Source organism: Mus musculus, chromosome 10 (genome assembly GCF_000001635.26).
Source record: "Mus musculus strain C57BL/6J chromosome 10, GRCm38.p6 C57BL/6J".
NCBI lineage: Eukaryota > Metazoa > Chordata > Mammalia > Rodentia > Muridae > Mus > Mus musculus.
The window spans coordinates 45263147-45335235 of NC_000076.6; the positions used below are offsets into that span (position 1 = coordinate 45263147).

At 43.2% G+C, this 72089-nt stretch overlaps 1 protein-coding gene, 1 long non-coding RNA gene and 1 other non-coding gene across 4 annotated transcripts; 1 reads left to right on the forward strand and 2 right to left on the reverse strand.

The window, feature by feature from the left end:
• Positions 1-5456: 5456 nt before the first annotated feature.
• Gm26016 lies at positions 5457-5585 on the reverse strand. The gene has a single exon (XR_003949105.1). It is a non-coding gene; the product is annotated as a small nucleolar RNA SNORA17 (small nucleolar RNA).
• An 18579-nt stretch (positions 5586-24164) lies between these two features.
• Gm15934 (predicted gene 15934) lies at positions 24165-26270 on the reverse strand. Its single transcript, NR_155869.1, has 2 exons — positions 26077-26270; positions 24165-24487 (listed from the first exon to the last, which is right to left on the reverse strand). It is a non-coding gene; the product is annotated as a predicted gene 15934 (long non-coding RNA).
• Positions 26159-55304, forward strand: Popdc3 (popeye domain containing 3). Of its 2 annotated transcripts, XM_006512931.4 has the most exons (5): positions 26170-26429; positions 51415-51762; positions 51922-52133; positions 53285-53393; positions 54553-55303. In XM_006512931.4, exons 2-5 carry the CDS (start codon positions 51649-51651, stop codon positions 54832-54834), a joined length of 717 nt encoding a protein of 238 aa, XP_006512994.1. In that variant the 5' UTR covers positions 26170-26429; positions 51415-51648; the 3' UTR covers positions 54835-55303. The 2 variants fall into 2 exon arrangements, with proteins under 2 accessions (NP_077248.1, XP_006512994.1); NM_024286.1 differs by having other exon boundaries at positions 26159-26429; positions 51415-52133; positions 54553-55304.
• The last annotated feature ends 16785 nt before the right edge of the window (positions 55305-72089 follow it).

The window sequence follows — 72089 nt, forward strand, 5'->3', positions numbered from 1 at the left end:
GGGGCAAAAAAGCTCAGCAATCTCTTTGTTTGTGTCTTTCTTTCTTTCTTTCTTTCTTTCTTTCTTTCTTTCTTTCTTTCTTTCTTTCTTTCTTTCTTTGTTTCTCTCTTTTTTCCTTTCTCTTTCCTTCATTCCTTTTTTTTTAATCTATCAGGGACAGAACTGCTTACAATGCTCATTAACATAACCCAAAATGCAAAGGACTATGAGTGCATATCAATGATACTATTATGTAACTATACATATAATTATGTATATATAATCAATAATACTATTATGTAACTAAAGTAATATAACTAGAAACCTTCTTTGTTCCATGTCCTGAGTTCTGAGGTTACAAGCATGCATTACCACACTGAGATCTCAGAAAAGAATCACAGTTTTTAAAACAAGTTTCTCTGGTCATCCTGTCTTAAATGCATAAGAGTTTTGTCCATTGATTTTTATTTGCTTTGCAAATAAGTCTTTTCTTTCCTACCATAGCAAATACCGCTAGGTTTATCTGTGGATTAGCTGATAAATGAAATCAGGTTGTCTGTGTCCCAAGGACACGGCAGAGCCACATGATCTCATGAGAAGGCAAGCTTGAAGGAATGAGTTCAGGAGGTCATGGGGTGCACTGCTCTCCTTTGGTATGAAGAAAAGATATGAAATACTGAGACACCCAAGGCGAACAGAAATGACAGTGTCTCCCAAGTCCATGTAGTGTGTGATATGATAAGTCTGGAGGAATGCCATGAGGAAAGCCACTGTTTTACTTTGGATTTCCAAGGGAAATGGAAAATAGAAGTAGGCTGTGCATCACGTGAAAGAGGAAGGAGCAGATGTGAACAGGCAACCTCATGGGCAGCCCATCAAGGAGAACTAGATGATGAATACACTACAAACGGGCTGGGACAGCATGATTTATCTCCATCTCAGAATGGAAACCCATGAAGCAGAAAATGAGGTTAAAATGAAAAATGTAGGAATCTTGACAAACAGCAGAATAATGGATAATCTATGTCCAAAGTAAGGACATAAATTAAGAGAAAGAGCCAAAATTCTTCTTATAAAGAATGCAAGAATCTTCTAAAAAAAAATTATCCTCCTAAGCAAGCAAGTGGAGTTTGAACACCTTCTCAGAAAATGAAGTCTTTCTTAACACCATAGACCTACAAGGAAATGATCAATCCCCACACTGCTCAGTAAGATGACACTTTATTAGAGACAGAGGCAAGGCAAGGAACGGAAGCCACTAAGACTTTCTTTATGGGAGACAAGGGAATTTTCAGGTTTCCAAGAAAATAGCTGCACTTGGCCAGTGAATCATAGCAGAAATTAAATAAAAATAAATAAGACCAAATTTGCAATCCATCAGCATTCTGATATCAATATTAAAGATCAAAATAAACGATTGCTTACCCAGAGCCAACGTGGTATTGTATGCATCTGCTAACATCAGTGACTATTTGATGTCCCAAGACACAAGAGCAGTTAGCAAAAGCTACTTTGCAAAAAACAATGCAAACTTTGATCTTTCCCGAGGCCAGGAAGATGTGTCACAATTCTCACGATTCTGGACCATGGCAGCTTCTGATCATCCTGGTGAACCTGGATCATCTGCATCTCTAAGTGATGATGTCCTATAGCTCAGCTTCCCAACTAATGATTGGTCATTGGGGCGCCTATTCTGTTCTTAGCTCCTCTGCTGTATCCAGCGTGGGATGCCGGAGACTGAGAACCTGGTATGGGGGCTGCCCCTTGTCCACCCCACCACCCCCCCACTGTGTGAGGTCAGTGGCTTCACACAGCCAGATGCCCACCCGGGCTGAGTGGAAAGCATCCCGCAGTCCTCCCGTGTCCGCCTGCCCAGAGCACAGGAACTCTGGCCGGACATGGACTCTCTTCCTACCCCCTCTTCCCCTACACCCATAGCCCCACAGCAGCCCTCTTAACTAATTCATTTGGCACGTGCACATCAGTCCCATGAACTTAGTTTGCAGCCTTTATTCCCTTAGTATGCCACTAAAGCTGGCTTATGACAAGAATCTGTTAGTTTGCAACACTGGGGGATTGAAGCCAGGGTCTTGGGCATGGTAGGCACACACTATACCTCTGAGTAACAACCCCAGCCATTAATAAGCTCTTAGATAAAGAAAATGTAACACAATTAGGTCCCTGTTTTAGTCAGGGTTCTCTAGACTCAACTTATGGAGTGTCTCTATATATTAAGATAATTTATTGGAAGGATTTACAGTTGGCAATTCGACTAACACAACAATGGGCAGCTGTTAATCGGAAGTTCAAGAATCTAGAAGTTGCTCAGTTCCACGAAATTAGGTGTTTCAGCTGGTCTTCTGTATAATCTGGAATCCTGCAGAAGTAGGTTCCAACAGATGTGCTGGCAGTAAGTGCAAGAAGCAAAGAAGAAGCCTTCCTTCTTCCATTGTCCTTACGTAGGCCTCCAACAGAAGGGAGGGCTCAGATTTAAGGTGTGTACCACCACGCCTGGATCTAAGCTGTTCTTTACCAGGCTGGCCTTGAACTCAGAGATCTGCTTGCTTCTGTCTCCTGGGATTAAAGATGTATACCATGCCTGGCCTAAGCTTTACACAGCCACTGTGTCTCTAGATCCAAAGCATGTGTCTTCCAGTCTCAAGATCTGGATCACAAATGTGCCCTCCATTTCTGAATTGGAGTTCATTCCAGAAATAGTCAAGTTGACAACTGGGAATATCCATCACAGTCCCCAAAGACTTCTGTGCCTATAACTAATACAATAAATTAGTTAAGTCTGTTTTTGAGACCCAGACTCACACAAATGTATACATTATTGCATTGAATGTCTCTTGTTCAACAACACATGTAGGAGAGCCATTCAAACAGGCCCACCTGGTTGTAATTTGTTAATTTTCACTATTGCATAGAGTTCCACTGGTGATAGATATCTGTTGTTTTCGATTTTAAAAACCTTTTATTGTTTTTTGTGAACTTCACATCATGCACTCCAATCCCACTCATCTCCCCTTCCCCTCGTGTCCTTCCTCCACCCATGCAACCTGTCTCCCCACAGAGGAAAAGAAAATCTCATTGTGGAAGCTAGAATGTGTCACACTGTGTTCCATAGTATACTCTTTTATTCACACTTCTTTGCTTGTAAATGCTCATTGCAATGAGTTGTTGGTCTGGTAAGAGGTAAGACCCATTTACCGTCAAAGACAACCCAGACCAGCGGGAGGAAACTCAACCTCAAGACTCCCTCCTGTCTCCCACTGATGGGGCCCCTACCCACGCCCCAGGGACACCACAAGAACTGGACAGTGACAAACCTGACCCCCTCTAAACTACAATGGTCCAGTCCTTTCAGGTCACCAACACAACCTGGCCTGAGTTAACTGAGTCATAAAGACATAGCCCTGTTAGCTGTTTTCATGAGATTAGGTATACTACCAGTCCCTCCATAACAAAGCCTAGAAGCTTCAGGAAGTCCCACGATTGGGCCTTCTAGTTACCAGAGAAAGGTTGGGGGATGAGAGGCCAAACCTACTCCATCTTGGAACCAACCTCCATCTTAAAAAAAGAGAAAAGCCTGAGAACCTGACCTGAAGCTAAACCCATGGCTTGTACCAGGAAGGACCCCATGGCTTGTCCTTGGCCAGAGTTACTCTCTAGCTACTCCCTAGCAACAGTTAATCAAAGATTAGTCTGATTGTTTCAGATGTACCTTCAGACCATTCGTGATTGTATGCTGTCTTGCTTCAGAGCACCCACCTGTTGGCTTACAATCGATGTCAGCACTCAGCTAGATGCTTCCAGGTTGGACACTCCCTCACTTGCTCCCATTTTCCTATAAAACCTTGTCCCAATGATAGTTTAGGGCTAAGCTGGGCATGGTGGCACACGCCTTTAATCCCAGCACTCAGGAGGCAGAGGCAGGCGGATTTCTGAGTTCGAGGCTAGCCTGGTCGACAAAGTGAGTTCCAGGATAGCCAGGGCTATACAGAGAAACCTTGTCTCGAAAAAACAAAAAGAAACAAAAAACAAAAAAAAAAACAAAAAAGAGAGTTCAGGGCTGCTTCACCATACTGTCCTATGTATGGGTCAGTGGTGAGTAAACCCAAACATGAGTTTATAATAAAGAGACCCTAATGTGATTACATTGGAGTTGGCTCCTTGGTGGTCTTTTGGGGTTCACCAACACTTCCTGGCACAACAGTCTCTGGCTTCTGCTACACTATCAATATTAGAACCTGGGACTCCTCTCAGATATCCTGTTGTTGACAAGAGGCAGGGCCAGTTCTCCTATGCTTGTGCCCTTGGAGCTGGCTTACCTACAAACCCTACAATCCAGGGCCAGCTCTACTATGCTGCCCAGGCAAGGTACAAGGCCCACTCCTATGAGTTTTGGAGTAGGTGAGGGGCAGGGGCAGGTATCCTGCCTGCCTGCCTACCTGCCTGCCTTAGGTGGCAAGGGGTAAGGGAAACATCTCTTCCTTGCCCATGTCACCACATAGCAGACAAGTGGCAAGGCCAGCTTTCCCTTCAAGGCTGGCTTACCTCAAACCCCCACAACCAGGGCCAGCTCTACTGTGCTTCCTGGACAATGTGTAGGTCTCTCTCCTGAGTACTGCAGCTGACTAGGGGTGAAGTCAGCTTTCCTGACACAGGGCCAGCTCTTCCATTATGACCAGGTGAGGGGCAGGGCAGTTCTGTGCAACACTCAGACATCAACCCAGAGCAGGGACATCTGCCTGGCCTGTGGAGCTAACAGACCTCTGCTGCTGCAGGGCCATGGCCCCAGTCATGGCCTCCAGTGGTAGCACAGAGGAGGACCTTACCATGGTCCCAGGTGGCATCACTTGCTACTCACATTAGGCTGTTCCTCTCTACCCTCATGACTCCAGTTCTGCCTCTCTTTGTTGTGTCCACATCCTCCTGTTTCTCTTTTCTTCCATTTTCCACCACTTATTTGTTTCTCTTACTGGCACCCAGGGACTCTGAGTGTCTGGTGTCGTCTCAGAAGTGCTATGGCCAACCTGTTGTCGTATGCCACTGGGCAGGGGGCATCTCAGTCATGGTTTGCGCCCCCCAGGCCTGTCCAGGGTTGGACTGGTAGTCATTGTAGGCTAGCTGACTACCTGGTCTCCATGGCACCAGACTGGTGGTCATCTTGGGCTCTCTCCTCTCCCAACCCTAATCATATGGCCTCATGTGGAGGTCATCTGTGTCAAACTCACTCCTACCAGGGCCCTTGGTCCCAGGCAGGTTTCTTGTAGTCTCTGGCTTGCTCCCACTGGGCCCCACAGGCCCCAGGTTGAGTTCAACTCTTCTCCAGCTTGCTCCCAGCCCTGGGAAGCCATCCAGGCCCATGCAGAGGCAGACTGGTGGCTGTCTCAGGCTAGCTCTCTGTCCAGGCCCTCTGCCAAGGGACTGGTAGTTGTCTCAGGCTTGCTTTTTTTTTTTTTTTTTTAGGAAGTGTTAGGCTACTAATCATTCAGATGTTCACACATCAGATCGCCAAGTGTAGACATAGCCTCTCTCCTCCCTGCCACCTACTGACATGCATGTCACACAACCACACCTGCAATGCCCCTAGGGTTAGGGTTGTTTTCAATTTTTGACAGGAAAAAAAATGTTGCTATATTTACTCTTTTGGTGGTCATGTGGGAGTTATTTTTGCACTTATTCAGGTTTATTAGAAGCGTTTTTGAGAACTCTGGAACTCAAAAGAATCTTTTTTTGGGGGGGGGGAGTGTATATCCCTGATGTGGTCTATACTTTGACAATATATTCTTTACATGTTTTAAGCACACGTTAGTATTGTATCTACTGTATAAATCTAGGAATAGAGCTATCAATATATATTGATTAACAATTCAATGTTTTAATCATTCATTCAATTTCTTTGAGACTTATTAAGTACTTCAGTTCTTTGTGAATCAATTTTATTATCAGATACACATTGTCAAGAGATCATAATTTATGGTTTAAAGCTGACCACTATGACAGAGCTGGGTGTGGATGGAAAGAGGAATTTGGCTTATGATTTGTTTCATTGCTATGAATATTTGCAATTCTTCCAAACATAATGTTAAGCTACTAGAGTTGAAAACCATGACCTGCATATCTGTTAGTAATATATTTTTACCTGCCCAATGTTTTCTTAAGAAAATTAAAAAATGAATACATTACCACCAACATAAATGAGTGCAAGTTAAATCCTACTTGTGTTTGAAGGGAAATGAATGTGCTCTAGTTTTATCTTTGAAAACACTTCCAATGCTCTTTTGAATAAAGCGACTGTGAAGAAAAACACTCATGCCAATTGCTCAAACATATAACATTTTAAGAGTATAAAAAGCGCCAGACTCACCTTCTATAAAAGATCGTATCTTTAAATTCCTTTTTAAAATCTTAGCCTGTTCCCAGAATAAATGGCAGCACTAACAATAATCGCATTGCCCCAGTTCCCATGCAACACACCATGAGAGTGCATGGCACTCCACCAGATATGGACTCTTGGATTTACCGTGTGCTCAGGATGCTAGCCAAATGCTGGCACATGTGCTGAGCTCAGGAAATAAAATAGTTACACATTGCATTACGGCAGTTACTAGTTCCCTCACTGACTTATGGCGAGCGTTAAAGAGATAAAAGTCAAAGCCTTGTAAATTGAATATTTACCTGGTTGGTCCTCTTCCCCAGGCAATAAGTCTCTCCTGAATGTAAGGAAGAGGCTGAGTCAGAAGCGCATAAGAAAAGCCACGTCTCACTGCTGGCTCACAGCATAGCTTTCTCTGCAGGGACACGTTGTTCTGGCTTAAGTTCAGGCACTTTGATTACCTCAAGGGAAGGATGGTGGGACTTCATGGTGGGGCAAGTTATAAGGACACAAAGGAATTGGGATTTTTCTGGATTACTCTCTAAGGTCTTCCTTTTTTTTTTTTTTTTTTTTTTTGATGTCATAACTGTGAATTTTATTAGCAATCAGCTTACTGCATTTTTTCAATTTTTATTAGATATTTTCTTTATTTACATTTCAAATGTTATCCCCTTTCTTGGTTTCCCCTCCAAAAATTCCAATCCCCTCCCCCTCCCCCTGCTCACCAACCCACCCACTCCCACTTCCTGGCCTTGGCATTCCCCTACACTGGGGCATAGAGCCTTCACAGGAGCAAGGACCTCTCTTCCCATTGATGACTGACTAGGCCATTCTCTGCTACATATGCAGCTGGAGCCATGAGTCCCACCATGTGTACTCTTAGGTTGGTGGTTTAGTCCCTGGGAGCTCTGGGGGGGTATTGGTTAGCTCATATTGTTGTTCCTCCTATGGGGCTGCAAACCCCTTCGGCTCCTTGGGTCCTTTCTCTAGCTCCTTCATTGGGGATCCTATGCTCAGTGAAATGGTAAGCTGTGAGCATCCACTTCTGTATTTGTCAGGCAGAGCCTCTTAGGAGACAGCTATAACAGGCAAGCACTTGTTGGCATCACGAAAGTGTCTGGATTTGGTGAATGTATATGAGATGAATCTGTAGGTGGCACAGTTTCTGGATGATCATTCCTTCAGTTTCTGCTCCACACTTTGACTCTGTAACTCCTTTCATGGTATTTTGCTCCTCTTTCTAAGAAGGATCAAAGTATCCACACTTTGGTCTTCCTTCTTCTGAGTTTCATGTGGTTTGTGAATTATATCTTGGGTATTCGCAGCTTCTGGGCTTATCACTTATCAATGAGTGCATACCATGTGTGTTCTTTTGTGATTGGGTTACCTCACTCAGGATGATATTTTCTAGATCCATCCACTTGCCTGAGAATGTCATAAATTCATTGTTTTTTAATAGCTGAGTAGTACTCCATTGTGTAATTTTTTTTTCTGTATCCATTCCTCTGTTGAGAGACATCTGGGTTCTTTCCAGCTTCTGGCTATTATAAATAAGGCTGCGATGAACATAGTGGAACATGTGTTCTTATTACATGTTGGAGCATCTTCTGGATACATGCCCAGGAGTGGTATAGTTGGGTCCTTAAGTAGTACTATGTCCAATTTTCTGAGGAACCGCCAGATTGATTTCCAGAGTGGTTGTACCAGCTTGCAATCCCACCAGCAATGGAGGAGTGTTCCTCTTTCTCCATAACCTTGCTAGCATCTGCTGTCTCCTGAGTTTTTGATCTTAGCCATTCGGACTGGTATGAGGTGGAATCTCAAGGTTGCTTTGATTTGCATTTCCCTGATGACTAAGGATGTTGAACATTTCTTTAGGTGCTTATCAGCTATTTGGTATTCCTCAGTTTGGGAATTCTCTGTACTCCATTTTTCAACAGGGTTATTTGGTTCTCTGGAGTCTAACTTCTTGAGTTCTTTGTATATATTGGATATTAGCCCTCTATTGGATGGATGATTGGTAAAGACCTTTTCCCAATCTGTTGGTTGCCATTTTGTCCTATTGTCATTTGCCTTACAGAATCTTTGCAATTTTATGAGGTCCTATTTGTCAATTTTTGATTTTAGAGCATAAGCTATTGGTGTTCTGTTCAGGAAAATTTCCCCTGTGACCATGTGCTTGAGGCTCTTCCCCTCTGTGGTCTTCCTTAAATAGATCACACCCTAATTAGAGATACTATGAATCCCAATCTCCTGATTCTCTCTGCTTTTGACAATGAGAGGACTTTGTGAGATCACTTACCATTTGTGTGATTTCCCCCTCCTGCCCAGTCTTGTGGTTTGCAAGTGGAATGTCCTCCACTGGCCCATGTGTTTGAATACATAGTCTCCAGTTGGTGGCGCTGTGTGGGAAGGTTCTGATGCAGCCTTTAGGAGGGGGAGCCTTGTTGGAGGGCTAACTTATGGTGAGGGTTAAAGAGACTCCTTCTTCTGATTCCTGACCATTGATGCAATGTGATTAACTGGCTCATGCTCAGGCTGCCCACCCCCCCTCTTTTCCTGCCATGATGAATCATGTCTGTTTGGAACTGTAAGCTAGGGGAAACCCTTTCTTCTCTACATTGCTTGGATCAGGTATCTTGCAGTAGCAGCATGTTACAAAAACAGATACGTGAGAGAAAACATGAATATGTGGTATAATTAATAATAATACTAAATAATAAATGGCCTCCCTCCCTGTTACTTCCAAAATAAATATATTACATATATTAATTATATAATACTATAAATAGTAAACATAAGTATATAATTTGTAGAATTATGGAAATGTTAAATTAATCTTGGGATTGGTATTAAATGTCAATTCATCATTTAAGTTACCTGTTCTGTGCAAGTCAAGAGAGTTTTCAAAATGAACCTTAATGAAACTCAGTAAGTACCAATACATGGTGGCTTTCTAAGTGCTACCATTAGGATGGGTGACACATACACGTTGGTCTAAGGTAGGCTCAGTGAATTTTTATCATCGCTCCTTTGTCTGACAGGTTCTTGCCCTCCTATATGGTAGAAGATGAATGAATTTTGGAATTTCATACCCAGAACCAGCTGAGAACAATTTTCTACTTGACTCTCTTTAAGGTACCATATCTCGTTCTCTCCCTGTCACCACAACGACTCCACTTCTCATCTCTTACTGTGTGACTCTGACCAAATTTTCCCATCCTGCCAGAACACAAGGATAGATATCAGCCAACCCTAGTGCAGAGGAAGCAATAATCAATCCACCCCTATAGCTTAGAATGGTGTTCTAGCTGCTGGAGAGAGGCTCCCTCCCTGTTACTGTCAAAATCAGTTTACTGTTTGAGTCAAGAATCCCTAGTCCTCCGGAGAGTCCTGCACCAGACCCACATCATACCACTTCCCTCACCATCAAGATGTTTTATAGGAAATGTGTGTGCTGTGTTGCTGTGCATATGTGTTTAGGTAATTTAGAGAAGCATATTGTCCTGGAAAGATGGGCCAGTAAGTACCCGGGAGAGATGTCTCATAATTCTGTTTCCTGTTGTGTTGAGCATCTACTCCTGTCATGTGCTTGTTAGTGGCCAACTGAATTCAGAAACCAAGCATGCAAAGAAGAGGCTAGTGGAGCCCTTTCCAGACCTGGGAACAGCTAGGGGGTGATTGTTTCATCAAAGGAAACCTGGATCCTTTGCTCATTCTCCTGATGAATTAGTTGTATTAGCATGTCAGAAACAAAACAACAATCTGGGAATGATTTCTATAAAACTTGATATGTCATCCGAACATGATTAACACAGCCAAGGATTCCTGCCCTTGCTGCTGTGAAATAACTCAGAGCCACAGGCTGAGTTAATCAGAGCTAATCTTTTGTTCCGTTTTGCTGTGCACTGTCAGCCAATTTCCTTTCCTTTCTGGATATCAGTGTTTGAGAGTCATAAATAAGCCTCTTGCTTTCCTCATAGGAAAATAGAAATTTTTTTGTTTTAAGTGAGACTCAGAATATGAGATCTTCCAGGACAGAAGTTCATCTGGGGATGCAGAGTGCTCAGGAGAACTATTCACACTTTGAAATGAAATACAGATTAGATAGATACTGGCCTTACAGATGCCAAGTGACAAGCCAGGAATGACAAACACAACCTTGTCTTCAAACCTTGCGAGTAATGGAGAAGTGCGCATGGATATCAATATGCACAGGGACATCAGAATGAGCCTGGTTCAGCACTGTTCCTGTTGCTTTAGGTTATGCTGTGGGCTAGAACTACTTGCTAGAGCCTGTTTATACCTCAATGTCCCTGTAACACTAAATAACTGCTTGACAAATGATGGCATTGCTACCGGCTACTTTAACTCTCCAATGGAGATAATGATGAAGACCATGCACCCAACTGGAAGAAGTGGTGGGAATGTATCTCATTTCAATTAGTGTTTATTTCAAGAGTTAGTACACTATTCGGATCTCTTCATAATTCACACTGCCTTATTCATGCATACTTAGACGAGAAGTTTTAAAATACTGCTTATGGACCAGTGAATAGTGCAGGGGATAAAAGTGCTTGCCACCAAGCCCGACAATTGGAGTTTGACCCCACGGCCCACATGGTGGAAGAAAAGAACTAACTCTTGCAACCAGTCTTCTGGTCTAGACATATATGCTATAGCACACACACACACTCACACAGGCACACACACATATACATACGAGTGAACACACATACATGCAAGTACACACACATACATGCATACAGACATACACATATGCACATGCATACAGATATATGCATACATACATACATACATCACAGAGGCAGTAAGTATTTTTATAAAATACTTTAAAAAAATAAAGCCACATATTGCATTTGGGACAGCTGGTCTACCAGAAGATTTCTGAATGTATGAGGATACAGTGAGTCAGAAGGTGGCAAACAACCCAGTGTTTGGATACAGGATATGTTTCTATTTTAGACTTCCGAGGCCTTCAGACCCTGGTTTCTTTACCAGCCATGGTTTGAGATGTAAGGAGCAGGCAAAGGACCTCACAGAGGCTCTGATATTTGCCAGTATTAAAAGGTGACTTTAGAAGGCACAGTGGAGGCAGGAGAGGGAGGAAAGAGTCATAGTGTGTGTGCATATGACTAAAGCCCACTACGCATATGTGGAAATATTACGATGAAAATCACTCTTTTGTACAACTAAAATATGTTAACAGAATGACAAATCATTTAGATATCAAAGTCTGTGCTTCCAACCAACTATATTATACAGCTTCCTAGGTTAGAGCTGCTCTAGAAACTCCCAACCAGCAATACCAAAGAGAAGTGACTCAGCACAGCAGCTACAGCTACAGATGTAGCCTGGGTGGAAATCCTGCTGACAGGTGTGCTATAAAACCTTGGGAGTCAATGCCCCCACACCTGAGCATTTCTGTGGGAATCAGACAGGGAAGCAATCACTGCTTACAACTTCATAGGAAGACAAAATGTCCTCATAACAGGGACCTGCTGACAGTGCCACCCAGGCTTAGAAGCAGTGGCCACCGTTCTTGCTTTGATGGGTGGGAAATAATCCGAGGTTTTGTTTGTTTGCAGGTTTTGTTTTATCATTAGGTCTCTTGTTTGTGATGCCTCTATTTTGTAAATTTGGTCCTAATAAGTCTGAGTGTGTGCCTTTTATCTTTTATTTTCTAAAGTTTTCTACTTCACAAGGATTTGTAGAGATTAGAAAAGGTATTTCTAAATCAAGAGTATAACATTTAAATTATTTATCTTTGGGGGTAATATTCCTAAAATCACTGTTTTTTCCCATTGATTTATTTATTCACTTTACATCCCAATTGCAGCTCCCCCTCTCCTCCCAGTCCCCCCTTCACATGACCCCTTTCTCATCCTTCCCTCCACTACATCTCTGAAAAGGGTGAAGTCCCCCCTAGGTACCAACCTACCTTGGCACCTCAAGTTACTACAGGACTAGGTTCATCCTCTCCCAGGGAGGCCAGACAAGACAGCCCAGTTAGGGACAGGATCCACAGGCAGGCAACAGAGTCAGGGTAAACCTCAGCTCTAGTTGTTGGGAGACCCACATGTAGACCACGCTGCAGGTCTGCTGTATGTGTGAGCTGTGGTTGGGGAGTTAGGTCCAGCCTTTGTATCCTCTTTGATTGGTGATTTAATCTATAGGAGACCTCATGAGTGCAGGTTAGTTGACTCTGCTGGTCTTCATGTGAGTCCCTATCCCCTTCAGGGTCCCTCGATCCTTCCCCCAACTCTTTCACAAGACTTCCTGAGATTCATCTAATGTTTGACTGTGGGTCTCTGCATTTGTTTCAGTCAGCTGCTGAGTGGAGCCTCTTAGAGGACAGTTAAGCTAGGTTTCTGTCTGCAAGCATAACAAAGTATCATTATAGTGTCAGGGATTGGTTCTTGCCCATGGGGTAGATCTCACGTTGGGTCAGTTGTTGGTTGGCCATTCCCTTAGTCTCTATGACATCTTTGTCCCCAAACTTCTGGTAGGCAGGACAAATTTTGGGTCAAAAGTTTTGTGGGTGGGTTGGTGCCCTTCTTGCTCCACTGTTAGTCCTGCCTGGCTACAGGGCATGGCCACTTCAGACTCCATGGCCCCTACTGCTTGGACCCTAAACTTTTGTGTGTGTGTGTGTGTGTGTGTGTGTGTGTGTGTGTGTGTGTGTTTAAATGAGTTCTAGAAAAGGTTTCATAAACTGTGGAGATTTTTTAATTTAAGCTACACTCCCTAGAGAAATTGGTTCTGATCATGAAGCTAACTCAGCATCTAAGAGAAAGATTAGAGAGTTAAATCACCCCAGAAAATTCTCTACAGTCCAGAAGAGTTGTTTTATATGAAATCTGCTAAAACCATTTCCCCTCCAGTTTGGACTTCCCATCTCTTCTAGTAAACACCCAATAAAGTCACTGGCTTGCATTGCAGAAACTTTGTATAAAAAATAAATACAGCACAGAAAAACAGAAGACAAAAACCCAGCCTTTCACTTACTCCCCATAACGACCTTGTAACAGCTATGGCTCCTTGTTCCTTTCTCACCCACGAAGGCTGGGAGCAGGGGAAAGACCACTGTTTGCCAGGGTTCACTGGCAGGCAACCTCTGCAGCAGAGCACTGACGTTGGTTTCCTTAAATGCCAAAGCCCTCATTCTCCCTCCACATACTTCCTCCAGCTCCACCCAGATTCAGTATGACATAGCATGGAGGAACCCAGACTGCCTTCCTCTCAAGATCCCTTAGTGTCTGGCAGAGGAAAATGAATTTAGAGTGCCTCAGGGTCATACAAATTTGAAGACACTGGAGACTGCCCAGTGAAGACAGGGGGTTTGGCTTAGGAGTGGGAATATTGAGAGAGGGAGAAGAAGGGCATTCTTGTTTCTGCTGGGTTTTAAAACCATGAATTAGTGATGCTGAGAAGCCTGGAAAAAATCAGTCATCCTTAAGATGGGGCTGGGCGGTGCCCGGAGATCCTTTCTATCTTACAATTCCAAGAATCCACCCTGCCATCACCAGTGTAGCAAAGAGGGACCTGAATTCTCAGAATGCCTCAGTAAAGGGAAACAGATATGACTGCCTGGCTCTAAGATGAGGAAAGGAAACCCGGAGAGATGATCCACAGGAAGTGACTGTCAGTGGGCAAGAAGCTCTAGAGGGCCCGCCTACATTTCAGTTTCCCATGACATCACTGAGAGAGGGCACTGCCTACTGGGTGTAAAACATCCTCTATGCCTGGGCCAGAGGAGATACATGGTGGGTACTTAGTGACTCCTGATTGGTGGTAGGTGGTGTGATGAGAGGGAGAGGCTGTCCAGTATGCTGGCCTGGGACTACCTACCTGCGGCAGTCTAAGCGCATCTCTTCTCTATAGAAAAGCTCTGGGAATACCTGGTCCACACTAAAGGCAAGGTTCTCCTCCTAGAACTTTTGTTATTCTTAAAGAGTTCTTTGGTTTTTAATTACTTTTTAAAAAAAAATCATACGTACAATTTATAAAAGGGAAAACGTGAAGATAAACATGTCTCCTAACAAAATTCATAAATACACACACATACATTTTATAAAAGTATATATACTTTTTAAAAATATTTTTAAAGATTTTGTGTGATTTGGGGTGGGGGAGTAGGTGCCACATGAGTGTGGGTGCCTGCAGAGGCCAGAAGAGGCTTATTTCCCCTGGTTTGCTCAGCTTGCTTTCTTTTTCTTTTAAATTTATTTATTAAATGTGAGGACACTGTAGATGTCCTCAGTCAGACACTCCAGAAGAGGGAGTCGGATATCATTGTGGATGGTTGTGAGGCACCGAGTGGTGGCTGGGATTTGAACTGAGGGCCTTCGGAAAAACAGTCAGTTCTCTTAACCACTGAGCCATCTCCCCAGCCCTCTCAGCTTGCTTTCTTATAGAACCCAAGACTGCTAGCCTAGAGATGGCGCCACCCACAATGGGCCCTCCTCCCTTGATCACTAATTGAGAAAATGCATTACAGCTGGATCTCAAGGAGGCATTTCCTCAAGGGAGGCTCTTTTCTCTGTGTCACTCCAACTTGTGTTAAGTTGACACACAAAACCATCCAGTACAAACATAATATGGGATAAAGACTGAATGAACATCTCCTGGGCCTCATTCCAAAGTCTGGGTTCATCTTTCAGCAAATATCTTGAGATGGATGTTGAAAAGCAATAAAACTCCAAACCAAGCAGAGGCACATGAAGATGCCCCTAAGGTCCTGACAACTTTAATCCCCTGCACGTGTTAAATGCCCCTGTGATCCCTAGCCCACTCCCAGCCTTATGCCTATTGATAAAGGAGAAAGCCAAGGGCTTGCAGAGGGAGAGCACTGAGTCTTCATTGTGTGCCACTTCACGTGAAATCTGGGAGTTCTCAGGCCTCTTGAAGGAAAGGATCAGATGGAACAGTCTCAAAAAGCAGTGGGGGAAGCTGGAGAGATGCTCTGCCATTTAAGGGCACTAGCTGCATTTCCAGAGTACCCTGGTTCAATTCCTAGCATCCACAGGCAGCTCACAACCATCTGTAACTCCAATTCCAGGGAATCTGATGCCTTCTTGGAGCTCTGCCTGAACCAGTAACAAATGCAGTGCACAGATATACATACAGGCATGTTGGGCATTGGGCTATACACAGTCGGCCTGGTCTCCAGTTGAGCTAAGGTCTGAACCCCAGTACCTGGTAATGATAATTCACCTACATGGGATGGAAGGAGTTCTCTCATGTCTCCTGGAACTCTGGCTCCCGTCAAAGTTACCACCCCCCCAGAACCCCCACAAGAGAAGCATGGCTTTTAGTCACATAGGCAATGTCCCAAGCTTCTGACCTTCAGGCTAAACTCCTCCCCAGTTACCTAGCAACAGAAAAGATAGCAGCATACTTTAAGAGGGGCTGTTTGGCCCCACCTCACTCTCTTACTTCTTACTCCTCTTCCTCTCCTCTCCTCTCCTCTCCTCTCCTCTCCTCTCCTCTCCTCTCCTCTCCTCTCCTCTCTCTTCCTCTCTCTCCCTCATATACTAGCCTTTCTTCTCTCTCTCTCTCTTTCCCCTTTCCTCTTGGCCATGGCCGGTCTTTCTCTCTTTCTACCTTCTCTCTTTCCCCCTGCCTTTCTATAATAAAGCTCTAAAACCATAGACTCCTCTCTGCTCATCAAGGTCTGCAGCACTTGGAGGATGGGATAGGCTTTCTCCTAATGAGCCCTTTCTAATCTCCCATCAGAAGGCCTTCCTGTGCTCCAGTCAAGGCCTGCTGTGCTTAATCTCACCTGTGTGGGAACCTCTCTCCCTCAGCCCTCTCTCCTATAACCCCAGGGCGACAGGGTGTCACCCCAGGGCCCTCTAGTTTCTGAGGCTGCCCCTTGTCTATCCCCTAGGGGTCAATGGCTTAGATGCCCACCCAGGGCTGAGTGGAAAGTGTCTGGCAGCTCTCCCGCATCTGCCTACCCAGACCATAGGTGGAACTCTGGCCAGACATGGGCTATCCTCCCTCCCCCTCCTTCCCCTGGCCCCTTTAGTTCCCACACAGGCATATTATCCATAACCATAAAAAATAAAATGTTTTTAAAGGCAGTGGAGAACCAATAATAATAATAATAATAATAATAATAATAATAATAATAACCAATCAATGAATAGCCTAGAAACACAACACAAGGGCTGGAGAAATAGTTCAGCATTAAAAGCACTGGCTGGTCTTCCAGAGGCCCCAAGTTCAATTCCCAGCAACCAAATGGTAGCTCACAACCATCTGTAATGGGATTTGATGACCTTTTCTGGTATGTCTGAAAGAAGCTACAGTGTACACACATACATTAAAAAAAAAAAAAAACCTTTAGAAAGAAAGAAAGAAAGAGGGAGAGAGAGAGAGAGAAAGGAAGGAAGGAAGGAAGGAAGGAAGGAAGGAAGACAGAATGAAAGAAAGGAAGACAGACAACAGAAATGTACTCAGAGCTCAGTAAGAATGACTTGGGGTTCCTAGCTGCCCCTGGAGAGAGGCAAGTTGGTGGCTCTTCTATACTGCAGTCCTGAGACTTCCTCACAACAATGTAAGACTTGGTAGTGGACTTAGTATTTACACGGGAAAATGTTCAGCTTCTAAAACAAAATTTAAAAATTAGGAAATAGAGACACCGTCAATAAGACAAAAAGACCACCAACAGGTTGGGAAAGGATCTTTACCTATCCTAAATCAGATAGGGGACTAATATCTAACATATATAAAGAACTCAAGAAGGTGGACTTCAGAAAATCAAATAACCCCATTAAAAAATGGGGCTCAGAACTGAACAAAGAATTCTCACCTGAGGAATACCGAATGGCAGAGAAGCACCTGAAAAAATGTTCAACATCCTTAATCATCAGGGAAATGCAAATCAAAACAACCCTGAGATTCCACCTCAAACCAGTCAGAATGGCTAAGATCAAAAATTCAGGTGACAGCAGATGCTGGCGTGGATGTGGAGAAAGAGGAACACTCCTCCATTGTTGGTGGGATTGCAGGCTTGTACAACCACTCTGGAAATCAGTCTGGCGGTTCCTCAGAAAATTGGACATAGTACTACCGGAGAATCCAACAATACCTCTCCTGGGCATATATCCAGAAGATGCCCCAACTGGTAAGAAGGACACATGCTCCACTATGTTCATAGCAGCCTTATTTATAATAGCCAGAAGCTGGAAAGAACCCAGATGCCCCTCAACAGAGGAATGGTTACAGAAAATGTGGTACATCTACACAATGGAGTACTACTCAGCTATTAAAAAGAATGAATTTATGAAATTCCCAGGCAAATGGATGGACCTGGAGGGCATCATCCTGAGTGAGGTAACACATTCACAAAGGAACTCACACAATATGTACTCACTGATAAGTGGATATTAGCCCCAAACCTAGGATACCCAAGATATAAGATACAATTTGCTAAACACATGAAACTCAAGAAGAATGAAAACTGAAGTGTGGACACTATGCCCCTCCTTAGAATTGGTAACAAAACACCCATGGAAGGAGTTACAGAGACAAAGTTTGTAGCTGAGACGAAAGGATGGACCATGTCGAGACTGCCATATCCAAGGATCCACCCCATAATCAGCATCCAAACGCTGACACCATTGCATACACTAGCAAGATTTTATCGAAAGTACCCAGATGTAGCTGTCTCTTGTGAGACTATGCCGGGGCCTAGCAAACACAGAAGTGGATGCTCACAGTCAGCTAATAGATGGATCACAGGGCTCCCAATGGAGGAGCTAGAGAAAGTACCCAAGGAGCTAAAGGGATCTGCAACCCTATAGGTGGAACAACATTATGAACTAACCAGTACCCCGGAGCTCTTGACTCTAGCTGCATATGTATCAAAAGATGGCCAAGTCGGCCATCACTGGAAAGAGAGGCCCAAAGGACACGCAAACTTTATATGCCCCAGTACAGGGGAACGCCAGGGCCAAAAGGGGGGAGTGGGTGGGTAGGGGAGTGGGGGTGGGTGGGTATGGGGGACTTTTGTTATAGCATTGGAAATGTAAATGAGCTAAATACCTAATAAAAAATGGAAAAAAAAAAGAAAAAAATTAGGAAATAGTATATGAGCACTGACTGCTCTTCCAGAGGTCCTGAGTTCAATTCCCAGCAACAACATGGTGGTTCACAAACATCTGCAATAGAATCTGATGCCCTTTTCTGGTGTGTCTGAAAAGAGCAATGGTGACTACATAAAATAAATAAGTAAATCTTTTTTAAAAAATTAAGAAACAGGATGAAGGGTACCAGGGGAGTGAGCAAAAGCAAGCCCCAGGAGTGAATCTGCCCAAGAACTAGATTCATACACTGAAAACTATAGAATAATGTAGAGGGAAATTACAAATGACCCAAAGAAGCAGGTGGACACCTGTGTTTGTGCATTGGGAGACTTCCTATCATGAAGGTGCCATCCCTAGGCGGGTGGGTCTGAGCTGTATAAGATAGCACATCACACGCCTGGGAGCGCCCAGGAAGCAGTGTTCCTGTATGATCTCTGCTTCAGCTCCTGCCATGGCTTCCTCTGATATTAGACTGTAACCTGTCTGTAAAGTAACCCCCCCTCCCAAAGATGATGACAATACAACTGAATCATAATCACATTGAAATTCCAACAGCCATTTGGCAGAGATGAAAACCAAGAGACATAATGATAAAATTCGCAGTCATTGAAAAAAAAAAAAAAAACAAACCCAAAAACCAAAACCAAAACAAAACCAAAAAAAAAAAAAAAAAAAAACAACAACCAACCAACCAACCAAACAGACCCAAAGCACCAGTTACCAAACCCGTGTGCTGCAGATAAAGATCTGCATATGCATTAATGTATGTAATAAGGCTGAAAGTCCTAATTGGTCAACTGATTTCAATAAAAGTGACTGACCAACCACTCAATGGAAAATGCAGACTGTCCCAACACAGCACTGGGACACTGGACATCTACCTTAAAGAACAAAAGTAGCTTGTTCCCTCACAAAAACTAATGAACGAACCCCCAATGTTCACTAGTGAAACACTTTCTGGTACGTGCTCGGCTCTGAGTTCAGTCCTTAGTGCCCCCCAACCCACAAACTAAATCATTATAGATCAAAACCAAAAAAAAAAAACAAAAAACAAAACCCTCAAAACAACAACAAAAAAAATGTGATCAAAAAGGAGTGAAGCCACCAACTCCAAAAATTCTCAAAAAAAACATGGATAACTCTTCATTACATTAGACTTGACAATAAATTCTTGGATACAACTCAAAAGAACAAAAGAAAAAGGCATGTAAAGAAAAATTAGATGAATTAGATTTCTGTAGAATTTAGAACTTTCACATATCTAACATCAATGTCAAGAAAATGAAAACACGACAAAGAATGAAGAAAATATCGAAAGGTAAAGATAATCTGGTGTCCAAACTATGTAAAGGTATCTCACAAACCAACAATAACAAGCAACCCAACTAGAAAACCAGCAAAGGATTTGAACAGACATTTCTGCAGCAGACATATACAAAAGCCCAATTAGCATATGAAAGAATATAACATAATGATTAATTACAGAGATGCAAATCATACTATCACCTGTTCATATTCCCTAAGACAGCTTTCATGCTTTTAAAACAGACTGTAATAATAAAACAGACTAAATAAACAGTCAGGGATGTAGACAAATTAGAACCCTAAGGTACGGCTGGCGGGATGAGAGATGGTGAGCAGCACAGAAAAGAGGCTGTGTGTCTAAAACAATCTCACGTAGCTCTCCACTGGACGCAGCAATCCCTTTCCTATGTATCCACCCATTCTCCATTGAAGGCTGCTATTCAAACAGAAGTAGGTGTGTTCAAACGCTCACTAAGTAAGTGGATTAACAGATTTTGAGCCATCAATAAAAGAGAATGTTACTCAGCTATGACAAATGAATGACATTCTAGAGGAACATTATGCTCAGTATAAGAAACCAGATCCACCATGTCACATCTTCATCATACATGTGCCCACTGGGGATCATCATAGGAATCACTTATAGGAAATGCTCAGAATAAGTAAATTATAGATTTAAAAAGATTAGTGGTTGCCAGGATCTGGGAGACAGGGAAAGAGGGGAGTGAAGCAAGGTTTTAGGGTACAACATTTCCTTCTGTGGAGACTGAAAGCCTTATAACTGCATAGTGATATTGTTTGCATTGGTGAAAAGTAAAAAAAATGAGAATCACAAACAGAAGAAGATGAAAATGCAAAAGAGCAGGAGAAAAAGTGGAGAGAAAGAGGTAAGGAGGGAGGCAACAAGGAGGAGAAAGAAAAAAATGATAAAAGAAGCACAGAGCAGCAGCATAGGACTTTAATTGGGGATACCAAGGGCAAGTGGGCTTTATGAAGAAAGGATACAAAAGCTGTGCTCTCCCATGCAGCTGGCCCCAGGATAAGCTGTCATGGCTACTTTGGAGAACAGTTTGTCAACAACTGATAAAATTCACGTAGATATACCTCAGAGCTTCAGTCTGGATGTTTGCCTCTGGGGATCATCATATATGTATCCACCAGATCATCATATATGTGCCCACCGGAGATCATCATACATGTGCCCACCAGAGATCATTATACATGAGCCCACCGGGGATCATCATACACGTGCCCACCAGGGGTCATCATACATGTGCCCCCTGAGTCATGCGCACAGCACTGGGCTGTTTCGCTTAAATGATGGAAGGAACTGGGTGATGAAGAGGACAGCCATGCTATGGGGCATTACTGTCTTTTCTTGTTACTGTGATAAAATATGGTGACAAAAGCCAAATGTGTTTGGCCCACAACTCAAGGGTGCAGCTCATCATGTCAGGGCAATCAAGGAAGGAGGAGCTTGAAGCAGCTGGTCACACTACATACTCAACCAGAGAGCAGAGAACAATGACCACACTCCTGCCTGCCCTTCAGCTCTCCAGACAGTCCAGAACCCCAGCCAGGGGAGGAGCACCCACAGTGGGTAAGTCTTCCCTTGTCAATGCAATCAAGATGAGCCTGCACACGCGTGCCCAGAGGCACATATATGACCAGTTCAGTCCGTTAATGGGGTCCTAAGGGAGGGAGGGAGAATGGAAAAGAAAAGGACAATTAGACAACACTATAACATGACTCCAGCCAGTGCTGAGGCTGTTTTCTTTTTCTCCAGCCTGCTTTTATACCATTCTAGTGCATGCAAGGAATAAGATCAGTTCTAGGTTAAGGAACAAACAAGGCAATAAAACAAAGTCCGGTGATCACTGTTTCTGGGGGCTTATCAAGACCAAGAGATCTAAGCCTACTTCCTCCTACTCCAATGTCATATTCCTGCCAAATTCCCACAACATATGTTTTACTCATATCGTAAAACTATGTTGTAATAGAAAGAAGTGAAAGATATAAACAGAACTAGGAAGGATTATTGCAGGCTTAAAAATGAAAGAGATAAAGGAAGGACTGAAGGAAGGAAGGAAGGAAGGGAGGGAGGGAGGGAGGGAGGGAGGGAGGGAGGGAGGGAGGGAGGGAGGGATGGTGTCTTAGGATTTTTATCATTACAGTGAAACACCTTGACCAAAAAAGCAAACTGGGGAGAAAAGGGTTTATTTACCTTATGGTTCCAAATGACTGTTCATCATTGAAGAAAATCAGGTCAGGAACTCAAACAGGGCAGGAACCTAGAGGCAGGAGCTGATGCACAGGCCATGGAGGAGTGTGGCTTTCCTCTCATGGCTTGCTTAGCCTGCTTTCTTATAAGATTCAGGACCACAGTCCAGGGATGGCACCACCCGCAATGGGCTTGGCCCTCTCCCATCAATCACTAAGAAAATGCCATACATGTTGGAAATTGGTTCTAATGCTTTGATTCAATCAGGATTCTGTGTGTCCAAATGCTAAAGGTCTTTTCCCCAATTTTTTGATGTATCAATAAAAATGTCAGCAGCCAATGGCTGGGCAAAGGAAGATGGGCCGGGACCTTAGAGTTGTGCGAGCAAGGACACAGTGGGGAGGAGACACAGAACTCCAGGACTTGGGGAAGAAGGATGGGATGAAGGAGCAGCAGGAGATAAAGCCAACCAGCCATGTAAGATTTTGGGTAGATGGCCACTGGCCACTTTCCTGATTGGGCCTGGGGTAGCAGGGGAAGGTTTAGGAGTGCCTTCGAGGTAGCCAAGGCACTTTAAAAATAAGCTAGTGTGTGTGCACCTTTCATTCAAGAATCCAAAAATAGCTCCGGGGCTGGTGCAGTCAGCCAGGAGCCAAATCGGTGTAGCTAAAAACTCACCCCTACCCCTACCCCTGGATCTCACGGAGGCACTTCCTCACTTAAAGTTCCCTCTTTTCAGATAACTCTAGTTTGTGTGTCAAGTTGGCATAAGATCAGCTGGCATAGAGGGAAAGGGGACACGTTGGGCTGGATCTCATCTGGGAGTCAGGGCATTTAGTGAGCTACTGCATAAGCCTCAAGTGTTGAGGCTAGAGAAAGGACAAGCTGATGAGAGCAGGAAGGCAAGTCTCAAACTGAAGCTCTACCAAGACTTGTGGGCTGAGGTATGATGTAGTATTTTACCTGGGACTTACTCTTTATCATAAATATTCCTCACATCACAGGGCAACTAGTCAGCAAAGCTATCTTCCTGCTTAGCACCAGTACAGGGCAAAGCCCACAGGACAGGACAGGACAGAAGGAAGACTTCTCTTCTTATGCAGCTAGAGGACCCAGGGAGTCCTACACCTTTGAGGCTCCACTGACCAGGTATTTAATCTCAAAGGGACTCTGCTGGTGTCAAGGTAATGAAGTGCATGTGGGGAAGAGAGGAGAACAAGGTTGCTACTAAGTAGTCATGCTTACACAACACTGACTGTGGAAGGAATTGTAGTCTGTGGATGAGTCAGAAGCCTGGCATGGACTTCTTTGGGTTTTACAAAGCTGCAATTGAGACATCACACGGTTGAAGTTCTCACCTGGATTCTTGGTGGGGAAAGAATCAACTTCCAAGGTCACTTAAACTTACAGTTAGAATCCATGTCACTGGTTTATAGACAAGAGGCTGTTGGCTGGAGGTTGCCTCTGGACTCTTAGAGCCTACCACGCCTGCTCACCACAGGATGTCATGGCCATTTTCTTCACCAAGCCAGAAAGGATGGTCTCTACAGAAAGTCTGATGGCTAAAGGGAGCCTTTTATGACAGATTGTGGTCACAGTAGTGGCATCTGTGAGTCAGCTCTGCCACTGTTTAGAAGCAAGCCACAGGTGTTATCATGCAGTACATCCTTGGACAGCCAGAAACTCCTGGACAGACAGACAGCTCCTGGACCAAGAGACAAGACACATCATCTCTAGACAATAGCACCACTCCTGTGTCCATTGCCATGACACCCACTGTACATCCTTTTGCGCATGCGTCACGGTCCAGGTAAAAGACCTGTACTCTTGGTGCACCCAGCACTTGGGAGGCAGAGGCAGGCAGATTTCTGAGATCAAGGCCAGCCTGGTCTACAGAGTGAGTTCCAGAACAGCCAGGACTACACAGAGAAACCCTGTCTTGAAAAACAAACAAACAAACAAACAAACAAAAGACCTGTACTCCAAGCCACAGCCCCCTTTTCTCTTTTTCCCTCTCATCCCCTTGGAGGCTCCTCTACCAATAAAACTTCCTACGGGAGTCCGGCAGCGTGGTGGACCTCCAGGATTGTGCCGCTTATTCTAACAGCAGGTCCCACCTGCACTCCAGAAGAAACATAGAACATAGTAGCCACCAGAATCTGTCACACAGCATAACTTTATTGCTTCTAAGCTTTCAAACTTAACATTATGAATATAATCCCAGCAATTTCAAACACAGGACGCTCATACAATCGAGCACAAATCCAGAATGCATCTGACATAAACTTTCATGGCTTTCTTACTTCTCTAGCCTTCTTTCTTTTCTCCAGATAAATTTGAACACTGGAGCAAATTCCAAAGTGGTGAGTGGGAACAAAGGCCGGGAAGTCAAATGGTTTCCAGCCGTCCATGGTACAGAAACTGGGATGCTTGGCCTTTGTTCTTGTCATCTCTAGTCTTGGTTTCGTGGTCGTTCTGAGGCTTAAAACGGATTCCGATTACTCAATAAATAATGTTTGTCATGGGGACCAAAAAGATGGCCCAGATTGGCCCAGATGGCCAAGCTTGATGATCCACGTTGGATCCGCAGAACCCATGAAAAGGTGGAATAAGAGGAACCTCTTACACAAAGTTGTCCTCTGTCCTCCAGTCCCCTCTGCACAGCAGACACATAAACAGTGATAATACATGTTTTTAAAACTAGAAAAATGAGCTGAGTGTGATGTACACTCCTTGAATCCCAGCACTGGGGAGGCAGAGGCAGAGGCAGAGGCAGAGGCAGAGGCAGAGGCAGAGGCAGAGGCAGAGGCAGAGGCAGAGGCAGAGGCAGAGGCAGAGGCAGAGGCAGAGGCAGAGGCAGAGGCAGAGGCAGAGGCAGAGGCAGAGGCAGAGGCAGAGGCAGAGGCAGAGGCAGAGGCAGAGGCAGAGGCAGAGGCAGAGGCAGAGGCAGAGGCAGAGGCAGAGAGGCAGAGGCAGAGAGGCAGAGGCAGGTGGATCCCTTTGAGTTTGTGGCCAGTCTAAACCATATAGTGAGTTTCAGAACAGCCAGGGCTGTGTGGAGGGACCCAGTCTCAAAACAAGAAAGCAAGCAAACAAACAAACAAACAAAGTAACTACTAAATCAATCAAACAAACAAACAAATAAACAAATTAACTAACTAATAAAATAAATTACCTAATAAAACAAATAAAAAACACGAGAAAAAAAAATGTCCTTCTTGGAGTCATCTCTACCAGAATGGTTATATAAAATGAAAATCAGCAAAAAGGATGGCACTGAAATCTTTAAGTTGTGTGTCTCATTTTTCCTCCTTTGGTCAGGTCCAAAGGAAACTCAGAGTTAACTGCGGTGCTATTAGCATATCAAAGCACTGTCTCCACCTTGCAAGTACCTGCTAGCATCCTGGCTAGTCTCAGCTCTTCTCACCCCACCCTCCACCCTAAACTTCTTTACCCCTGCTTTCCTTCGCCCAGCTGCGTGTTCCTACAGGATCCTGACATTTTGGTCGTTCCTTCTCTTGGCTTTTAGCTCTCCGCGATCTTTATCTACGTCTTCTCTGTCTTCTCTTCTTCTCTTCCTCACCCCCACCCCATGTGCCACCTTCGCATGGCCTGGTTCAGTCTGTGGCTCATATTCAGTGTTCTACAAACTCTCCCTGTTCTAGACTCTTTCAGATGCCTCGGGCTATACTCCCGCTAGTATCTACAGTAAAAACCTCCTCAAACACGACTTGGAAAGGTCATGCCCGTATTTATTCACAGTTACCACGTAGTTTGGTCTACTGAAGAAAATAAAAACCTCATAGAGGCAAAAATGCATGTGACACTTGCTTTAAATTGCCCCTCCCCCCCTTTTTCCTATTATTTGAACTTATGTGGCATTTGTGTTTTGTCTTTTATGATCTATGTCCTTTATCTTTTTTTTCCCCCTTTAACCAACCTATTTACTCACAAATAAACACTGCCCCTTTTCTGCCCAGTACACATATATATCCCACACCTCTCTGGTGATTTTTCTTGTCTGTGGCCGGGTGAGAAGGCAGATAGTTGCTTCCCGTGCTGGTGCTCACCTCCATCACTCTCCACCAAGGGTAGCCCAGGGTCTGGGCCGAAGACTGGTTACCATGAGTCTTTACCAACTTAGAGCCTCGCGAGTTCCGCACCCTGCTGGCACCCGCTGGCTGCCCGCCTGCCTCGGAGCGCGCGCCCGAGCCCGTCCCCGCCGCTGGGAGCGGCTCTGATCGGCTGCGCCCTGCTTGAGCGGGCGCGGGAGGACGCGTCCGGGATCCCGGCGGGTGCGGGCGGGCAGCGGGGCGAGAGCGGTTCGGACCGTGGGTTTTCGAGTCACCAGAGCCGCCTGCCACTGCTCACTCGGCTGGAAAGTTCTACGGGCTCCATCGGGAGCGTCGTGAAGGCCGGGAAGGTAAGCTGAGAGCCGCGCGGGAGTGGCAGCCCAGCAACTTCGCAGGGCTGCCCGGACCGGGAACGGGGAAAGGCTCAGACCCCCGTTGCGCGTCCCCTCTGTGCGCGCCCTGGAGCCCGGTGCGCGCCGCGTGGCTTGCAGCTCCCCTAGGGATCGCGGGAGAGCGAGCGGTCCTCCCCCCAACGAAGCTGCCAGACCAGTGCTCCAGAACCTTCGCGGCGCCCTAGGCACCTGGTGCCCCAAGGAAAATATTTCGAGAGGAAAAGCAGATCCTGGGGCCCTGGCAGGTGTGCGTTTCACCATGGGCGAGTCATGCCCTGTAACACTTTCCTTTCCAAGACTAAGACCCCAACTGGGGTCTGTGCAGTTAGGGCGTGTGGTAGGTGCTGGGGTCAAAGGGCAGCTAGACTCTGACCTGCTTTCTGTACTTGGAGATCCCCTTGCCAGAGAAAGAACGACATTTATACACCCCACATGTCATCTCATCATCAAGATTGGTTTTAGCGGTTTAGTTTTGAGAGTCTGTATTGTAGGAAAGGATCAAAGACAGTGTCAAAATGCAGTACAAAGATCGAGGGGGAGAAATTTCAGCCAGGTAACATCTGGGGAAAGTGAAAAAGAAAAAAAGAAAAAGAAAAAAATACTAAAAGGATAAACATTTAATAAATTAATGGAAAGTAGGTTTAGAATCCCACTTTTAAAAGAAAATTGAATCAAAAATAACAAAATTACCCACCCTCCTGATGTTTCTGTTTCAATTTGCACGCTTGCAAAAGTGCAATTAAACTTAGTGACAGCCTTGGAAAAAGTATTATTGGTGCCTGTTGTTGTTGCCTTTTGTGACTATTTTGTTTCCCTGCTCATTTTTTAATTCTAAAATCTATTGCACGAAATATTTATTCTAAGCTAGTACAGTAATTAGGTGTTGTCCTTCATGGTAGAAAACAACAGCAACAGAGCTATAGACACAAACAAAAAAAATGGACCTCAGTTTCCCCATTTGCAAAAATAAAGGGATTAATTGGTTCCAGTTTCCAAATAACCCGAGGTTCTTCTGTCCTGGAAAATCTGTGTGTGGTCTTCAATAGTTTGAGATACTAAGCCAAACTGAAATCTAAAGCATTCTCTGTTGTCAAAACTTTATGGTTAAACAGGAGGCATTCAATAGTTAAGCTTATTAATCCAATTAGTTTTTCAAAATAGCTGAATCATTGTGTAGCCTGTGCTTGAGAATGCTTTCGTTCGTTCTATGCTGTTGATGTCACAGGAAGCCAAGATCCCAGAGTACAATCTTCAAGGCTCACGTGGACAGCTACAGCCCCTCTGTCTGCTCTTTCTGACCAGGAGAATCTGGAAGCATTCGCTATGATGTGTAACAAAGCAGATTTCAAAACTGCTTTGGAAAATGTCTATGATGGATATGCAAACCTGTTGAGGGTTTTTTTTTTTTTTTTTGTAATTATACTGTTCAGCTAGGGTTATGAGTGATACAGAGTTTGATTGAATTTACCTGTGGAAAAGAGGAACATATTAAATTACTAATTACATTTTTTAAAGGAAAGAGGGAAAAATCCTCCTTTATCTAAGTATAGAAATTGGGTAAAATATGTTAATGGAAAAATTATTATTGGTATTAACTAAAATAAATAACTAGAACTTGATGGATTAAATCACCTGGAGTACAACCATGGAGAGTCCTCCTCCAGCCCAGGGAGTCCTCCTCCAGCCAGGAGATGGGTTAAATCACCTACAGTATAACCATGGGGAGGCCTCCTCCAGCCCAGGGAGTCCTCCTCCAGCCCAGGGAGTCCTCCTCCAGCCAGGAGATGGGTTAAATCTCCTGCAGTATAACTGTGGAGAGTCCTCCTCCAGCCCAGGGAGTCCTTCTCCAGCCCAGGGACTCCTTCTCCAGCCTAGGGACTCCCCCTCCAGCCAGGAGGATCCAGGGCTAATTCACACAGATCTACAGTGACTTGTTACTTTGTGTTCTTTAACAGAAATAACCCCCTGAGGCTGTCACACTGAGATTGGCCAGGATAGGACTATCAAGGAAAGGGGTGTGGAATACTGTCAGGAGAGAACCAGCAACTTCCTGAGCTTATAGGGGAGTCTCTGGGACCTGAGAGCAGATACTCTCTAATACAAGTTCTTAGAAGGGTCCGTTTTTTTTTTTTTTGTTGTTTGTTTGTTTGTTTTTTTGTTTTGTTTTTGTTTTTGTTTTTTTTTTTTTTTTTTTTTTTTTTGTCAAGTTGGCTGAATAAGGAAGGGCAGGAAAAAGCCAACCTCTGAATGTGCCAGTGATGCCACTCTCCTGGGTCTTGAGAGCTCTGACCTAATGTTCATTCCTGGATGGGTTTGCTGGTGACATTATTGGGAGGTGGTAATGGTAGGAGATTGGCCTAGTAGGACTGTCACCGGTGGTGTGTCCTTGTGGCTGTGTCTTAGCTGGACTCTTCCTGCATTCCCCCTGGATCCTAGTACACCATCTACTTTGTCATGCCACGCCCACTGTAATGGTCTAACACTTCTGAGAACTCTTAAGTTGTTCTCATAGGTAATCTTGTTGTCACAGAGACATAGAAGGAACTCAGACAGCTCTGAAATACTTGTAGTCTTGAGCATTCCAGACAAGTGAACCGGATCTGTGAGATTCTTAGATGGAGAGACTGTTGCTGTTTGAGGAGGGAGGTGTTTATAAAGTCTGATACACACAGAGAGCATGGGCACCGCTCCTCGGCAGGCCTGTCCTCCTCAGAAGGTGTTTGTAGATGAATGCAGGCTAAGTAGTAAGCTCAGGGATGGTTTGAATATGCTTGGCCCAGGGAGTAGCACTATTAGGAGGTGTGGCCTTGTTGGAGTAGGTGTGTCACTGTGGGCGTGGGCTTAGTTGCCTGGAAGCCAGTCTTCTCCTAGCAGCCTTCAGATAAAGATGTAGAACTCTCAGCTCCTCCTGCACCATGCCTGCCTGCATGCTGCCATGCTCCTACCTTGATGATAATGGACTGAACCTCTGAACCTGTAAGCCAGCCCCAATTAAATGTTGTCCTTATAAGAGCTGCATTGATCATGGTGTCTTTTCACAGCAGTTAAATCCTAACTAAGACAGTTTTGCTTTTAACTTCAAAACTTTGCTGTGAAAAACCTTGATACTTGTTGAATCTGGATAATGGCTATGTGGGGTACTAGACTTGTTATCCCCTCCCCTCCCCTCCCCTCCCCTCCCCTCCCCTCCCCTCCCCTCCCCTCCCCTCCCCTCCCCTCCCCTCTCCTCTCCTCTCCTCTCCTCTTTTTTTCCCATGCCAGTGCTGGGAACCAAACCCAGGGCTGTCCACATCTTAGGCAAGGTAGCACCTCAGGCCCTGTTTTGTCTGTTTTTACTTTGTATAAATGATTCAGGCAGGAGCTGGAGTGTTAACTGGATCAGTCAGTTAAGTTCCTGCCATGTGACTATGAGAACCTGAGGTCAGGCCCCAGCCTGTTAGGGACACACGTGTAACCCAGTGCTGGGCACTAGTGGGTTCATGCAGGTCGCCCAGCCTGCTGGCCAGCCAGTCTGGCCATTAGTGAGCTCCGGGTTCAGTATCTGGTCATGTTTTAAAAACCAAGAGAGAACAATAGAGGAAGGCAACTGACACAGGATTCTAATCTCTACATGCATACACATGTGTGCACACTTGGACAAACATAGACATGCATACTTTAAACACACACACAGAACTTAAAAATTATTCAGTAGAAAAAAAAGATGAATTTGAAAAATTGGACAAACATATGCACATATTCTTTAAACACACATACAAAATTTTAAAAATTAATCACCAGGAGGAAAAGGTGAATTTGAAAAAATGAGGTATTTACTAATGGGGCATTTCATTTCAAATTGTATAGGGATTCAAAATGTATTTCGAGCATTTGAATGTAGGTTAACATTCCTTATATATAAGGAATCTATTAGCAGGAAAGGCTTCAGGATAAAGGCCTATGTGATAGTCAATGTCCTGTGGCCTTATTGATGGAAAGATCTAAAGAAAATACGACAGCATTGACTCTTTTTAAGTTCTTGTGTTTATGCATTACTATCTTTACAATTACAATATTTTTATATGTGTATGAGTATGTTGAGGTTTGGTCTGTTGCTGTATACTGTAATGCTAAATTCTATACCCAAAGGTCTAGGCCTACAAGTGACTTCTCCTGTTTCCAGGCTTCTGTTGTACAAACCTTGCTTCTTGATTTAAAACTATTGGGCAAATACAATTGGGTACAGCCAATTACTGGAGGGATGAGAGGTAGGTGGGTTAGGAGTGACCTGGTTAGAACAGAGAGAGGAGAGGAGGAGGAGGAAAGAGGATAGAGAGAGGAGGCCGCCATAAGGGGAGATGGGCCATGAGTACATTGCCAGGAGAAACAGCAAGTATCTGGGGTGCACCACTGGGGAGGTACCCAGGCCAGCAGTTAGAAAAGTAGATTAGGGGTTACGCCCAAGTAATTGTCAAAGCCAAATAAAATAACCATTGTCTGGGTCTCATTTATTTGTAAGCTAGCTGGGGATACGTTTAAATTGGTTGTACTTCATGAATATTTTACCTGCATGTATGTATGTGCACCACATGCATGCTTGGTGCCCATAGAAGTCAAAAAAGGCAGTTAGACCCTCTGGAAATGAAGCTGTGAGCCACCATATGGGTGCTGGGAACTGAACCTGGGCCCTCTGCAAGAGCAGCAAGTGCCCTTAACTGCGGAGCCATTTCTTCAGCCCCTGATTTTTTTTTTTTTTTTAATGTAAAGTTACCTTGTTGTTTTCTAAATTTTGTAAAGAATGCAAACTGAAAGCTGAAAGGAGTTGGATGCCAGACTTGGAGTTATAGAGCTTAGAGTCTGCCCAGCTGGTCTTGCTTTAGTGCAGTATTGCTTCAGTCCAGTGTTTCCTCACTATGATGTTTTGGGATGCTAATGTATATTCTGTGATGTTTAAGGTATGTGATCTGCTTTTTGAAATATAGGGGATTATAGTTAAGGATTATATGAATCTCAGGAGAGACTTTGAACTTCCGACTTTTAAACATTGTTAAGGCTGTGATGGACTGTGGGGACTTTGGAAGTTGGACTAAATGCATTTTGCATTGTGTTATAGCTACAAGCCTATGGGGGCGGTCAGGGAGTGGAAAGTGGTGGTTTGAATAGGTTTGACCTCTATAGATTCATGTGTTTGAATGCATGGCCCATGGGGAGTGGCATTATTAGGAGGTGTGGAATTGTAGGAGGAAGTGTGTCACTGTAGGGGTGGGCTTTGTGGTCTCTATTCTCAATTTCCATCCAGTGTGGAATTTAAGTCTCCTGACTGCCTTTGGATCAAGATGTAGAACTCTTGACTCCTCCAACACCAAGTCTGCCTGCAGAGTGCCATGAAGGGAAAACACAGCACAATGTTCAGAAACAATGGTAACTCAATTGTTGGGTACAGCACCTAAAATCCTAATCTTGTAAGCCTTATAAAATCTAAATCCTCCAGTGGCAAATCCTAACAGATCCTCCATTGAAACCGGGAGACACTTGTAGCTACATCTTGTCCTCACGCTATCCCTGTTCAAACAAACCTAACTCTCTCCTGCTTCCTCTCTTCCACTCTCCAACCTGGAAGCCCCACCTACTTGCCCAGTGATTGGCTCCTTTATTCATTAGAGGATTGGTTCACAAGAAGTCACCCGAGTATGATTCACTCCTTGTGCGCAGTCCCTCCCAGGAGAATTAGCATTAACATATTAACAGCACCAAGACCATCGAGGGCACTTCCCCCTTTCTGGTCTAATAAAAAACAAAACCTTGCTCTCAATTATAAATAGAACACAACTATTGCCATTTTGTAATTTATAGAATATAAGATAGACCTAATACTCAGTGCATCATTTATGTCATTAAGATAGAACATTGTCATCTATTCTAAATTAAAAGACTTAAGATTCTACCTTGACTTATGTCCTGGCTTTAGGTAGTATACCATCTGAAAACCATCCTCTCAAATCTATTCTCTTAAAGTAAATACCCAGGGTTGGCTATGAGACTATAAATAGTTTTTCAAAACTGTCAAAACTCCGAGAACGAACAACATTAACTAGAAATATATAGGAAGCCTAACACAGCATTCAGAAATGAGACAAATTATAGAGACAGCTGCCTGTCTATACAACCCCTGTAAGTCAGGAAGACAGAGCATGTCTTCAGCCTTCCGGCCCAGGATCATCTGACAGACCTTAGAGATACAGGAATATTAAGGACTATCCTATTCTGTCTCGACAGAACTAAGCTGTCCTAACCTGTAAATTGTGTCCTTTCAAGAACAGTACAGGTCTGCAGGAGAGATTAGCAATTTTCTGCCCAGTGGCGACTCGGCCACAAATGTACAGCCTCACCTGGATGCTCAGTTGTTTCTTTGAATCCACAAATGAGAAGCTGTTAGGAGCAGATTTGTCTCAACAAGTGAATAAATAACATTAAATGTCACATTCTGTGGATTTCTGATGTTTTTGAAAACCAAATATCTATGTAAAGTAATCTGGACTATTTTCCTTTAACTATTCTCAGTTATTTCTAATTGAAATATCTAAAAACACCATAACAATAAACTCAGAGTCATGAATTTGCTAATTGGCCCTTAACTCACAGGCTTAATCATCTCAGATCAGTTTATAATAACAATAATAGAAGGACTGGGTCTAAGCCCTGTACTTTTAAAATTTTAGCATCAATAGAAGAAATTTATACCAATGAAAACGTTGATTTTGCATCAAAATAAATTCTGTGCCAAAATAAGAAATGATGACTTCAACTTGGTAATAATTAAAAAGATTTCTACCAAATGAGATTATGGCTATACAATCAATTCTAGCTATTCCTCCCATTTCCAATTATGACCATTTCTACATTCCCTAGAAAGACAACCTATAATAGCTATCTCCAGCCCCAAGGCCCAGAGAACTGGGGTGACAACTCTTTATAACTTCTTCAAGCTGAATATGGGCATTGAGATTATTTTGAAGTTGGAGGTTGGGGAGGGGAGGGAAAATATGGGAGTTGGTTGGTCTCTGATGTCTGTGTCCTGCCTGAGTGGATCTGGCTGAAAGTCCAAGACATCAGGAGTTCAAGCAGGACAGTTCAGTATGTCTGATGAGGAAACTCACCAAGGCTGTATATTCTGTAATACACCAATCTCAAAACAAGATTTTAGTATCATCATGTTAACCCTTTTGTTTGACTTCTGTACTATAGTTTTCTGGGGATCTCCATCTATCAGATCTGATCCATATTACTCTGAAAGGGGTAAAGACACGAATCGCCTTTTCTAAAAAACACAAAAACAAAACCTTTCTCCCAAATCAGCATATCCTTGAGCCAGTAACCAGAAAAAAAAAAAAATAAAACTTTATTTTGACCTCTCTCCCAGAGGAATAATATAACCACAAAACTCGGCATCACACACATTTTGAAAATTAAAACAATCTAAAACAAATGAAGTAAACTAAAATACTGTATGTACCTATTCTTAGGCCTTTTCTATTTTGCCATGCAGGATATAACCCAGAATTCCTGTGGAGCTTACGTTAGACAGGATTTGAGTATCCTTTGAGGTATATTAGAGCAATATATCTTTATACCACCTTTCTGTTCTGCTCTCTGCCTAGGGCAGCCATCTTATTATACCATCTATTGTTCAGCTCTCTGCCTGGAGCCACAGACATTTATTTTAATAATACTTGTTCACTGTCCTCTCTACTTGAAGTTAGTGACTAATTTTCCCTATCCTAGTTCTGAACCCATGTGAAATTCCCCATGTGATTTAGACAAAATGAGTATATAAATTTATCCCAAAAGCAAATAATCCCAATTTTATAATTTCACAATTCAATCAATCTCTGCCCCAAGAAGTAGGCAACTTCCATTCTACAGCTCTCTGACCCAGAGCAACCTGCATTCCCCACAGCAGGGGACCTCAGAGACTGCTTTTTATGCTTTAAAACCCCCACCCACCACCTGTGTTTGAGTCCACGTGACTCAGAGCTACTCACTTAAAAAAAAAAAAAGAAAAAAGAAAAAAAAGAAAGTAAAACTCTAATTCTCGGGCTAATAATCTTAAATTTCTAGTGCCCAACATGTTGGTTCACCTGTGAGGTACGTGTCTAGGGGTGAGGGTAAAGGCTTTAAAGACAGGAACAAACTGAACTAAAACCAGCTTATTCATCATATTCCTCTTCATCCTCTTCAAACTCCTCCTCATCATCATCTTCCTCTTCTTTTCTTTTCAGCCTTGACCGTTTCCTGCTGCAGCTGGTTTTCCTTTAGCTCTGGAGGACTGCCCTTTTTGTATTTTTCCTTCAGCTTGGCAGCCTTCTTGTCTCGGGGCTGCATGTCACCATGTTGTTCCACATCTCTCTGAGTTTCTTTGAAGCATCACCAATGGACTAGCCGGGATGATTTGGGGGCAATACTTAGGACAAAACAAGAAGAAGGCCAAAGAAGGCCACTTGGGTGCACTGGGGTCCTTGGACTTCTTTTTGGTCTCCCATTTGGGTGGTGTAGGTTTTCATGTTAGCCTTGACCCTGTCTTCCTCTTTCTTTAGTGAAATGGTCCCCATGTCTCTGAGGACTTCTTACAGAACTCTGAGGAGCTGACTGGAGCATCTGTGCTCCTTGTGCTCCTCCTGGCAGGTTTGCACATGGATGCACATAGAGACATCTGCCTCTTCTGCTCTCCTTTGCCCATGTTTAGTTGATGCTCCTCTTTGAGGCACAGAGTCGCCCAGTGCCTGTCAGACTCTCGCTTGCCCCAGCACTATCTCTATGGACCTCAACATACTGAAATGTCTATGAGAGCAGGAACCAGACCCAGAAACACTTTTAATTAAAGGAAAGGGGGTGGGGTGGGGTAAGGTATGAAGCCACTGCTCTGAGTCTTATTGCCCTACTTTGATTTCTTTATAAGTAAACCTAAGTTCATACTCAATCAAGTGGAAACCTAATTTACAAGAATCCTTTCTGTAGCAAATGGCCAGGCGTCAACCAGTCACAAACAGCTGAATTTCAGCCATCCATAGGCAGCCAACTCATAACTCCATGCAAATGCGGCAGATGCCTCGTTGCAGTCAGTACGGAGATTCTTGGCTTTGTTTTCCTGTTCCACTCTTAAGAGGTTTGTACGAGGCTGGCTCTGCTGGGTAGCTCCTCTGAGTCCCTTGTCTGCATGCCTGGCTGATGGAGGCCCCCTTTGCCCCACCTCTGTCAATTTGTCTCACTCTTTTCTCCTCGTAAGATAATAATAGAGGTGCTTTCATATTATATATATATATAATATTTTCACATAAGAAAAACTGTAGTGAGCTTGGCATCAGTATTGAGATAGGCATGGTTGAGGACACTTGGAATCCAAAGACCTCAGAAGGAAGAGCATGAATTTGAGGCTACCTTGGTCTCTATAGCAAAGCAAAGGGGATAGGGGTGGGGAGAGAACAAGGAAGAGAAGGAGAAAGGGAGGAGGAGAAGAAAGCAGAGAAGAGGGAGAGATATTAATGTTTTCATGTCCTGGGTGATAACAGGTCCTTCCCAATTAAAAAGAAAATGTGTCTCAAGGGCAGATTGTGTTGCTTCCTGCCATTACAGAGCCAGCTGTCTGGTCTGTTATGATGCTGTGAAGTCCAGTGTCAGAATCACAATTTGCCCCAATGCAGTGAACTTACTTTTTCTGCCCAGAGTCCTGATGTTTCCTTGTTTTTCTTGAGGTTTAATAATTTAGCAGCGCTATGTCGTGATTAATTACTGTATCAATTTCTCCCTGAACTTGCTGTATTCTCTCTATTTTCCAATAATTTATTGTTCTTAATGTGGGGGTGATCTTTCCATTATTAGTATATCTCCCTCTATTTTGTAATTTTTTCCTTTGGACATCAGTCATTCTTACAGTACCTTATCTTTGCCTTCCGTATCAGTTTTCCGTTTTACTTTTGTCTTGCTCTCCTCTCAGAAGGTCTGGAGAGATGACTCAGTGGGTAAAGACACTTACTGCCAAGCGGGATGATCTGAGGTCAGTCCCCAGTATCAGGTCCAGGTTGGAAATAGAGCACTATCTGCTCAAATTTCCCTGTGACCTCACACACACATGTGCATCAAACCCCACATAAATAAGTGTAATTTAAAAGATACAGCAATAGGCTGGGAATGAGGGTGTGGGAATTCTGATGTGGTCAAATCATTTCTATGTTTGAAACTAAGGGAAATACCTACCTGTCCCTCCTTCCCACGGTGTTCTTACAGCTATGAAGATTCTGGCTTAGAGTTCTTCATGAGGGATGTTAGTTGTCACTACTCACTATAGTTTCTCCTATTCAGTGAAGGGGTGATATTAAAAATCAAGGCCCAAATACAAGGGTTCGTGTTGTGTTGAGTTGTGTTGTGCTTGACTGTGCTATATTTTATGTGTTATAATTGTTCTGGAAACCATAGTACATAAATAATAATGGTGCCTTTCTTCTGTTACATATGGAAATTGAGTTTCTGCAGAAAAAAAAAAGAAAGAAAGAAAACACTTTAAACCTTTCAGAGTTTTAATTTGTAGAAGCTAAGCTTTATTTTCTGTCCTCAAGTTCAGTTTACACAATGGAATACTACTCAGCTATTTAAAAAAATGAATTTATGAAATTCCTAGGCAAATGGATGGACCTGGAGGGTATCATCCTGAGTGAAGTAACCCAATCACAAAGGAACTCGCACAATATGTACTCACTGATAAGTGGATATTAGCCCAGAAACTTAGGATACCCAAGATATAAGATACAACTTGCCAAACGCATGAAATTCAAGAAGAACAAAGACCAAAGTGTGGACACTTTACCCTTTCTTAGAAATGGGAACAAAACACCCATAGAAGGAGTTACAGAGACAAAATTTGGAGCTGTGACGAAAGGATGGACCATCTAGTGATTGCCATATGCAGGGATCCATCCCATAATCAGCTTCCAAATGCTGACATCATTGCATACACTAGCAAGATTTTGCTGAAAGGACCCAGATATAGCTCTCTCTTGTGAGACTATGCCGGGGCCTAGCAAACACAGAAGTGGATGATCACAGTCAGCTATTGGATGGGTCACACGGCCCCTAATGGAGGAGCTAGAGAAATTACCCAAGGAGCTAAAGGGAACTGCAACCCTATAGGTGGAACAACAATATGAACTAACCAGTACCCGGGAGCTCTTGTCTTTAGCTGCATATATATATCAAAAGATGGCCTAGTCGGCCATCACTGGAAAGAGAGGCCCATTGGACTTGCAAACTTTATATGCCCCAGTACAGGGGAACGCCAGGGCCAAAAAGGGGGAGTGGGTGGGTAGGGGATTGGGGGGGTGGGTATGGGGGACCTTTGGGATAGCATTGAAAATGTAAACGAGGAAAATACCTAATTAAAAAAAAAGTCAAATGCAGTCTTTGCAGCTAATGGCAGCATTGACTGGCTTTTGTCTTTGGCCAGTTCTTGGTCAGACAGGCAAAGGGGGATGTTAACATAAAAATTCGGATTTCTCTGTCAAAGGCATTCCTGCCAAAGAAATTCTTCTTGGGAAGTAAGAATGCTGTCCATAAAAAGATGTGAATGTAGTTATTCTGGTCTGGATTCTCAGGACCAGGTGCGGCTTTGAGCTGTGAGGCTGGAGACTGACCATGACTGGCTTTCGGTCTTACTGTCTTTTGAGCCATGTCTCTTGACCGGATTGTAGAATCACCACTTAACTAGTATTTTAAAGTCAAAGAGGTTCTCACAAGATTGGCTTCCTGGCTGCTTCTAATCAACCAGATGTTCTGCCAGCAGCACTAGACGCCCTCACCACAGGCAGCTGGAGCTGAGGAGGTGGGTACCCTGTGGGTGTGCTGTGTGCAGGTCAAAGACTCTCTTTACATAACCAGATTCACTCATATACACAGCTGTACAGCTGCTGAAGGAACCACTGGAATATCCTCTGTTGAGTATACATATCAATCCTCATTTCTTTTCTTTGAATCTTTTTTTTTTTTTACAGAAAATACATTTTTTCATATAATATATTCTGACTACTGTTTCCCCTCCCCACTTTCCCATCCACCCAAAGCCACACCCTTCTTTCTCTTTTTTAGAATACAAGATACAAACAGGCATTTAAAATAATAATGATAATAATAATAAATTAAGATAAGATAAAATAAAGACAAACTAAAATAGGAAAAAACAAACAGACAAACAGAAAAAAAAAAAAAGAGCCAAAGGCACAAGAAACACATAAAGACACAGAGACACATATTTGCACACAGAATACCCATAAAAGTAAAATTGGAAGCTATAATATATAAGCAAAAGGGAGGGAAAGCCCAAACAAAGCATCATAAGACAAAAAAAAAAAAAAAAAACAAGACAAGACAAAAACACCTTGTAAACATATTAAATTCATGTTGGCCGTCTGCTGCTGGGCATGGGGTCTGCTCTTCAGGGTGGTTTGTGCATCCAGCGAAATCCCATTAGAGAACACTAATCAATTCTCAACCCAAGGGAGCCAGCAGAGGCCCAGAGAAGAAACATGATAGAGTCAGGACAGGGGCCCAGGTCTGTTTGTGTCTAGATCTCCTGTGTCCTGACTCCTCATTGGATTTCAACTTCAGACTCACTCTTTTTATTTTTATTTTTTTAAGGATGTATTTTTTCAACAGAATGTATACAGTTGCCCATATCAGGGATTGATTTCTGTGTCACCAAAGAAGTCTAATAAAAGAAATAGTTGACTCTTAAGGACTAATACTCATCGGAAACTTTGTGGAGGAGACACGGAGACGGTTCAGTCTGTAAAGCGTTTGTGTCACACTTTGAGGACCAGTTTTAGATGTTCCACACTCACATAAAAACAAACAAAAAAAAAAAACAAAAAAAAAAAAAAAAACAAAACCCTGGGCTTGTTGTTGTGTCCCTGTAACCCTGGTGCTGAGGAATTGGAGAAGAGTGGATCCCTGGAGCCTGGTGGCCATCCAGTCAAGTGGAATTAGTGAGCTATAGGCTCAATAAGAGACCCTATCTCAAAACATAAGCTGAGCCAGTACAGGTGTGCACACCTTTAATCCCAGTACTCCCAAGGCAGAGGGATGAAGATCTCTGAGTTTGAGGCCAACCTGGCTTATAAGGTGAGTTCTAGACCAGCCAGGGCTACATAGTGAAACTCTATCTCACACAAAACAAAACAAAAGATCTGGAGAGTTGGCTCTCTGATTAAGAATTCTTATCTTGCAGAGGACCCACATTGATTGGACTGCTAACTCATAATGTATCTCACAAACATTCATAACTTCAGTTCTAGGGGATCCAGCATCCTCTTTCAACCTCCTAAGGCACCAGGCACATGTGTGGTACATAGACATACAAGTGAGAAAAAAAAAACACACATAAAATAAACAAACAAAAGTAAGTTGGCAAGCAATTACAGAAGATTCGCAGTATTGGCCTCTGGCCTCCACATGCACATATGTGCATATACAAACACACATGTGTGAACATATCATACATATCACACACACACACACACACACACACACACACACACACACACATACACCAAAAGAAAAGGATGTGAAACAATTCATTTGCTGAGCCATTTTAGGTCAAAACATAAATTAATAGAAGATTTACATTTTATAAATGGCTGATATTTAATTATCTAAGAAAAATACCTTTTCCAAGTTGGATGAGATTCAGTCATAGTCACAATCTCTTTGATAATTCTACTTTGAAGATCAATCTCAGAAAATGTACAGAGTGTGATTCTGTAGAATTGGGGGAAAGGTGCAGGAAAGAGGTTCATGTGTTTTCTTTACCTGTCACTGCTCAGCTGTTGGCTACTGATGAATTCTGGGAGGAGTCACGGAGTTCAGTCATTCCTTAAGAATTTACCAGGTTCCAGTGAGCGTTCCGAACAGATGACCCTGGTTACACTCAGCGCTCACAAAACCAAACCAAAAGTCATGAATGTTGGAAAGGGACTTGGGAAGGGGTTTCTAAGAAGGAGAGGGAGATGAGGGTGTCGGGGAATGAGTTGTTCCACTGGAAACCCAGACGAGGCCAAGAATTTCAAAGTCTGCTGCAACTTGCAAAAGTGTCTTTTATTGTTTCAAGTTCGAACTTGGATCACATGCCTCTCACTCACAGGGTGAATGCTGGCAATCGATGCCTGAGTCCCGGAAAACACTGGGTTTATATACAGTATAGTTAGAAAAGGGGAGTGGAGGGCTGTAATCATTTGGTGGAGTTAATGGGTGTCTGTTCAGGGACTAATTTTATGGTCAGTCGTAACCGTCTGTAACTCTGATTATCTTTTCTCCACGATTTAAATGCAGGGCCCTAATCTCCTTAGTTTGTTATTTCTCTAAGGTCGCAAGGACAGGCACCTGGAGAGTTCGGCTGCTTATCAGGAAGAGTGTTGGGTTTTGGAGAGGTGGGGAGGATGTCTCACACTGTCTCCTCAGGATGTCTCCATTAAGGGGGAGTTTTATGGGTAGTTCTATCTACCATACCATTCTAACTGCTAGGCTGGGTTCCCTTGGAGGGGCCAGGGAGGAGGAGGGAACCCAGGGCTTGCTGCAGGAGGATGCAGCATAGAAACCAGCTGCCTACATATCTCGCTTGCCTCAGGCTGGAGGGAGGGTGGGAGCTTCTGGGGGGGGTTGGGGGGGACGCAGAGGCAAACTGTCTGTACACCACACTGAAGTCTCCCTGGTGAGACTTTTAAGAAATGGGACAATTATTCACAGAGAGTCAGCATCAGTAATTCGGGGGTTACAACTGAGTAATCAGAATGTATTATATATTCATGGATGAAGTTGTCCCAGAAGAAGCAATTTAAAGTTTGTTTTTAAATATCAAAAAAAAAATTACTTGTGGAACTAGGGCCTCAATAAAACATTTGCTTAAGGCTACAGATTTATCATAGTGAGTATTTTGAGTAGACATTAAATACTCAGCATTAATGTGTGTAACGTTAGCAACTTGGCAAGGAAGGCGGGCAAGCTTCTGACATGCTTTCATAGGCCAGCTTAATAAAAGGATGAATCACACTGACGATTTGTTTAGTGTACATGGTAAAGAAACAGTCAAGTTTTGCATAACGGTTTTGCGTACGGTGTTTGTAATTGAATCTGTGAGGAAGGGGAGAGTTTATGGCAGGTATAAGAATCTCAGTATTTCTCTTAGGCATGATTGGTTTCGTTGCTAGGGGTTGGTGAGAGAGCATGGCATCACCCTGCAATGCTTACCTGGCTGTTTTGTTCTCACTGCTTTCCTGTGACAGCAAGTGATGTCTTTCTAAAGAGAGTATTCACTTAAAAATCAGCATGTCATGATTTCCTCTAGATGAGTCTCAAGTAGACCTTTAAACTCTTAGTTTAATTATGCAAATGACCCTTGTAATTTGGAAACCAGGTCTATATAGTGTCAACATTTCAGTATCAGTAGAATGCCAGTTCCATGTGGCACCTCTCAGGCAACGCCATCACAATGTGTGCCTGTGTCACACATTGTCCTCTGACGTCAGGCCCTCTTGTTCTTTAACGCATGTGACATTTCCTATAAGAAAGCGTGTTTATTCAACATTCCTTACATGTCTAAACAGTTCAGTTCAAAAGTGCCAACTAGCATTTGCTAAGTCTTCATAATGACGAGAAATAGTGGAAGCATTTTGGAAGACGATGGGTGTGAGGAGAGATTAGGAAGAGAATGTGGCGTTGCCTGAGAGGTGCCACATGGGAGAATCATGGACTCTGCCAGTTGTCATAGTTCCCAAGAGAAAAGGCTGTGGTTGGAATAAAATCCAGGCAAGACAGGAGGCTTAAACACAACTAGGAATGTGGGGCCTGTGGGTGGGTGAGGAGACAGTGTAGCTAGTTACAAACACCTTGAAAGGAGGTTGCCACCAGCTGTAGGGGAGCTCTCTCAAAGCCTTAGTAGTGGCTGCTAAATGCTATTGGGCTAAACCAAAAAAAGTTCTCTATCAGGATCTAGAAGTCAGTTGAGAGAAACTACATGTTGGATCAAAAATGAGTTTCTGATAAGACAGGTGCCTAAGTGCTTCCTCTAAATGCATGCTTCCTTGGCCTACAATTTAAAGCCAAAAAGGATGTCCAGGACTTGGAGAGATGGAGGTTTCCTCCCACCTATCCACCTGCTGCAGCTCTCCCCATACACACTGTGTGTGTGTGTGTGTGTGTGTGTGTGTGTGTGTGTGTGTGTGTGTGTGTGTGTGTACACAAAAACTGTGGGTCAGGAGTTTAGGATGCTCTGCTCACAGCCTCACAGATCTGCAGTCAAGAGGTCAAACACACTTCATTTCTCATTTGGTGTTTCAAACTCTCAACTAACTAGAGGATTTTGGTTCTCAGCGACTACAGGACCTTACAAGCTGCTTTGCTGGTTCAGGTCTCCTTTGATCTCAGAGAGATCACGAATAGTTTCTTCCTTTAGAGACTTTACAGGCAGACCACAAACTGGATGCTTGCCTTCCTTGGGGTCTGCAGGAGCGCAGTTCTGACGCACCCTCCTGCCTAGTCCTCTGAACCCCACATAACATAAAGGAGGAGGGACTGTTTCACCATCACTTCCCATAGACTGTTGTCTAACTAGGGGAACGTCTGCTCCTCCCACTCACAGTTTCTCACTCCCACCCCAAGTGGGAACTACGTAGAGGGATTTCTATCTTTTATGTATGTCTGGGCTCACATGTCTGTGTGTATGTATCTCTGAGTGTGTGAATAAACACATACGTGTTTAAAAGGGGTCCCAGTAAAGGCTGAAAAAGTTTTCGCGATCTCATGATCTGGAGATGCAGACATTTGCATGCTACCCAGTAAGACCTCTAGGATTCAAACTTTGGTCCTGTGGTGGTTTGCATGAGTGGCCCCTGAGGCTTAAATGTTTGAATACTAAGTCTCCAATTGGTCCTCATGATCAAGTAACAAGCACTCTAACTTGGCAGGCATCTTAGCTGCCTAGTGATGCTGATACAATTTGGGAAGATCTGCTAGGAAGTACTGGACTAATGGGGGAAACTGTTGCTGGCTTCCAGAGAGGGAAAAGCAGAGGGGTGGCTTGTTAGGGGCCCATAGGGTGAATGGGAGGTCAGAACACAGGACAGAAAATAACAGCAAAGAAATCACGTTGGCAGGACTGAACCAGCTTTGCATTAATAATTAAAGATGGAGAGCAGCCAATGTAATTGTCTGTATTCCTGTCTTCAGTGGTAATCCTCTAGGGAAAGGCGGTGTCTAAAACTACGCTAGTCTCAGTGGCTTAGCTCTATAATATACAAGCAACAAGTATAGTGGTGCGGTTTCTATATTATTTTAAGTAATAACGTGAGGGGAAACATTTCTTCATTTGAGCCACCTGGTACTATTTATTTGTTTGCCATTTAAAACAGTATGCATTGACATGTATGCAATGTATTCTGACCATATTTATCCCCTCTACTCTTTCTTATGCTCCCATTGTGACCCTGCCTTCTTCCCAACAAGCTCCCCTCTTACTTTATGTGTGCATATATGTGTGCATGCATGTATGTCTGTGTGTATGTGCTGCATGTGTGTGTGTCTGTGTCTCTATATATGTGTTTCTGTATATGTATTTGCATGTATATATGTGTGCATGTGTCTCTGTATGTACATGTATGTGTTTCTGTGCATGTGTGAAGTCTATGTGTGCACACATGCATGTGTGTCTATGTGTGCATGTATGTTTCTATATGTGTCTCTATGTGAATGTGTGTGTGTCTCTGTGTATGTGTATATATGTGTCTGTATGTGTATTTCTGTGTGTCTGTCAGTATGTGTGCATGCATGTATGTGTTTCTGTGTGTGTGGCTGTGTGTTTCTGTATGTGTGTGTGTGTGTGTGTGTGTGTGTGTGTGTGTATTTCTATGTGTGTCTCTATATATGTATCTGTGTAGGCATTAATTTAAGGGTGAAATCCTTAACTGTTCCTATTCTAGCTCCCAAATAAATGGTGAGCTTATTTAAGTTTATTAACAAGCCTGAAGCACTATGATTGGGCACACATTTATCTATTTTAACCCTCATGGCGAATCCCTTGGTTACCTGCTCATCACAGCTCCTCCTGAAGCCTCTCCACATGGTCTTCTGCCTCATGGCCACCTCTTTCTTCTTCCTTGTGGTCCTTCTCTCCTGTCTCTCTCCAGGGGACCCCTGGCTAGGATCAGAAGTCCAGCCTTCCTATCTCCTTCTCCCAGCCATAGGCTGATCAGCTCCATATTAACTAATCAGAGATAATTGGGGAATATTCTTTACACAACACTGATACAGGAGATGGTTCAGCAATCATGACGATGCTAGTGTCTGGACTATACTAGATCTCTGGGCACAGAAATCAGCAACTGAATATACAGTGCACAAGACCAACCCCCAACGTGTGTGTGTGTGTGTGTGTGTGTGTGTGTGTGTGTGTTTCTGTGTGTCTGCGTGTGTATGTGTCTGTGCATGCCTGCATGTGTGTGTGTGAGTGTGTCTGTGTGTGCATGTGTGTGTGTTTAGTTAGCTTTGGTTGTATATGGGTGGAGGGTTATTTACCAGAACATAGGCAACATACTAGTGACCACATGAATAATGAAAATGATCAGCTGCCAATAGCTTCTCAGCTAGGAGTGAGGACTTGAGAGTCCCCCTCAACCCATCATGGGATAATACAGGCCCTGTCTTGGCACAGCCAATCACAGCTGCAGTGTTTTGCACACATGCAGTGCAAAGATCATGTCCTGTCCAGAAGACGGTGCTTCTCTGAACCTTATCCCAACCCACATTCTTCGGCTCTTCCATTTTCAACTGCCCTCTTCCTTGTGTTCCATGAGCCTTGCAGGGTATGGTATAGACGTCCCACTTAGGACAGGGTACTCAATAGTCACTGATTCTCAGTACTCTGACCAGTTGTAAGTGTCCACTAATCATGGCCCACTGTGACAACAGGCTTCTCTGACCAAGGCTGAGAGCAGCACTGACCCATGGATATAAACACAAATGTTCAGAAGGCAATTCAATAATATGTCCATTTAGAAAGTCAGCAGCAGTAGCTTTTCTTCTAGATGCATGTTTGCCGAAGGTGTAAGAGTGTGGAGGTTGGCTTGGGAGACGGCAGAACATGAGCAACGTGAAAGTAGATGAGAAGAATACTAATGGTGGAAAGGTGGAGATGGGGAGAAGGAGGTGAGGACCAAGACCTGGATTTTTCCTCTGACTTCCACACATGTGCAGTGAGGTACACGTGTGTAGACACACATATTCACACACACTGCACAGTTTGAACATACTATCCTGAATGGGAGTAATGCTGTTCCTGAAACTGTAGGCTTTTAAAGGAATATTGTAGAGCTAGTGTTGGAGTTCATCAAAAGACCCTCACTCACAAAGACCACAGAGACCACCACCATCGCTGCAAAACATGAAGATTTTTATTGATCCAACATGTTGGGGATTCCCCTCTCAGCATGTAGGCCAGAGGAGAGACCCAGAACAAAGAAAGAACACACTTTTTATACCTCTGTAAGGGGCAGATTTGAGCAACAGGATTCTCATTGGTGTAGTAAGTAACCCTTTCAGGCATTGGTTGGTTTCAATAGTGACTAAGTAACCCTTTGGCCCAGTGACTCACTTGGCTTGCCCCCATGGGGTGTTATTATGATTTGGTCAGCAAAGTAATAGTACATTTTGAACTTATGGATCAGCTATTAACATCACAGATATTAACATCAGGGGAATTCTCAAAACAAGGTCAGAGTGGTTTGTGGTCTTTGTCACAATTCAGTGTGGGGCAGGGAAGCAGAAGAGTTGCTAATCTTGTTATGGTTATTTCTCTGAAGATAGTTAATATTGTTTTGGTAGTTGCAAGCTTAATCATTTTGACCACTAAAATTATGTTTTTACATTTGTTTAGTCAGCCAGCTTCCTTATCTGGCTTTGTACTTTGCCTGCTAGTTCTGTTTGGAAAGTCTTTTTTGAAGGGGGAAGGTACTGTGTGGTCTTGAATTCATTTTGGATATTACACTATGTGTGGCAAACTTTTCCAAGTTGTTGACTAGGGAAACCCTAGAAGCCCCCAAAACAACACAGGCTATTGCCATTGCTCTTGGTAATGTACCAGACCTAGATAATAAGACCTTATTGCTGAAGGTGCCCTGTACTCTGGCTTCCGGACATAGAAACATTAAGCTAAAATTGATCTAGAAGCTTCCTCCCTGCTGCCTAGCTTTTATGCTGCTGGAAAGGACTGTGCAGGCTGCTGGGAGTCAGTCGTCGGTCGTCTCATCTAGTTGTGAACCCTTTAAGGTACAATACTGACCTGCCGAGCAAAATGCTCCTGGGTGTAAAAGTGGCATGACAGCTATGGTGGTGACCAACTGCTTTCTGATTAGATCTGAGGTCTGTTTAACAGGAGAGAGCTCATACCTAGTGCTTCAAACCTAGTCAAAAGCCATGGATGAGGAGACTAAAAGAGACCCTGAGTGGGGAACCTTCTACTGGTTGGTTGGTTGCTATTTGCTTTTCAGACAAGGTCCCACTATGTAGCCTAGGCTGGCCTCTAATTCAAGGTCATCCTGCCTCAGCCTCCTAAGTGTTGGGATTTCCAGAACTGCCACCTTACCTGGTATCTGGTACCACTTAAAGTAGATAGAATAGGTGGTGTTTCCCTTGCTTTGTTGGCGAATAAACTTTCCTAGGCTCATGCGGAGAATAGAAGTCAGAGAAGCTGTGATTTCTAAGTCCTGGTGATGTGTAATGGAAACAGATTAATGCAGAAGAGAATATGTGTCACACTTAAACAGTTTGTACTTGAACAATATTTTTACCTTCTCTGAATTTCATAATTCTCCTGAGTAAAATTACCTGCCTCGTGGGGGTGTTCAGTGAGATATAAAAATCTGCCTAGCATGTAAGTATTGAATGCATGTACCATCTCAAGGATAAGTAGGAAAAAAAAGACAGCTGAGAAAAATAAGAACTTAGCATATGGAACACATACTGAGATTGGCATCTGATTCCAATTAATGAGTAGAATATTGGTATTTTGAGCTTGTGGGATGCTTGGCAACCCAAACTAACTCAATAGCACTGGCTACCATACTATTTGTTGTCTTCAATCAAAGCAGTAATTAAATGTTCTTAAGAAGCTCAAGGTCATAAGCAAAGGATTCACTTTGAATTTGGAGTTGGTCCATATAGATTTTTTGGGGGGTGGAAGGATTCCCCAACTTCCCAGTGTATTTGTGTTGATGTATCTCAGAGGTTGGGCTCTTCCCTGCATCTGTGCACTTAGAGTACCCAAGTATTTCAACATCCCGTGTTAGAGGTGGAATATCTTAGTATATTCAACTGACATTCGTTGGATGCAAAGGGTCAGGCATTCAATAACATCTGTCTCTGGCCCTGCTGCCCCTTACAGTTTCAGAGCCTACGGGAAGACTCAGTCGTAATAAATATACACCAAATGCTTTCACAAATGGCTGTCTCCAGCAGTAGAGTGCTATGAACTGAGCCGTCCATTTAGGACTGTGATTGGTTTCCTGGCAAGCCAGTTCCCTAGCTTTCACACTACCTCATTCAAAGATTCACCTCCTGGCCCTAGTGAAGCTGGGCATATAGGCGCTTAAGCTTCCATGCTGCAGGGTGGAACTAACTACCCTTTTATCTGAAGCCAGGAACTTCACCAGACTGTGCCCAGCTCCCCCAGGGACTTTGCCAGGCTACCCTAGCTTCCCCACGCTTGGCATGATGATTTAGATTCTGCTCCCCTCAGACAGTGAGATGATAAATGTATTGCTAAGCAGATAAGCACAACTCTGGGCTAATCTTCATCAGCGTGCCACCAGGGTAATGCCGCCTGCCCTTGAGAATCCTTTTATCATCTTACTACTTTATAATCCACAGTCTTACAGATTTAAGAGAAAAACTGAATAAACTGGAAAAAACTGGATGACTGTGTTAGGTTGCTAGATTTCATCTTCTCCATCTGTAGCTCAATGGGCAAGATCAGTTGCTGCCTGCGGACGGAATCCATTGTGTTGCTTGGGTATTTCAGCGGTTATTTACACACAGAAATGACGAGGCCTGAGGGTCTGTGAGGCAGGCAGCTGGTGGATGAATCATGTTTGGTCATCAGAACGATGGTGGCACATGGCAGAGGCCCTTTCCTGCCCATCACCTGCTCCTGTCAGTTCCCCCTCTTCTAATAAACTGCATCTGTTGTGGTGACTGGATAAAAACACACCAACCCGGGCATGCAGTAATTCAATCAGGGCAAGTTAGCATTCTACAGCAGTGCCATGCTCAGGGTGGAGAGACAGAGCCTGGTAGCTGCTTAGTGCAACAGGAGTGGGCCGGAAGCACAGTTCCTCTTAAGACCCTCAGGACCACAATTCTAGAACGTAGAGGCCCCGGCATGCCCTCCAGACCAGGCATTTTTAAGCAGTTCCTTTCTGAATTGCCAGGAACATTTTGTGTGGCCTTTCTCTTATTAGCACTGTCTTAACGTTTCATTGAGGATTATAAATTTTTAAGGAAGTTCAACCCAAAGTTCAGAGACCTACTAGCAGGTCTTTTCATATTGGTTTTCGAGGCTGTGTTGAGTACTCTGAAGAATTGATTGGCTAAAATGCCCCAGTTTAAAAAGTAAAACCGCAGGGGAGTGACATTTGCAGGCTGGTATTTGCAGTTCCTGCTCCTCCTTGCATTTCTGAGAACCGTTCTTTGCTGTGACAGTCCAGCAGTATAGAATTGTGTGTGTGTTGTTTTTAAGAGGAGAAACTGAGCATGCTCAGAATGCTTCTCTGTTTGTATCCTGTGTGTCAGAAATTACCCGTAATCGGGGATCTGCAAGATGCTTGAAGTCTTTTAAAACAAGTAAAAATAACATTAAAGCTCTAAGTTGTGTATCTAAGCCATTGTCCCTTCCCTCCTGTCCCCTTTCCCCTTTCTCCTCTTCCTTCTCCTTGCTGATTCTACTGTGCGGTTGTCATGAGTTGAGAAAAGGTTCATGATTGAAGGATGCCAACAGCAGCATCACCTTCATGCTTGTTCTGTCAGTGATGGCCAGTTCCCTGCCACTCACAAGGCATGTTCTCTTCTGCATGCGGACTTGCTGTGGTACATGATGCTTTAACGGGTGTCCTGGGAGGCAGTAAACACAGCATCTACATTCCAGGGCCTTGCATGGTGGTTGGTTTCCATACGACTCAGGCTAGGGGGAACATCACAGTGACGACATTAGTGCTGAGGACAAATGTGGTAAGTGATGCATTGATCCAGGACCTTGTCAACATACCCAGTTTTCTTCAGACCCAGGTCCCATATTAGCATCCACCACATGATTGGAAGAGTAGAGAAAATATGAAGAAGAGAAAAGAGTCAATAGTATTGTTCACCAGCTGGTAAATGTTTAAGGAACAGGAATTAATGTGTTCCTTTTTATGTATGCAATATTAACCTGAGCCACAAATACAGAAAATCATGCTGTCTTAGTTAGGGTTTCACTCTGAACAGACACCATGACCAAGACAAATAGGGGCTGGCTTACAGGTTCAGAGGTTCAGTTCATCATCATCAAGGTGGGAGCAGGGAAGCATCTAGGCAGGCATGGTGCAGGAAGAGCTGAGAGTTCTCCATCTTCATCTGAAGGCTGCTAGTGGAAGACTAGCTTCCAGGCAGCTAGGAGGAGGGTCTTAAAGACCATGCCCACAGTGACCCACCTACTCCAACAAGGCTACACCTCCCAATAGTGCCACTCCCTGGGCCAAGCGTATACACACCATCACAAGTGTACATGTTTTTTTTTTTTTTTTTGAAGTCCCTGAATCTAACTTATTAAATGTTTTCACAGACTACTATGTATTCGTAAAGATCTCCCTCCTGGCCATGTGTTCTCTATGCTTCCTGATTTATGGGGGTGATTATAGTGTCACATTTAAGCCATCTTTCATGGAAGACCACTTCCTTGGATCCAGCACGTGGGCAGTGCCACCGAAGTCCTGCTCTGCTTTGATGTCTGTGTAGCTTGGACACATTCATTCATGGCTCCTCTGAGCCTCAAATATGTTTAAAGCAAAACTGCCGTAGCATCAGACAGTATCTGTCAAGAGGGGAGGATTTTTGGAAGGTTCATGGATTCATCATAATTACGAAGAGAGCGTGTTCAAAATACGCATCTCTGGAAATCGCCTTGATTTAATATTTGTGGAGAAAGTCCATGGCTCTGTTTTTAGTCACTTGTGTCGAGTGACTCTGACTTAAAGCTGTGCCACTGCTGTAGACTGGCTGACCCAAGGATTTAGTTATCCCCGTGTTTCAGTTTTCTGTCTGTTGTTGTGATAAAACACTGACGAAAACCAACTTGAGGAGGAAAGGGATTATTGCCCCTTACAGACTAGAGTCCATCATTGACGGATGTCGAGCAAGGAGCTCAAAGTCGGAACCTAGAGGCAAGAACTGGAGCAGAGGCCATGGAGGAATGTTTGTGCTGACTTGCTCCCCGTGACTTCCTGAGTTGGCTCTCTCATATACCTCAGGACTACCTGCCTAGGGCTGGCACCGCCCACAGTGGGCGGGGCCATTTCACATCAATCATTAACCTAGAAAATGCCCCACCAGCTTGCCCAGGACAGTCTGATGGAGGTGTCTCCTCAGCTGAGATTCCTTCTCAGGTGACTCCAGCTCGTCAAGTTTATAAAAACCAACCTGCATGCGCCGAAAAATCAATAGCTAGCCAATTTCTAGTAAATATGCTTTTATTAAACATTTAATTAATACTTGCGCTTAAAACATCCCAATTTTACTAACAACGGGAAGACAATTTGCATAATTGGTGCTGCAGATTCATTAAGTAAAGTACCATTCCATTCTTTTTGTTTAATTTGATCCTATGTCCCTATTTTCTTTCACACAGGAAATAGCAAAACCTTTGTGGACTTCATCTGAATCAGGAGTCCAGATGAGCTTAAAGAAACTGGGGCTGAACCCATAGCTCTTTCGGCTCCACACCCACTGAAGCCCCCTCCATGCCAGCCCCCGAGTCTCCCGGCCTGTGGAGTGCACTGCTGTGTGATGGGAAAGCGAAGGACTCTGTCACTGGCCTCAGGGTCCTCTAAAGCGAACTGACAGGGAAGCAGATAGTGCAGCCATGGAGAAGAATTCAAGCTTATGGAAAAGCTTGGTGACTGAACACCCACTCTGCACCACCTGGAAGCAGGAGGCCGAAGGGGCCATTTACCACCTCGCCAGTATCTTGTTTGTAGTAGGTTTTATGGGTGGCAGTGGATTCTTTGGGCTCCTTTATGTCTTCAGCTTGCTGGGGCTGGGTTTCCTCAGTTCTGCGGTCTGGGCGTGGGTGGACATCTGTGCCGCTGACATATTTTCCTGGAATTTTGTGCTGTTTGTCATCTGCTTCATGCAGTTCGTTCACATCGCGTATCAAGTTCACAGCATAACCTTCGCCCGAGATTTCCATGTGTTGTACAGCTCGCTCTTCAAGCCCCTCGGGATCCCTTTGCCCGTCTTCAGAACAATTGCTCTGAGCTCTGAAGTGGTTAGTTTGGAGAAGGAGCACTGCTACGCCATGCAGGGGAAAACCTCCATTGATCGACTCTCCGTGCTCATCTCAGGAAGGTTCGTACCCTGCGTGCAGTGTGCCTCACCTCTGTAGTGGTTCTGTGTGTTTCTTGGTATTCTATGTTGGTGCAGCATAGTCCTGGGTGGCATTTAGCACCCATTGACTCGGGGAAATCTTTGAGACATGACATAGGTGTGGGTATTTAGAGGACATGCTATAGTTTACTTGAATCCAGAAATAATCTCAGCGTACTCTTTCATCTTACAAATACAATTCACAAGTCTTAAAAGCAAAGCATGAATTTGGTTCTGTGGATTCAACATTTGTGACTAGTCACAGAACGTCAAGGAGGCTGAGGCAGCTTGACCTGGTAGATCTGTCATCGGCACACTGAGTGTTTTAGGTGGACTCTTCTGACATCCTTCTCGATAACAGGGAGTCTTTCATTTTATATTATCAAATTTATTCAGTAAATCTTAGCATTTGCCCCCTTGTGAGAGGTGGGAGTAAAGACTTCGGGAATATATATGTATAGAATCTAAACTTGGAAAAGTTTGAGGAGGTAAACAATCCTGTGTTTTTCATATAATTGAAACTATTAATGGCTGGAGAGATGGCTCTGCAGTCAAGATCACTGGCTCCGGTTCCAGAGGACCAGGGTTCAATTCCCAGCACCTGCATGGCAGCTCATAACTGCCTGAAATTGCAATTTCATGGGATCCAACACCTTTACACAAACATGCATGCAGGCAAAGCATCAATGCACATGAAATAAAATTAAGTAAATTAATTAATTGTGTAACAAAAAGAAAAGATTAAACCTTTAACACACAGAGGTCCTTGCAGCAGATTCCCCACTATGCTCTTAAACTCCCCACAGTGTAGTAAAAAAAAAATTTTTTTTGACTGAGTGTGCCAGTCCTGTGCTGAGGCACAGTACCCACATGGAATGGACTCATCTCATGCATGTACAACTTGATGAGCTGTTGGTGAATTTCACCTACTGTTCCAGACTTCTAGGTGATGAATATCATACACAAACCTTATAGGGATTACGGTAGTACATGTATTTAATATTTTGTTCTTCAAAACTCATCAGGGAAGAAGTCTCCAAAGGCTGCAAGGATACTTTCCCCCACTCAAGTGTCCCCCAAATGTGCATACACTTTCTTCCCACCTCATAACAGATGTTCTTATATCTTGCTAGAATCAGAGTGACAGTCGATGGCGAATTTCTGCATTATATTTCCCCCTTTCAGTTCCTGGATTCTCCTGAGTGGGATTCGCTAAGACCCACAGAGGAAGGCATTTTTCAGGTAAGGACCAATTATGCTGCATGGTTCAGGCCCCAACCTTCTAAACAGATGAATATTTGTTGTAAAGCGAGCAAGCATACAAATAGAACAACATACAACACACACAGCTTGAATTTATATTTAACTTTAGATACAGTTCCCTTCATGCATGATTCCTAGCCGTGAGTCCTGATGACTGACGTTAGTCACGGGTACAACCACAGAAAGAATGGGAATCCAGGAGACAGGAAGGGGTTGTGATGAGAACTTTCTACGTTTTCCATGTTGAACCTCATATATGGGAATTAGTTAATATGTAAAGACTTGACTTTAAACACTGCCAATGTGATTGTTTAGAAAATGCCAAGAGAAAAAGATCGTACTTATTACAAAACCAATGGTCTTTGAAAGTAGAAGGGGCCAGTGGATGTCAGCTATTCTAAACTTTGTCATCTCTACGCTGTCATGTGCTGGTAGTACTAAAAGACAAACATTTCTGTCCATTATATTTATTATGCTATACTGTTTCCTATAAGCCAACACATACATGTGCATGCACATTCAAATGTATGTAAATATGCAAGTGTGGTATTTGTAAATTCCGTATTGTACTAGAAAAACCATGTTGTGGTTAGAAGTCCACAGTCTTCATAGTTGTGAATTCCTCTCATGTTAGCCAACCTTGTTCTCTTGTTTCCATATCAGGTAGGTCTGCAAAAACACAATCAAGAGGAGCACATGTGTCTAACATCATGATTAGAGAGGAAGAAATAAATTATGTAGTTTATTTTAATATTTACTATCTTACGTTTTTAACATTTTGTGTATCAGTTAAGATGGTTTTTAACCTAAAAGGACAGTAATGAATTCATTTAAAATTGGGGGCAGAAAAAAATGTGATTGAAAGAACTAGAGAGATTAAGTGGTTAAGGGCACTGGCTGTTCTTGCACAGGACCTGGGTTCAGTTCCCAGCACCCACATGGCTGCCCACAACCATCTGTAAGTCCAGTTCCAGTGGATCTGATGCCCTCTTCTGGCCTCTGTGGGCACTGCACACATGTGGTGTGAGTACATACATGGAGGCCAAACACTCATACACATAAATATAAACCTTTACTAATCATGTTTTAATCTGTTGCTTTCTAGTTTTGTTTTACACATGTCTCTTGTGTTTTCTAGGTAACTCTCACAGCAGACACCGATTGCCGATATGTGTCTTGGAGGAGAAAAAAATTGTATCTACTCTTTGCGCAGCATCGGTACATCTCCCGCCTGTTTTCGGTTTTAATTGGCAGTGACATTGCAGATAAACTCTATGCCTTGAACGACAGGGTGTACATAGGAAAGAAACATCACTATGATATTCGGTTACCCAACTACTACCATATGTCAACTCCAGACTTGTCCAGATCACCCCTAACAGAACAGTTCCGGAATTCCAGACAACATTGTAACAAATGACATCAAAACCTGAAGTTGTGTGACTGCTGCAAAAAAGACTTCATCATTCCCCCCAGACAATTCAGAATCAAGATGCCATTGCCAGCTGTTTACTAATTCATTTCAACTTCTGCATTGCAAATAAAATTTAAAAATTTTCACGTATTCCTTACTGTTATAATGGGAGATGAATACGGATGGGCAGTTTGCCCCTTTTCTGCATCAGAACTGAGAGAATGTGATTTCGTATTCTCTGATATTTCCCCCAATGTGCTGCCTGGTACTGTTGGCGCAGGAGAAGCAGCTAACAAATGTCAGCATGAGAGCAGGTTGCTATTATGGTCCACAGACCCACTTCTAGAATCTGCTTTTCTGGGACAATCTCTGATGAATGTAAGTTACATTGTTGTTGTGGGAAGCAATTTCTTTTATATGTGAAGTTCTTTGACGGGACTAAACAGAAGAATAAATGTAAGAAACAATAACATGCCAATTTGAAGATGACTTTCTTGCTGCACACAAATCCTGAGCTTACACTTTACAATTGCTAATAAAAGCAGCAACTAATAGAAAACAAAAGTGCATAATAATTACTGAGTAAATAGCTACCCATAAACAGATAGTTCAAATGCATATGACCTTTTGAGTTGCATATTCAGCTACAGAGGCAAGGCTTTGACAGAGCAGAGGCAGCTTCACAGTGAGGTCTCAAACCTGTAAGAAGAGCTTAGGAAAGAGATACTTACATGCAGATCTGGTCCCTGTATTAGGAAAACTGGTTTTCTGGAACTCATATGCAGTGGACCTCTGTAGAACCATTTGACAAATGGACCTAATGACCTGTTTGTGGCTCTGGGTTATAAACTGGGCCCTGATGATAGATAGATATATCCAGTGATAGACATGATTCATCCCTCACAGAGCTTACATCCTGGGGCCAAGAGAGAAGATAAACTAGAAAAGCTTATGGATACAAAGTGATGGGGTCAAGGAGACAGGGAAATTAAAGGATATGGGTGGGGGATGCTGCTCGAGGAAGGTCTCAGCAGGAAAGTGATGCTTACTAAAGACCTGCAGGAGGTGAGGCGGTAGTCTATGCAGACACTGGGCAAGGGCAGTCTGGGCTAGGGGTAGCACATGCAGAGCATGGCTGGCCAGGTCAGGACCAATGGGAAAGTGGGCGTGGAGTGGGACAGCCTTGGAGTGGGTGGGGGACTTGGACTTGGATTCAGCAGCCACTGCGGAGTTTGAAATAGAATAGTCATGTGTTCTGCCTGTGATCCCTTGATGGCCTGCTGAGGATGAGGTGTCGGGGTGGGGCCAATAGTGGATGAGGAAGGTCAGGAGACAGTTGCCCCTGAACACTGAGTGTGAGTCTGGACTCGAGAAAGATCCAGGCTAGAGATACAGCTGTGAGTCATTTAGCAGTCAATGGTGTCCAAACTCATTGGCCTAGAGGAGGTGTCAAGTGCCTGAGGGTAGATCAGAATAAAAAATGACCCAGGAACTTACTCTGTGAGGATGTCATAGTGACCAGAGGGATACGGTGGAGTCAGCAAAGGATATGAAGGAGCAGCCAGTGAGGCAGCAAGGACACCAAGAGAGCATGATGTTCCAGAAGCCAAGTGAAGAGACCTGTCTACAGATCCATTCCTAGAGTCTGCTGTGTGTGTGTGTGTGTGTGGTGTGTGTGTGTGTGTGTGTGTGTCTGTCTGTGTGAATCTCTGACAAATATAAGTCCTATTGTTGGTGTGGGAAGCAATTCTTTCTTTTACATGTGAAATTCTTTGACATGACTAAAAAGTAGAATAAATGTAAGAAATGATAATATGTCAATTTGAAGACTACTTTCTTGCTACAAACAAGTTCTGAGCTTATGCTTCACAGTTACCAAGGAGGCACCTTATGGAAAGCAAAATTGCTAACTCATCACAGTGTTAAATCATCACCTATTATTAATGTACTAAAGATACAAAGACCCAAATTTCTCCTGGAGCGACTATGAAAGGAACAGTGAAGTGTCTTTAGTGTGGCTGAGAGTTCTGGAAGACACCACTGGACTGAGCAATGGTGAGCTTCACCAGGGAAGTTTGGGTAGGGTCATATGAAAACAGACTGAAGGGGGATGGGAGGCATGATACGGGGACAGCAAAGCCAAGTACGCTTTTCAAGCCTTTCTGATCTGAAGATAAATGGAAACAGTCATTGACATGGGACTGAGAAAGAAATGGTTATTGCTAAACAAGACCAGAAAAATGGCACCTAAGAATGGTATATGGCAAATGGCATAAGCTCCAGGTGGGGGTGAGCTACCTGAGTGTTGACCTTGAACACGTTTGTGATGATGGATCCTGTATCCTTAAACAGGACAGTGGTCATCACAGACAGACAGCAGGCAGAGTAGACCTCCAAAGTAAAGTCAGGAAGTGTCTGGGGAGAAGCTGTAGTGTGCATTGTTTTCTGATCTTCAGTAAATGGGATAGCACGGCAAGGTCTGTGTCACCATGAATGAGCTATTGTGTAATTCAAGTCTAGCATGAGCTAAGTATTGAAAGGGATGCTTTCCTTTCTGGATACACATGGCCGTCATGGTTCTTAATCAAATAGATAGTCAGACACAATGGTAGCCATCCTCTGGTATGGTCAGACCTTTTCGAAGTGCCACAAGCCTTTTGGTGGGCTTCACCATGGATCTATGAGAAACTCAGGTCTCTGTGTCTTTAAGACTTTGTTGCAGTTAAGCAACCAATTCCCACTTTCCATTACTACCAGGTGCTGACGGCGCACCTTAGATTCCACCAGGTAATTTAGCAAGAATTAATTGGCAGCCAGCTTGCTAACGATGAAGGGAACTGAGAACAAAGCCACGGTGATGTCTGTCTGCAGGGGGATGAAGGGTATTGAAAGGGAGAGAAGGATGAATACAGGACCCTCCCCATCGCCACTGTCATGGAGGGCTGGTACCAAGCCTTGTACTAACAGATGGTCTGTGAGTCAACATATTGGTTTGTCTACAGGTTTTCTAACCTGCTAAAAAGTAAAAGCAGAAGATCCTACAGTGACCCCTTGTAAGGACACTTGAGTGTCTATGGGAAATGTCTAGAAAACTATATTTCATCATCTCAAAATATTCTAATCAGCCCAAATGGAAAGCACAAGTGGGTATTCAAGATACTAGAGAAGCGCCCGAGAATTGCTCTCCTGTGGTGCACTTGGAATTGGATTTCTATTCAAACTGGGCTTATTTTCATCTGAGGCTAATCACTGCCACTTCTAAATTCCCTGTGTTCTCTCATTGCTAAGAGCACAGTGAGACAAGAAGCACAGGGTATGTTCTTGTGTTAAAAATGCTGTACAGCTTTGCATACAAAGATGGATGTGCATACCTGCATATTTGCAGATAGATAGAACCATTCTTCAAAAACCAGAAAGAATTACAAAGAAATTTCAAACAAGTTTGGGACACTTGCAAGCTAGACACCTTTCACAATCACCCATGTCGCATGACCAGAAAGCTGGCACTTGCCAAGTGCCCTGACTTTAAAGAATTAGGGGAAGTACCTTATGGTTTTTCTGTCCTTAGTTGTGTGGTCAACGGGGACTGTGAGGAGTAGTGAGAGAGGGAGAAGGAGAGATGGCGGCACACAATGAGCCTATAAACACCCACGCTGCCCTTGCAGCAGAGTTCCGGAGGCTGCAGATCCATCTTCCGGGCCTTTACTTCACCCCAATTTTGAAGCCTCTCATTCCCTCAGAGCTACTCCCTGGAACTGAGTGGATCCATTTGCTCAGGACTCCACATCCTTAGGAGCTTGCACCAAAGAATTACTCTACTGTGAAGAACGGCAGGAGCTCCTTTGAGTACTTGTGCATTGGAGCAGTATCCGACAGAGGAGCTCAGGGAAAGTCGTAGGTCATATGCAGCACAGGCTGTCCGACTTACATTGCAAACAGCCAGAAGGGCAGAACCAGTTGGACAGAGTACTCAAAAAAATGCCCCCATCTGACCCTCCCTTCCTCTTCATTTGTACAGAACCTTTTCTTGTGGTGGATCACGCCCATAATCCCAGCACTTGGTTGAAGTAGGAGAAGCACAAGGTTGAGGCTAGCCTATGCTACATAATGAGTTTCATTTTTTTTCATTCTACTAAAATATAAGCTCAAATAAATAGATTTAATGCAATAAGCCAAAATCATACAGTTATGAAAAGATGTGGCAAGACTGAAACTTTTTGCAATCCTACCATACTTAACAAGTGTGTTAATGACAGACTGTATATTCATATATATGCCATCATGGTCTGAGCATAATCTGAAGTTTTATTATTATGATAACTTTGATTACCTTTAAAACATACTGTCTCTATAAAGGTTGACAGGACAGAGAATGTCATCAAAAGTATATGTAATGCTGGGCATGGTGGCTCATACCTTTAATCCCAGCACTCGGGGGGCAGAGGCAGGCAGATTTCTGAGTTCGAGGCTAGCCTGGTCTACAGAGTGAGTTCCAGGACAGCCAAGGCTATACAGAGAAACCCTGTCTCGAAAAACCAACCCACCCCCCCCAAAAAAAGTACATGTAATTCCATTGGCTTGCTCCTTAGAAGAATCCCATTTTATGTGTAGAGGTCAGAGTCTGGCTCTCAGCAAATGGAGGCACTCACGCCTAATTCCTTCCGGACCGTAGTCCTTGCAATTTCCATAGGACTGTTTTCCTGTCTTAGAGATCATTAAAATGCCCCCAATCTGAACTGAAGAAACAGTCAATGCCAAAATGCTAATTACACATCTGAATTCCTTAGTGATTAGGAGCATTGGCCAAGGGAGAGTCTTTCTTCTGGAGCTGCAGCAACAGCCAGCTAGCTCCAGCCCCAAGGCTCTGCAAGGAAAAGTGCCATTATGAAGAATGCTATTGAACTGGCTATTAGTTTGTAGGATGAAAGAGCATAGTGAAGTTCTGTGGATTTGGGGTGGTCCACTTCAACTTTTGATACTTCCACAGCTCATGTGAGATGCTTCCTAAGAAACGGCCCTCATGAGACCCCATCTGCCATGGGTTCCGTCCATCATACTCTTCATACAGAAAAATTAATTCAGTGTTTCATGTGGTTCTCATGTTCTCGCCCCTCTCTGAAGCAACACTTCATGCTCAATAAAATTATGTAAACGGAAGCTTTTGCAAAGAGACGTTGGTAAAGGCTCTTAAGATGTGGCAGATATTTTCAGTGTGGTAGAAGAGATTTCTGAGGAACCGGGTATAACACAGGATGTTAGTCGGTTCCCCTGAGATAAAAGTTCAGTCAAAGCTCAGACATTACATCTATGGTCCTGAGAAAGGAATCTCTCTTAAACGCTTCCCTGAGTCTCTGTGGAGTGCTACCTGGTACAAGACAGCAGCTTTGCCAACAATCTGTCTCACAGAGGAAATGACCATACCTGCTCTTGCATCAAATCCTGGCCCCATCTGATTGTACCTCCACAGTACCACAGACAGTTTTAGCAAAAGGTAAGAGGGAAGGCCCGTGAAAACACCATTTACCCGTCTTGCTCCTGTTGGAAGTTTGAACACTATTCATTCTGGATGCAGAGCCCTGAAGCAGTTCTTGGGTTCCAAGATGACTCTGAGCTGAAAACCTGAAAACTGATTTGTTTAGAGATGTTTTGTGTTGGCAATACTGAAAAATAAACTTGGGCACAATAAAAATTTGAAGAGTATTTGAGCAGACAGTATTTCATGAATGGAGCGCTGGGGACGCTAGCCAGCCTGAGAGTGACAAACATAGCTCTGGCAGCCCTTGCCCTGCCCCTATTCCCTCTGCCTTGCTAAAAACCATTAGATTACATTCCTAAAACTAACCACCAAGGTCTATTCCCTTATTTGGCTATTTCCTCCCTCCATGAGGCTGACTACCAAGGTCCAGCTATCAAAGTATGGGAGTCCAGTAACCAAAAGCCCCCTTTTGACTGCCCTAAGTAACAAGCACAATTAAATTAAACACCTCATCCTAACATGGGGCTTCCCCCTTTACCTTTATAAACCACCATTTGCTTATGTGCCTGGTCTGTCTCCTCTCTATCCAGAGATAGTCCTTGGACACTCCTGAACAAATACCCCTCCCCCTCTCCCTGGTTGCCTTCCTTCCCCTTCTCTATCTCCTGTCTTTGTCTTAGTGCCTGCCCTCTGTCCCTCTGGGGCAAATAAATCTCCTTTGTGCTGAGAACTTGGTCTTGGGGTGTCTTGTACAAATACAGGCCCCTTCAGCAACTTCAGGCCATAAGCAGTTCTGCACTGCCTTGAGGGTGGGGCCAAGAGAGGTGGACAGGACAAATGGAAAAGATTCAGACTTTCAGTGGAAAGTTCCCATCAGCAATTAGCTGTTGGCTTCTGGCTGATTACACTTAGGCTCCATCGAATACACTGGCCTTTCTGTCTAATGACCTCCCAATTAATGTTTTCAAACAGAAACAGGCAGTGCATTATTATGCAAATTCTCCTGTTTTTAATGATAATTAAATGGTGTGATTGCTTGTTTTATTTTTTCCTCTAAAAGAAAAAAAACCCTTGAATAGTTTAGGGGGTGCTTCTCTGACTTCATAATAAACTAGTTTTTATGATATTTTAGGTATAAGTAAATTTTTCTGACAAAGCTTGCCCACAGTTTAGTTTCTGATAAATGTTCATTAAATTCTTATTTTAAGAACTGAGCTGAGAAGACACTGATGCATCATGAGCAAGCAGCCCTTTTTCTTAACCTGCCTCCCATGCCATCCCGTGGCACATATCCTTTTCCCAGTGACAGCAGAAGCATTTTATCCTGTTACTTAAAAGAAGTATTGTCTGGGTGGTGGTGGTGATGGTGGTGGTGGTGGTGGGTAGTGGTACATGGCTTTAAGCCCCAGTACTTGGGAGGCAGAGGCAGGTGGATCTCTGAGTTCAAGGCCAGCCTGGTCTACAGAGTGAGTTCCAGGAAAGTCGGGGCTATAGAGAGAAACCCTGTCTCTGGGGAGAAAAAAAGTTTACATTTCGACAATTTGTAATGAATTTGTAATGAATCCCTGTTTTTGTTTCTTCCCTGATCAAGGGGTTCAGGACTAAGATTATCTGTCTCTCATCCCCCTTGGATCAGGTCTCTGCTCATCTTGGCTGGAGACCCTAGAGTGTGGACTGCGTCCCTGCCATTGGCTCTGACATGCAGAGACCTGTATTCTTCCAGACCCCTGCACACTGGCCTTGTGCATTTCCTCCCATATGACCATAAGGCAGAATGAATGAATATATGAATAAATGAAGGAACTCTGAAGGAAGCTCAGGTTAAACGCCTGTATCCCTTCACTGTTCCTTCCACCTTCCACACCTTGCTTCGTCATTTTGTTCCTGTTCTGCCATTAATCAACAAAGACCAGTGGATGGAGGAGAGGTAGGTAGGAGAACACTGGGGTGGGCAGAGGGGCGAGGTGTCACTGTCAGTGGGAAAGTGCCATGATTCTAATAAGATGACCCAACCTGGAAGGACATTAAGAGCCATGAATTGTTTACTCCTTGTACTAGAATATAGTATGACTGTATTAGAATATAGTATGACTGTATTAGAATATAGTATGACTGTATTAGAATATAATATGACTGTATTAGAATATAGTATGACTGTATTAGAAACGAGTTAAATCAACAAGTCCAGAATGGCAAGCCCACTATCATAAGCCATTTATGGTGACATGTTTTTTCCTATTTGTCTCATTCATAATAATTTAAGTTATAAAGCACAAGTTTTAAAAAATCATGTACTATTTCCTCATTGGAAAACTATGTACTATTTCTTCTATTACAAATATACTTAATTTTTCAACCCCCTGACACTGTTCCAATTGTATATGAATCACATAGTAGGTACACTAGACATGAAAGGTAAGTTAGAGCTCCTGGTCTCCAGTCACTTACAGGGCAGAAGAAGGAACCTAAATACGTTAAAAAAATTGTAACAGACAAATTGTCTGCAGGAACAAAACATCTGCAAGTCCACCTTAAAACAGTTGAGAAAATGAATTAGGATGTAGGCATAGGCAAGAACTGTCTGAAAAAGAGTCCAGTTGTTTAAGAAACAATGCCAATAACTGACTTCATGGATTAAAAGGTTTCTGCTCAGTAGAGTGGAAGACAATATAGAATGGGACAGTGGTGTGTGTGTATGTGTTTTTGCATGTGTGTACATGTGTGTGTATGTGTATATTTGTGTGCATCTGTGTATTGTGTGTGCATGTGTATATGTGTGTGCATGTGTGTATTGTGTATACATGTGTGTATGCATGTATGTGTCTGTGCGTGTTTGCCATCTACATATCTGATGGGATTAATATCTAGAATCATAGAGAACTCCAAATATAAGCATAAAATATATCACTAAGTAGGAAAATGAACAGTTTTGAAAGGGAAAGACAAAGGGCCAATGAACACTTGGAAAATGTTCAGTATCCTTATCCACAAAGGAAAGACACATGAAGGTAACATTGGGATGTCATGTCACCACTGTCACCATTATCACCACTGTCAAACTGCTATAGTCAAGAAAACAGTGACAGCACCTGCTGATGAGAAACAGAACCCTGATACGTTGCTGGAGAGAATGTGAACTATGTGATGGACGTCAATATGGAGCCTTTACCATATGATCCACCTAAACTGCTCCTGAAATCTGAGGGATTGTATCACAGAAGTACTTACACGTCCATGTTTACTGCTGCACTGTTCACAACAGCTGAGACGTGGAACCAGCCTAGATGCCAAGCAAGAACAGATAAAGACAATGATGTGTGTGTGTGTGTGTGTGTGTGTGTGTGTGTGTGTGTGTGTGATATACCACCACAAATAAGAATGAAATAATGTCATTTGCAGAGAAATGGATAGAAATGGAGATCATCGTGTCAAGTGGATTAAGCCAGACCCAGAAAGACGAATATCACATAGTCTCAATATACAGATTTTAGATTCAAATACATGTATATATGAGATGCAGAAGTAGGAAGGACTTATAGAGAGTGCTTACTTACTGTTGTATTGCTGTGCAGAAGCACAAGAGCAAGGCAGCACAAAAGAAAGCATTTCGTGGAGGACTTGCTTACAGTTTCAAAGGGTTAGCCCATTACCATTATCATCACAGCAAGGGTGCATGGCCACAGGCAGGCAGCCAGTCAGGCATGGTGCTGAACATGTAACAAAGACCTTATATTTGATCCACAAGTAGCAGGCAGAACTATAGACAGATGGAGAGATGGAGGGAGGGAGAGAGGGAGGGAGGAGAAGAGGGAGGGAGGGAAAATGGGGAGGGAAGAAGATAGAGAGAAAGAGAGGGAAGGAGGAGGGAGGAGGGATGGAGGGAAGGAGAGAGAGAGAGAGAGAGAGAGAGAGAGAGAGAGAGAGAGAGAGAGAGAGAGAGAGAGAGAGAGACTCTGATTGGGCCTTTTGAAACCTCAAAGCCCATCTCCAGTGACACACACTTCTAATCCTAATCCTTCCTAAACAGTTCCACCAACTGGGAACAAAACATTCATATATATGAATCTATGGAGCTCATATAATAATTCTCATCCAAATAATTGCAAAGGGGGAGGAAAGGGTATAAAGTGAGGGCAGGGGAGGGAGAAAATGAGACATGGTTTTTCTTATTCATCAATTATATTCGAATGCATATATATGTGTGTACACACACACACACACACACATGAAAGCAGAAGTGAATTTGCTAGGGGGAAAGGGGATCACCAAGAATGGGGGGGGAGGCAAAGAAGAATAACAAGAGTATAAATATTATCAAGGTACAAATACATGTATACACACACACAAACACACATGCATATATATGGTACATACATACACAAGGTATATACATGTATATATGTATTTTTACATATATACATATGTACAAGGTGTATGTATGCATGCATGTATATATACATGATATGCATATCTATATCTATCTATATATATATTAATATATATGTGTCTATATAATTAAAATGTCATGATGAAACCCATTTTGTATACTAACTAAAATCCTAAAAAGTGAAAATATTAAAAAGAAAAAAACAGGTGGGAAACACATGCCAACATCCTAATTCATTAGTAACATAAGTGCTGACGCCAAATGATTAATAGCCATGTTTTCTACTGAGTTTTGCCACTTGCTATCCATTTTCTACGCATTAGAAGTGCTATTTATTCATTAAAACAAGTCATTTGAGAACTTCAAAACATCTGTGGGATTTCCTGGCATATTTAAATGCTCTGTTGATTTCAGATGCCAATTTCTTAGCTCATAATATATTCATACACTTCTTGTGAGATAAAACAGTGTACTTGATATAAAAAATAGCTTTTAAAAATTACAGCAGCAATCAAAGTGCCTAGGAATACTTGGGGAGTGGGTCAGAAACTCTCCCTGGAGTTGTCTTCCCACACTCTAGACAGACTCAATTGCTCTCAAATCTCCCCTTCAAAGTGAAAACATTTTTATTCTTTGGTGGAAGCACACGAGGTCCTCCACAGTTTTCAAATGAAATATCATCGCAGCCATTTTGAGCAGCTCTAAATTGGGCCAAATATGTTTGATCTGAGATTAAAGAAGCGGTTCATTGTATTTGCCATTTTTAATGATAAATGATAAAGCTGCTGGTATGTGGCTCCTACATATTTTATTAGGCCTGATGTAAGCAGGAAGCTTGAGAGGTGTCGTATTTTCATGAATTTATTACAACAATTTAAGTAGTAATAATAATAAACATTTGTATTTGAATAATTCATTTCCCCGGGGAATTCCAGTGCTCTAGCACACCAGTCAGTGCTGGATGGCAGCAGTATTTCTTGCAGCATTATCCCAACCTTCAATGAGCTGCTTGTGGGTTTTGATTCTAGCCTTACGTCAGTTACTTGGCTGCTTATTATCAGGCTTCACATATGCCTCCAAAATCATCTATTGGGATAATTAATTTGTAAGGCAGGATGGTATTGTACAATAGAAGTCATACGTTTCAAAGTCCTGCCTTCACCACACTCAGATTAAAGTCAGATGTGGCTTCACTTTAAATACCTAGCAATACCGTCAAATTAAGAATTGTTATAACGAATTTCAAAGAACCATTTTCCTACAATGAGCCACCCCTTCCCTTTCTCTTTCTGTTTGCTTTTTGAGACAGGATTTCTCTGTATGGCCCTGGGTGTCCTGAAATTGTTCTGCAGACCAGGCTGGCCTGGGATTCATAGAGATCTGCCTGCCTTTGCCTCCTGAGTGCTGAGACTAAAGGCACGTGACAACACCGCCCATTCCAACAGCTGAATACCTCAGGTTCCCTACGAACAAGTTGTTGTTATGTTGGGAAAGAACAGTACCCTTAAAAGTGTCCTCGGGGAATAAATTGTTGTTTAATCTCTCTGTTCCAAAATCAGGTACTTGGGATTCACCAGATGGCTTTGGGCAGGGCGTGAGGGAGGTGATGTCTGCAATTCTCTAGGACCCAAAGATAAAGAAAGCACAGAGGTTGTCCCAGGGTTGTCTAAACTTCTGCACCTGTCCTTCTGGGAGGGTGTGTGTGCTTGAGACTTATAGTAACTTTGTTTGTAAGATCCGACTTGCCCTATTCCCCGGCCTCAGCACCTGGAGTCTTCTTTGGGGGTCAGAACAATTCACAGCCACTTCTCTGATCTTCTTTTTAAAACTTAAGTTTTAAAAAAGTGGGATGCCTGTGTGCCTGATTACTTATGATGAATTCCTTCCTTCCTTCCTTCCTTCCTTCCTTCCTTCCTTCCTTCCTTCCTTCCTTCCTTCCTTCCTTCCTTCCTTCCTTCTAAGATCATTTCCAAAGGGTTAAGAAGCCCTATTCAATGCATCTTCAGTTGATTAATATTTTAAACGAATACCTCGCAGCCCTCGCTTCTGTTTTAGAAGAACACTATGTGAGTATAGCCATAAGGACGAACTTGACATTTTGCTTACACTTCTGCCACACACCTGAAAGATGGTGAATTACTGTAACTCAGCTCTGCCAGTTGCCCAGGTTCTAAAATCTGTACTTTTGTATATTTAATGACACCAATGTCTAATTTCTGGGTAATCCAGGAAATACCAAAATACGGGAAATTTCAGAATGCACCGAAGTCTTGCAGCTTATAAGAAATCTTGTTTGCCATATCTTGTGTGTGCTACCACCTGCCTGTCTAAGACGGGCACAGAAATGAAAGATGTAATTGTCCAGTAGCTAGTTCACTTGTTCACTGGGCAGTTTAGTTGTCAGACTAGAGAATTCTGACCACTGTGACGGGGGAGGGGCAGGAGAGAGATTGGATATACTGTTCATCAAAGAAAACTAGATGTTAGGCCTCTTAAAAAATAGTCTCTAAAAGTCAAATAACCTAGTTAACCATGAGTTTTACAGATAACTAAAGTTCACATTTTTAAATTATATTTTATTATTAAATATAAAACTATTGCTCAAACCCAATTGCTAGTTTCAAAGCCCCAGATTTCAATTGCCTTCATAATTCATCATCTGTTATGATTCCCAGTTGTTTTTCTGTAGAGAGAATATCTCGTGTGTTACATGGAAGCATCACCTGTCAATTTAAAAACCTATGGCCAATAGGATAGGGTAGAATAGAAGGTGGGCCATCCCAGAGGCAGAAAGAACTCTGGGATAGAGCCAGATATTGGAGATTTATCCTGGAACATGTGATAAGACAGATGCATGGTACCTGAGTACAGGAAACCGGCCACGTGGCAGAATGAATATCAGAGAAAATGAGTTATAATAAGTTATGGTATATTGGGCTGGAGAGATGGCTCAGCGGTTAAGAGCACTGACTGCTCTTCCAAAGGTTCTGAGTTCAAATCCCAACAACCACATGGTGGCTCACAATCATCCGTAACGAGATCTGACGACCTCTTTTGGAGTGTCTGAAGACAGCTACAGTGTACTTATATATAATAAATAAAATAAATCTTTTTAAAAAAAAATAAGTTATGATCTAGTCAGAGAAGAGCCTAGCTATATGCCCAAGGTATTTGTAAATATATTTTGAGCCTGAGTCTTATTTCTGGGAGCATGGGGCTGGGAGGAAGCCGCAGACCTCACTTCTCCAGCTTTTTAAACTTTTAATTGTGTACCAGTTTTCTTCAGAGGTGACAACTCTTAGCAAAGCTATTGTCTAATGTACCAACTGCAGCACAGCTTTGTAAATGGGGCTTCTTCATGAATTCAGTATTACAAACACTTGGCCATTGTCATGTCCATTTTTAGAGTCTAGGAACTGGATCACAACAACACAAATGTTTACACCCTCTGCTTTAAGATCTTATTTCTGTTTTCTAATCACATTAAACAACATCTGTCTGGTACATATGCTATTTTGTCATCTTGAACAAATTCACTGAAAGAGTCCATTTAAAAAGCAAAAAGCCTGCCTACATGAATGGCTAAAATCTAAACAACAGAATGAGAGCAAAGGCTAGTGAAGAGGTGGAGCAACAGAAACATCCATCCCATAGTGGTGTGTGCCTTTAATCCCAGCACTTGTGGGGCAGAGGCAGGAGGATCTCTGTGAGTTCAGGGCCAGCATGGTCTACATAGTGAGTTCCAGGACAACCAGGACTACAAAGAGATATTGAGAGATTCTGTTTCAAAGTCACCCCTTGAATAAAAATTACATGTGAATGCTTATCCAGAGCGTCAAAAGAGACCACTATGAAAAATTATATGCCAACAAACTAGATAGCATAGAAAAAATACATTTCTAGAAATCCATAACCGACTGAGACGGAAGCAATAGAATCTCGGAGCTGACCGACGTGAGTAAGACAACAACCACTGAAGAACAACGGCAAACACCCTTCGATTCCCTTGATAAGAACTCCAATCTGAGCACCCGGTGCCCTCTCTCCTATCTGATCCATTGGTGCCATTGCTTTGTTTTTGAATAGCATTTTCTTTGGCCACTTTGAAGAAAGAAACTTTCCAATACAGAAGAGTGGAAGGGCAGATGACCTCACTTGTGATGTCCACAAAGTCCTTGAGGAATTTATGCCAGTTCCTCTTGAGCATAGATGAAAAAGCGTTAATGAAGCCTAGCTCTTGTGCCTTTTCTTGGGCTCTTTTCCTTCAGTTAGTTTGTCTTGTCCAGCATCAATGTGATGGTTTTTGTTTTATTATATTTTATTTTGTTAGATGAATAAATGAGTGAATGAATGAATGAAAACCTAGTCACTAGGGTAAAAATTATCAACTGAACTGTTGTTTGTACCTGCTGGGGGAGGGAAAAATCCGTTTTCTCCAATGGAGTGACACTGAATATATCAACCACACCAGGGCAGGCCTCATGTTCAGGAGTAGATTACCTATATATAATGGACTTCACATTTTTGTGTGTCTGTGTGTGTGTGTGTGTGTGTGTGTGTGTGTGTGTGTGTGTGTGTGTGTATGTGTGTGTGTGTGTGCTTTTATTTGGTTATAGTTTGGTGTTTGGTTTTTCTTTTGGGGTAGTGTTTTATTTTTTCTTGGTTTGGTTTCTGTTCTTTAACTAAGTTTTTTGATGGGTGGAGGGTCTGGAAGGACTTGGAGAGGGTAAGAATATGATCAAAATATATTTAACGTTAAAGGTTATCTTAAGTAATTAAAAAAAAAATATAAAAACAAAATGCCTATACTACCCCAAAGTATAGTATTGGTTTATAGGGATGTATACCAAAATTCTAGTTGAAGTCTTTTTAGTAGACAAAAAATTGAAAATGTTTAGGGAAGCACAAAATCCCTCAGATAATCGGGAGAAGAACAGAGCGAGAACCATCGTACATGCTGATTTCAAATTATGTTACAAAGCAACAGTAATCAAAATAATATTTTACTGGCATGAAACAGACATTGTGATGGTTTGAATATGCTTGGCTCAGGGAGTGGCCCTATTTGGAGGCGTGGCCTTGTTGGAGTAGGTGTGTCGCTGTGAGCATGGGCTTTAAGACCCCTGTCCTAGCTGCCTGGAAGCCAGTCTTCTGTTTGTCTTCAGAATAAGATGTAGAATTCTCAGCTCTTCCTGCACCATGCCTGCCTGGATGCTGCCATGCTCCCACCTTGATGATGATGGACTGAACCTCTGAACCTGTAAGCCAGCCACAAGTAAATATTGTCCTGGGGCCATAGTCTGCTAACCACTGTCCTATATATCCAGTAGGCATTATTACATTTGTGTGCATATATATGCACTTGTGTGCATGTGCACACATGACAGTGAAGGCCTGAGGTTGATCTCAGGAAGACTAATTCCTGAGGCTCTTCCATCTTACTTTTTGAGGCAGGATCTCTCAATCAAACCCCAGAGCTCCAAGCTAAAGTGATGGCTTCAGTAAAGAGGACCCATGTTTGGTTCCCAGAACTACAAGGCAGCTTATAACTCCTTATGATGCCAGTTCTAGCTGTGGTGGCTTGAATATGCTTGACCCATGGAAAGTGGCATTATTAGGAGATGTGGCCTTGTTGGAACAAGTGTGGTCTTGCTGGGGCAAGTGTGTCATTGTGTAGGTAGGCTTTGAGAACTCTGATGCTCAGGTTCTGCCCAGTGCAGAAGGGAGTTTCCTGCTGCTGCCCGTGGATCAAGGTGTAGAACTCTCAGCTCTTCTAGCACCATGTCTGCCTGCATGCTACCATGCTTCCCACCGTAATGATAATGAACTGAACCTCTGAAACTGTAAGCCAGCCCCAATTAAATGTTTGCCTTTATAATAGTTGCTTTAGTCATGGTGTCTCTTCACAGCAATGGAAACCCTAACTAAGACACCAGGGGATATGACACCCATTAGTCTCCGAGGGCTCCTGTAATGATTTGTATAGACTAAAGCAAAAATATACACATGCACAAATAAAAATAATAAATAAATCTTTCAAAATTAGAGGGTAAAACCCAGAGCTTTCCCATACGGCTAGTCTTACTGGATGGCTTGCTCTGGGGAACCCCTATCTCTGCTTTCTTGATGATGGACTTAGAGGGGGCATCCTCCCAGGATTAAGGGGTCAGAACTTTAATCCTCTTGCTTGTACAGCAAGCATTTTAATGGCCAAACCTTCATTTCTCAAGTCCTATGAATTATTTTAGTAGCAATCTAGAACAAGAGTGTTCTAAAATTTACTCACTGTTCTGTGGTTAGAATATAGGCTAATTCCAGATCTCATATAATGAGCCATCCCCCAATGAACAAACAGCCACACAGGGAAACCTTTTATTTACAGCGATCCACACCCATACCTCGAATGTATTTAATTGTGGGAGCCAAAATGGCAGACAGAACATCTAGAAATTAACAGACTGAATAGTTAGCGATAAAACACCCAGAATCTGCATTAACACCATTCTAAAACCTTTGCGGGTGTGATGAAATTCAGCTCTCAACACAACCCTAAGGGGCTGGAGACATGGTTCAGTTAGTAAAGTCCTTGCTGCACAAGAATGAAGACAGAAGTTTGATCCCCCAAATCCATGTTAAAAAGTCGGATGTGGAGGTTCAGTTTGTAATCCCAAACTGGTGAGGGTGTGACAGGCAGGTTCCTTGAGGCTCCCTGGTCCGCTAGACTAGCTTAACCGGGAACTTTCAGGTTAATGCGAGACTCACAAGACAAGACTGATGGTCCCTCTGCATGCCCTGGGACATACACTCATGAAGAGAGGAAGAGGGGGAAAGAGGAGAGCGCGTGGGGAGAGCATGGGCATGAAGGTGAGATGGGGGGAGGGAGAGATTTGAGAGCAGGCTCTCTTGAGGTGGAGGAAAGAGGAAAACCGCCACTGTGATCTCCTGCCATCCACCTTCTTTGAGACTTACTTTTCCTGCCCTGCCACTGAAGTTCCCAGGGACTCTCCCCTGTCCCCATGGATACACTGGGATAACAGGTTTTAGGCTGTTGCATCCTGCGTTGTGGAACTGAAAACTCAGGCTTCTCGCTGGTAAGCACTTTACTACTGAGCCAACTCCTCTTTAAAGATTTTAAAGGTTCAATAATGCTGGGACCAAGCCAAGCCATCAACACAGGGGCCTGTGGGGAATGCCCCAGAGCCAACTGGAGCAGACAGATTGCAACTTGGTCTATACTACTTGGCTCTGGAATAGCAGGCGTGCTCTCTACTAGGCAGATTGGACCAATGTGCACCTCGGGGGTACTCTATACGCATCCTGACATAGCGGGGGTTCTGTTTTGATCTTTGATCCCACAGGACTGCGTTCTCTGTCACACAGAGGACACTTGGTGGTTAT

What these genes read in the sequence shown, in the direction of transcription:
- Popdc3 (NM_024286.1), top strand. Translation starts at nt 51,649, where the DNA reads ATGGAGAAGAATTCAAGCTTATGGAAAAGCTTGGTGACTGAACACCCA. An exon ending in TCCGTGCTCATCTCAGGAAG is followed by an intron (nt 52,134 to 53,284) that starts GTTCGTACCCTG and finishes ATATCTTGCTAG; the next exon opens with AATCAGAGTGACAGTCGATG. An exon ending in CAGAGGAAGGCATTTTTCAG is followed by an intron (nt 53,394 to 54,552) that starts GTAAGGACCAAT and finishes TGTGTTTTCTAG; the next exon opens with GTAACTCTCACAGCAGACAC.